This window comes from Heptranchias perlo, unplaced genomic scaffold, assembly GCF_035084215.1.
Source record: "Heptranchias perlo isolate sHepPer1 unplaced genomic scaffold, sHepPer1.hap1 HAP1_SCAFFOLD_54, whole genome shotgun sequence".
Taxonomy (NCBI): domain Eukaryota; kingdom Metazoa; phylum Chordata; class Chondrichthyes; order Hexanchiformes; family Hexanchidae; genus Heptranchias; species Heptranchias perlo.
The window spans coordinates 2440290-2512378 of record NW_027139559.1 but is presented as its reverse complement, the minus strand read 5'-3'; the positions used below and the strand labels follow the sequence as shown (position 1 = coordinate 2512378).

General features: G+C 42.6%; 1 long non-coding RNA gene and 1 pseudogene across 1 annotated transcript; one reads left to right on the top strand and one right to left on the bottom strand.

Moving 5' to 3' along the window:
* Nucleotides 1-14947: 14947 nt before the first annotated feature.
* On the top strand, nt 14948-17277 carry LOC137315223 (uncharacterized). The gene is made up of 3 exons (XR_010961365.1): nt 14948-15014; nt 15345-15475; nt 17114-17277. It is a non-coding gene; the product is annotated as an uncharacterized lncRNA (long non-coding RNA).
* A 2226-nt stretch (nt 17278-19503) lies between these two features.
* LOC137315179 (Ig heavy chain C region, membrane-bound form-like) lies at nt 19504-54229 on the bottom strand (annotated as a pseudogene).
* Between the last annotated feature and the right edge of the window lie 17860 nt (nt 54230-72089).

Sequence of the window (72089 nt, the reverse complement as noted above, 5' to 3'; positions counted from 1 at the left end):
TGTATTCCCTACAGTTTAGAAGGTTAAGGCGTGATCTGATCGACTTTTATTGGATGTTAAGGGGAACGGATATGGAGGATGTCGATAAACTATTTCCGCTGGTTGGGGATTCTCGGAGGAGGGCGGCACAGTCTAAAAATTAGAGCCAGACCTTTTCGGAGTGAGATTACAAAACATTTCTACAAACAAAGGGTGCTAGAACTTTGGAACTCTCTTCTGCAAAACGGCAATTGGTACCAACTCAATTGGTAAATTTAAAAGTGAGACAGATAGCTTTTTGGCAACCAACGGTATTAAGGGATATGGGCCAAAGGCAGGTATATGGAGCTCGATCACAGATCAGCCATGATCTTATCAAATGGCGGAGCAGGCACGTGGGGCTGAATGATCTACTTATGTTCCTGTGTTCCTATGTTCCTAAAAAATAGAGCCTGGATTTCAGGATTGAAGTTCGGAAACACTTCCTCACGTAAAGGGTGGTTAAATTTTGGAACTTTCACAAACGGGAGTTAATGCTTGTTCGATTGTTCATTTTAAATCTGAGAGTGAGAGATTTTTTTTTAACCAAAGGTTATAACGGATATGGGATTAAGGCGGGCATATCGAGATGGTTCACAGAACAGCCATGATCTCATTGAATGGCGGAACAGGCCCGAGTGGTTAAATGGCCGAATCCTATTCCTTTCTTCCTATGTTCCTGTGTTCATTTCTAAAAGGATAGAATTGTAAATCAAGGAAGTTGTTTTAAACTTGAATAAAACCTTTGTTAGACCACGCTTGTAGTACTGTGAACAGTTCTTGTCTGCATATTATAAAATGGATATCGAGGCAATGGTGAAGTTGCAAAAAATATTTACTTGGATGATACCGGAACTGAGAGTTTATACCTATTCAGAAAGACTGAACAGGCTGAGGCTCTCTTATCTTCAAAGGACAAGACTGAATGTGACCGAAAGTAGTCTTTATGATCATGAAAGTGCTTGGTAGGGTCGACGAACAGAAGATGTTTCCCCTTGCGGGGGAGACCTGAAATCGGGGCCATCAACATAAGATAGTCACCAATAAGCCCAGTAGGGAATTCCGGGGAAACATCTTTACCCTGGGAGTGGTTAGAATGTGGAACTCGCTTCCACAAGGAACAATTGAGTCGAGTAGCAAATACGTATTTAAGGCGAAGCTGGATAAACACACGATGGAGAAAGGAATATAAGGATATGTTGATGGGGTCAGATGAAGAAGGGTAGAGCTCGTGTGGATCATAAACACAGGTTTGGACATGTTGGGCCGAATGTTCTGTTTCTGCACTGTAAATCCTGTCTAATTCCATGTAATTCAGCGACTAGAGAGGCTTGTAACAAAAGCAGAGATGTTTTACTGGGAGACTTTCATTTTCTTTTAGATTGGGAAGAGCCGAGTAGATCAAGTCAGACAGGAAGTGAATTTCTTGAGTGCATTCAAGATAACTTTCTATAGCCAAATATTATCGCACCAACAATAGGCCAGGTCAGACTAGATTAATAATGAATAAAGCGCCAGACAGACTTGAAAATCCAACAGTAAGTGAACATTTTCTGTCAGTGGTCATAATATGATCGAATTCAATGTTAGGATTGAAACGGAGAAACGTAACAGTTACTAAGATTTTAAATTATGGTAAGGTAACTTTAATTAAATGAAGGAATCTTACAACACCAGGTTATAGTCCAACAAATTTATTTTAAAATCACAAGCTTTCGGAGATTATCCCCTTCGTCAGATGAAGGGGATAATCTCCGAAAGCTTGTGATTTTAAAATAAATTTGTTGGACTATAACCTGGTGTTGTAAGATTCCTTACATTTGTCCACCCCAGTCCATCACCGGCATCTCCACATCTTAATTAAATGAGACAGGGACTGACGACAGCAAACTGGTCAAAAGTGTTATCGGGTAGGTCCTATCTCTCTATTGAGATCCGATCTCTCTGTTGAGATCCTATCACTCTATGGAGATCCTATCTCTGTCGAGATCATAGCATTCTATTTAGATCCTAAAACTCTATTGAGATCCTATCTCTCTAACGAGATCCTATCTCTCTATTGAGATCGTATCACTCCGTTGAGATCCTATCACTCTATGGAGATCCTATCTCTCTGTCGAGATCGTATCATTCTATTTTGATCCTTTCAGTCTATTGAAACCCGATCACCCTATTGAGGTCCTACCGCTCCACTTGAGATTCTGTCACTCTATTGAGATCCTTTCGCTCTATTGTGATACTATCACTCTATTGAGATCCTATGAATCAACTGAGATCCTATCACTATTGAGATCCTATCAATCTTTTGAGATCCTATCACTTTATTGAGATCTTATTGCTCTATTGAGATCCTATCAATCCATTGAGAACCTATTGCTCTATTTAAAGGAGAGAAAGTGATTGAGCTCTGTGCCAGCTATCATTCTCCCTCGACTAACGCCACCGCGATCATATTAACAGACCATTCACTGATGGGTGTGATCAAACAGCATTCTGTATCTAAAGCAAAAAAAATACACATTAGTTATGAAGTGCGCAGAGGGCGTAGCAAATTGTTATTTAGACACAAACATCCTTCTTTCCTTTCATTAAAGTCGGGTTTCTGGGCCATAACAATCGCCTTTGAATTGTGCCCTAAATTTGTTAATATTGAATAAGCTGGAAATCATTGAATTATTTGTTTTATTAATCCTCCTTTTATAATCTACTGTCACTGAAGGCATCTGTTGAAACTCTCAGTTATGTTTGTGGACAGCCATCTTACATCAAAATGAAACAGGCTGTGGCTATTTTCTCTCGAAAAGAGAAGGGTGACCTGACAGAGGTCTTTAAAATTAGGGAGTGGTTCTCTCGGGCAGATGTAGAAAATAGGTTTCCACTTGTGGTGGAGTCCAAAACTGTTCAAATTATGGGCCATATAAAAAAGATAGTCACCAATAAATCCAACAGGGAATTCAGGAGAATCTACTTTAGCCAGATCATGATCAGAATATGGAACTCGCTACCACATGGAATGGTTGAGGCGAATAGTACAGATGCATTTAAGTGGAAGCTAGATAAGTACATGAGGGAGAAAGAAATAGAAGGATATGATGATAGGATGAGATGAAATAATTGGGAGGATGCCCGTGTGGAACGTAAACAACGACATAGGCCTATCGGGCCAAATGGCCGGTTTCTGTGCTGTAAATCCTATGTAATACTCTGTAATATCGCTTGCTCCTATCAAACGCCGCCTTCACTTTCATCCTCCTTCGGCTGAAGGTAACAGGCCTCGCTGGGTTCCGTTTCCTCAAACACTGACAGGTTCCAGGTCATCACGAAGTGCCTATTCTTCATGCCTGATTGGAGGGATAAGGGTGAATAACCTTTTCATCCGCCAGGGGCGCTTCAATCTTTTTATTAACTGGAGTCGCAGGGTCGCGGAGACAGCAGGAAGCAAAGAGCGGGTTGTGCTCCGCAGGCAAAAAGCTCAGAGGCCAATTGGAACGGTTCCACTGTCACTCCAACCAAGGCAGCACAGGCCGGGTAGCCGTGAATGATAAGTGAGTACAGTCCCGGAAAATATAGAACACGGTAAGAAACTTTCATACATGTTCGTGCGCTGAATAAGTGATCACAACGTTACCGCACGGAATTGTGAAATGTGATTCTGTAAAGTTTCAAATCTCATCACATCGCCCGTGGAGCGACGGTCACCGTTTGGCTGCAGGCTTTGCCGTCTTGTGGCCTGGTGTTGTGCAGCAATAATAGTAAACAAAGTAATTGTAATAACAGTAATAATAACATTAATATTAATTATAGTATTAACAGTAATAATAAAAATAATGATAATATTAGTAATAACAGTAATAGTAACAGCAATGATAATAATAGTAATAACAATAATGACAAATGTGTGGTCATCCACTCGCCACACTTGCCCGCTGTCTCCCCATAGTAAGGACAGTAATAATAACAATAACAGTAGTAATATTAATAACAATAATAAGAATTAATAATCAATATAATAGAAGTTTCATTGATCCGAATGGGAGGCAATTATCCAGATTGTTAAAACACAAACGATTAAATACACTTCCAGGTTCAGGCCGTGTTAAGATCTCCTGCCGTCTGGTTTACATTGAATATTATGTTTAAACTATAATTTTGGACAGTTCTGTCTTTGTGTATTCACTAATATATGGTACAGGGTGGTGAATGTGTTGAAAAACGTAGCAGTCCTTGTGACAATGGAGGACAGAACGAATGTGTTGGGCAATGCAGTGACCTGATGTGCGTTTGGTCTCCTCAGTGTGGAGCACACCGTGGGCTGAGTAAAAGCAGTGGCCTGATGTTCGTTTGGTCTCCCCAGTGTGGAGCACACCCCGGGCTGAGTAAAAGCAGTGACCTGATGTGCGTTTGGTCTCCCCAGTGTAGAGCACACCCCGGGCTGAGTAAAAGCAGTGAACTCGACAGGGGAGTAATGTTTCAAGAAAGGAAAATCCGGACAGTGCGGGTTGCAGCAATGGAATTTATTGGGGATAGCGGGATAGATATAGTACAAATCTTTTTTGTAAAAATATGTAGTTAAATTGACATCGTCCACAATTCTGAGAAGCGATTTGATGATTTTTTTCTGACCCACTGTTATCGTACACATTGTGGCAGTAAAATGTCAGCGATTTGATGAGAAAGATTAATCGCTCCCTTTTTTGTTACTGAGACTTCTTGATCAAGCAGCGGAAGCAGCTCAGGAAAACGAAATGCTGATGATAACGTTGGTGAACGATTTCCATGGCGACACAGAGTCCAACAAAACAGGAAACTTACTGAGAAACCATTAATTATTGTCGACGTGTACCGACACACGGCGCTGCCCAGAGATGTTATTTCTGTTATTCTCTACAGTGAAAAGCATTTATACATTCAATTTTTTAAAAAGCGACTTGCCTTTCAATTCTTTTTCACTTAATCGGTATCATTGACCGGTAACAGAAATTTTGCTTCGATTACCGACATACACAAAGAAACTGCGTCGGCCCCCTCTCTCCCCATATTCCTGCAACAATCTGAAACTAATCCCACTGGTCCACTGTCTCCCCATATTCCTGCATCAATCCCAAACTCGCCACACTTGCCCGCTGTCTCCCCATAGTCCTGCATCAATCCCAAAATAATCCCACGGGCCCACTGTCTCCCCATATTCCTGCATCAATCCCAAACTAACCCCACTGGCCCGCTGTCTCCCCGCAGTCCTGCATCAATCCCAAAGTAAACACACTTGCCCGCTGTCTCCCCCCAGTCCTGAATCAATCCCAAACTCATCCCATTCGCCCACTGTCACCCCATAGTCCTGCATCCATCCCAAACTAATCCCACTGCGTCGCCCTCTCCCCATAGTCCTGAATCAAACCCAAATTAATCCAACTGCCCCGCTCTCTCCTCATAGTCCTGCAACAAGTCCAAACTAATCCCAATGCCCCACTGTCTGCCCATAGTCCTGCAACAATCCCAGACTAATCCCACTGACCCACTCTCTCCTCATCGTCGTGAATCAATCACAGACTAATCCGAATGACGGCCACTCTCCTCATCGTCCTGAATCAATCCCAGACTAATCCCACTGCCCCCCTCTCTCCTCATAGTCGTGCATCAATCACAGACTGTCCCAGTGAGCCCCTCTCTCCTCATAGTCCTGCATCAATCACAGACTAATCCCACTGACACCCTCTCTCCCAAAAGTCCTGCATCAATCACAGACTGTCCCACTGAGCTCCTCTCTCCTCATAGTCCTGCATCAATCCCAGACTAATCCCACTGATACCCTCTCTCCGAAAAGTCCTGCATCAATCCCAGATTAATCCCACTGACCCCCTCTATCCTCATAGTCCTGAATCAATCCTAGACTAATCCCACGAACCACCTCTCTTCACATCGTCCTGAATCAATGCTAGATAACCACACTGACCCACTCTCTCCTCATAGTCCTGAATCAATCCCAGACTCATCTCACTGACCCCCCCTTTCCTCATACTTCTGAATCAATCCCAGACTAATTCCACTGACCCCGCTCTCCTCATAGTCCTGAATCAATCCTAGATTAATCCCACTGATCTCCTCTCTCCCCTAATCCTGAATGAAATCGAGACTAATCCAATTGACCCCCTATCTCTTCATAGTCCTGATTCAATCCGAGACTAAACCCACTGAAACTTTCTGTCCCCATGGCCCTGAATCAATCACAGACTGTCCCAGTGAGCCCCTCTCTCCTCATAGTCCTGCATCAATCCCAGACTAATCCCACTGACCACTTCTCTCCCCATAGTCCTCAATCAATCCGAAACCAGTCCCAATGACCACCTCTCACCTCGTAGTCCTGCTTCAAAAACAGAATAATCAAACTGACCACCTCTCTCCTCATAGTCCTGAATCAACCCCAGTCTAATCCCACTGATGCCCTCTCCCCTCATAGTCCTGAATCAATCCCAGACTAATCCCACTGATCCCCTCTCTCCTCATAGTCCTGAATCAATCCCAGACTAATCCCACTGACCACCTCTCTCCTCATAGACCTGAATCAATCCAAGACGAATCACACTGACCCGCTCTCTTCTAATATTCTTGAATCAAACCCAGACTAATCACACTGACCCCCTGTTTCCACATACTCCTCTTCAATCCCAGAATGATCCCACTGTCCCTTCTCTCCCCATATTCCTGAATCAATCCCAGATTAATCCAACTGACCCCCTCTCTCCTCATAGTCCTGAAACAATCAAAGATTTATCCCACTGACCCTCTCTCTCCTTATAGTCCTGAATCAAACACATACTATCCCAGTGAGCCCCTCTCTCCTCATAGTCCTGATTCAATCCTTGACTGATCTCACTGACCCGTTCTCTCCCCATATCCTAAATCAATCCCAGACTAATCCCACTGAACCCCCTCTCTCTTTATAGTCCTGATTCAATCCTAGACTAATCCCACTGACCCCCGCTCTCCTCATAGTTCTGAATCAATCCCAGATTAATTCCACTGACCCCCGCTCTCCTCATAGTCCTGAATCAATCCCAGACTAATCCCACTGATCTCCTCTCTCCCTCTAATCCTGAATGAATCCTAAACTAATCCCATTGACCCCCTATATCTTCATAGTCCTGAATCAATCCTAGAATAATCCCACTGACCCCCTCTCTCCGCATATTCCTGAATTAATCCCAGACTAATCCCACTGACCACTTATCTCCCCATGGTCCTGAATCAATCCGAAACTAATCGCAATGACCACCTCTCACCACTTGTCCTGCTGCAAACACAGTATAATCAAACTGACCCCCTCTCCCCTCATAGTCCTGAATCAATCCCAGACTAATCCCACTGATCCCCTCTCTCCTCATAGTCCTGAATCAATCACAGAATAATCGCGCTGATCACTTCTCTCCTCATAGTCCTGAATCAATCCCAGACTAATCCCACTGATCCCCTCTCGCCTCACAGTCCTGAATCAATCCCAGACTAATCCCACTGACCCGCTCTCTCCTCATCGACCTGAATCAATCCCAGAAGAATCACACTGACCCGCTCTCTTCTAATATTCTTGAATCAAACCCAGACTAATCACACTGACCCCCTATTTCCACATACTCCTCTTCAATCCCAGAATAAACCCAATGACCCCCTCTCGCCCCATTGTCCTTAATCAATCCGAGACTAATCCCACTGACCCCCTCTCTCCTCATATCCTAAATCAATCCCAGACAAATACAACTGACCCCCTCTCTCCTCATTGTCCTGAATCAATCCAAGATTTATCACACTGTCAGCCTCTCTCCTCATAGTCCTGATTCAATCCCGGACAAATCCCAGTGACCCCCTCTCTCCTCATAGTCCTGAATCGATCCCAGACTAATGCCACTGACCACCTCTCTCCTCATAGACCTGCACCAATCCCAGACTAATCCCACTGAGCCCCTCTGTCCTCTGGCCTCATTGTCCTGCAACAATTCCAGATTAATCCCACTGACCCCCTCTCTCCTCATAGGCCTGAATCAGTCCCAGACTAAACCCACTGAACCCCTCTCTCCTCATAGTCCTGAATCAATCCTTGACTGATCTCACTGACCCGTTCTCTCCCCATATCCTAAATCAATCCCAGACTTATCCCACTGAACCCCCTCTCTTTTTATAGTCCTGATTCAATCCAAGACTAATTCCACTGACCCCCTCTCTCCTAATACTCCTGCATCAATCACAGAATAATCCAACTGACCCCCTCTCTCCTCACAGTCTTGAATCAATCCCAGACTAATCGCACTGATTCTCTCTCCTCATAGTCATGAGTCAATCCCAGACTAATCCCAGTGAGCCCCTCTCTCCCCATAGTCCCGCATCAATCCCAGACTAATCCCACTAACCCCCTCTCTTCGCATAGTCTTGAATCAATCCCAGACTAATCCCACTGACCACCTCTTTCCACATAGTCCTGCTTCAATCCTAGACTAATCCTGGTGTCCACCTCTCGCCCCTTGGTCCTGAATCAATCCGAGGCTGAACGCACTGAACCGCTCTCTCCCCATATCCTGATTACATCCCAGACTAATCCCACTGACCCCCTCTCTCCTTATCGTCCTGAAACAATCCTCGACTATTCCCATTCAACTACTCTCTCCCCATAGTCCTGAATCAATCCCAGACTAATCCCACTGACCCTCTCTCTCCACATGGGCCTGAGTCATTCCCAAACTAATCCAACTGACCCCCTCTCTCCTCATAGTCCTGAATCAATCCTAGACAAATCACAATGACCCCCGCTCTCCTCATAGTCCTGAATCAATCCTGGACGAATCCCACTTACCCCCTCTCTCATCATTGTCGTGAATCAATCCCAGACTAATCCCACTGACCCCCTCTCTCCTTATAGTCTTGAATCAATCCGAGACTAATCCCAATGACCCCCTCTCTCATTGTCCTGAATCAATCCCAGATTAATCACAATGACCCCCCTTTCTCCTGATAGTCCTGAATCAATCCTAGACTAATCCCACTGACGCCCTCTCTCCTCACAGTCATGAATCAATCCTAGACTAATCCCACTGACCCCCTCTCTCCTCATAGTCCTGCTGTAATCTCAGACTAATCTCACTGAACCCCTCTCTCCTCATAGTCCTGCTTCAATCCCAGACTAATCACACTCTCCGCTTTCTCCCCATTGTCCTTTATCAATTCCAATCTAATCCCAATGCCCTATTCTTTGATATGGCCCCGTATCAAACTCAAATAATCCCACTGCCCTTCTCTTTGAGGGTAAATGTGTATCAATCCAAGACTAATCCAACTGTCCCACTTTCAAGCCATGGCCCTGTATCAAACTGAAACTTACCACACTCTTCCCATAACCCTGTATCAATCACAGGACCATAGAAGCAAAAAATGACGGAGCACAGTATGAGGCCATTCGACCGATCGTGCTTGTGCTGCTTCCTTTGAAAGAGCTATCCAATTAAGCCACATTATCTTCCCATAACTCTATTTCAAGCCTATACTACCCGCACTGACACCCTCTCTCCCCGTAGCACGGTACCAATCCAAGATTAATCCCACTGCCCTGCTCTCACTCCATTGCCCTGTATTAATCCCAAACTAATCCCACTATCTCGCTATCTGCCCAAAGCCCTGTATCAATCGAAAACTAATCTCAATGCCCCTCTCTTTCCACATAGCCCTGTATCAATCCCAAACGAATCCCACTTTCGCTCTCTCTTTTTGTAGCCCTGTTATTTTCTCTCCTTCTTATAATTATTTAGTTTCCCCCTAACACTCTCCTGTTCTTTGCCACAACCATTGACCGTGTTGCGTCTCAAACAACCCTACAATTATAACGATTTCTCAAAGCCGGTCTCCTGACTCTCTTAATTACAATTTTAAATTGATCACTCTTCATCATTGACTCCCCAATCAAAGGAAATAGATTTCCCTATCCATCCAATTAAAATCCTCCATAATTCTGAAAAGCTCAATGAATCTCTTCTTCGGCTTTTCTGATCAACTCGAAAAATCCCATCAATTTTAATGATCTAACTTCCATTCCTGGCATCCCCTCGTGAATCTACTTGGAACGCGGTCTGTGACATTTATATTCTTTCTTTAATGGAGCGCCTAAAACTGCACATGGCAGTTAAACCGTTGAGTAGCCATTGCCTTCGTGAAATTCATCATTACTTCTTAGACCGTGGTATATATGACAGTAAAGAATGTGATTTCTATTTCATATTGGGCTAACAGAGCAAAGGACACAAGTGTACAATGAAGAAACTGAAAATGGCAACTTTTGGTCAAAGACTCGGGAGTGAGGATAGAAACGTCACCATTCATTTTGAGAATGTGTGAGGAAAGATTTAAAAAACAAATACGTTGTTCAGACACATCGCAAGACCAGAGGATGTGAACAAAGGTTTTGTTGATTTCATCGCAAGAGCAGTGGATGAATACAAAGTGTGTCTTAGAACACATGGCAAGAGCAGTGGATGTATACAGAAGATATGTTAGGACACATGGCAAGAGCAGTGGATGTATATAGAGGATATGTAAGGACACATGGCAAGAGCAGTGGATGTGTACAGAGTGTGTGTTAGGACACATGGTGAGAGCAGTGGATGAATACAGAGGGTGTGTTAGCACACGTGGTAAGAGCAGTGGATGTATACAGAGGGTGTGTTAGGACACGTGTCATAGAGTCATAGAGTTATACAGCACGGATAGAGGCCCTTCGGCCCATCGTGTCCGCGCCGGCCATCAGCCCTGTCTACTCTAATCCCATATTCCAGCATTTGGTCCGTAGCCTTGTATGCTGTGGCATTTCAAGTGCTCATCCAAATGCTTCTTGAATGTTGTGAGGGTTCCTGCCTCCACAACACTTTCAGGCAGTGAGTTCCAGACTCCAACCACCCTCTGGGTGAAAAAGTTTTTTCTCAAATCCCCTCTAAACCTCCCGCCTTTTACCTTGAATCTATGTCCCCTTGTTATACAACCCTCAACGAAGGGATAAAGCTCCTTAGTATCCATCCTATCTGTGCCCCTCATAATTTTGTACACCTCAATCATGTCCCCCCTCAGCCTCCTCTGCTCCAAGGAAAACAAACCCAATCTTCCCAGTCTCTCTTCATAGCTGAAGCGCTCCAGCCCTGTTAACATCCTGGTGAATCTCCTCTGCACCCTCTCCAAAGCGATCACATCCTTCCTGTAGTGTGGCGACCAGAACTGCACACAGTACTCCAGCTGTGGCCTAAGCAGTGTTTTATACAGCTCCATCATAACCTCCTTGCTCTTATATTCTATGCCTCGGCTAATAAAGGCAAGTATCCCATATGCCTTCTTTACCACCTTATCGACCTGTCGCGCCGCCTTCAGGGATCTGTGAACTTGCACACCAAGATCCCTCTGACCCTCTGTCTTGCCTAGGGTCCTCCCATTCATTGTGTATTCCCTTGCCTTGTTAGTCCCTCCAAAGTGCATCACCTCGCACTTTTCCGGGTTAAATTCCATTTGCCACTGTTCCGCCCATCTGACCAACCCATCTATATCGTCCTGCAGACTGAGGCTATCCTCCTCGCTATTTACCACCCTACCAATTTTTGTATCATCAGCGAACTTCCTGATCATACCTTTTACATTCATATCCAAGTCATTAATGTAGACCACAAACAGCAAGGGACCCAGCACCGATCCCTGTGGTACCCCACTGGCCACAGGCTTCCAGTCACAAAAACAACCTTCATGGGATGTGCAATAAATGCTGGCCTTGCCAGCGACGCCCACATCCCATGAACGAATAAAAAAACACATTGCAAGAGCAGCTGATATATACATCGGGTATGTTGGGACACATCGCAAGAGCAGTAGATGTATACAGAGGATTGGCTTCGGCTTCGAATGAGTTTCTCAGAACAATATAGTTTTGCACATATTTTTGGTGACTACGTTTCACAAAAGATTTACTTTCATGGACGTATTGATGCCCCTCAAGCTCAGAAACTCTGAGCTCGAGCTCGAACAGTTGGCAGCACTTCCTGCACATGTGGTTTTCCGGGACACACGAAGTCTTCTGGAGTTCCCACATGGAACAGGATGTACATGTTACGGGCCCCAGATGTCCTGCCAAGTTAGCTAACAGTAGCTTAAACTGTTTGTTTCGATTTAAGGCACTTTACTGTTTATCTGTCACTAAAACACTAACCACTAAAAAACACAAACCAATGAATTCAATACTTACAGACTTACCCTCTGCTCTCCTGCTTGGCTTGTTTTGATTCCTTGTGTGTCTCCCTTTTATGCTTCGGTCAGTTTTAGTCAATAGTGTTTTGGTTAAAATAACTTCGCACCTTCTTCCCCCTCTGCACCTAATTCCCACCCTCACCAAATTCCCAGTTGAAAGTCCTCACTCTGTTTGCGCTTCACTCCGTCAGACGTTCACTCCCTGTCTTTCCCAACCTCCGTTCTCAAGCTCTCATCAAATGACTTCATGGTAACTAAAGATCTACATTAAAGATCATAAATATATTTCGTGTAAAGTAAATCTAAAACATGCAATCGGGTCTTAAAATGACGGTGTGGAACAATTGCGTATCGATGTTTAGCAAAATTCGTCTGAAATCGCTGCCTCCAATATTGCCTCAGAGGAATTAATCGATTACTGATCACAATCATGGTGGACGAAGGCTGATCACACTTGAATGATGTCCCTCTCTCCAATATTTCAAAGAAGGGAAAAATCAATAATTTCAGTAATTTGAAAATTATGTCCTCTGCGTTAGCAGGCGGAGGAATTTCACGGGGGCACTTTAAGCCTTGATCTGCAATTATCCCACGTTATAATTGCAAGGCCTATCAAAATACCTTGGGGTATATGTTATTCTGTACTGCGGAGGCGGCAGTTTGCACAGGAGGAAAATCAGGCGGGAGCAAAACCGGCATGATTTTCCTTCCATTAATTCAAATGAAAGGTAAATCGGACGGGATCCGTCATGGATGTTCGATCTTCCAAGCCTAATTTTCCATTCGGCGCAATGTCCAGGGGATGATTTGTGCCCAGGAGGTACAGACGGAAATCTACTCATTGATTCAAATGTTTAATAATCTGTCTGCAAGGTAGTAGAGTGAAAGACACTGAAGACATTTAAAGTGTCGCCAAAGGCTATGCTGGATGACATGAATAAAGGAACCTAGGAACATAGGGACAGGAATAGGCCATTTCGCCCCCCCGGGCCTGTTCTGTCATTCAATGAGATCATGGTTGACCTGTGACCAAACTCCATATGCCAGCCTTAGCCTCATATCCTTTAATAGCTTTGGTTAACAAAAATCTATCAATCTCAGATTTAATATTAACGATTGTGCTCGCATCCTCTGACAATTGCAGACGAGAGTTCAAAACTTTTAGCACCCTTTGCGTGTAGAAGTGTTTCCTAACTTCATTCCTGAAAGTCCTGGCTCTAATTTTTAGGCTAAGTCCGCCAAGTGCTAGACTCTCCAACCAGCAGAAACAGTTTCCCTCTATCAGTTCCCCTTAATATCGTGAACACTTCGATCAAATCACCCCTTAGTCTTCTAAATTCCAGGGAATACAACCCTAGTTTGTGTAATCACTCCTCGTAATTTAACCCTTGGAGTACGGTATCATCACACGTTGCACTTCATCCAGGGCCAATATATCCGCCCTAAGGTGTGGTGCCCAGAACTGAACACAGTACTCCAGGTTTGATCTAACCAGTGATTTGTAGAGCTGTAGCATAACTTCCACCCCCATGTATTCTAGTCCTCCAGATATAAAGGCCAACGTTCCATTAGCGTTTTTGATCATTTTCTGCACCTGTCCGTGACATTTTAATGATCTATGTACATGGACACTTAAGTTTCTTTGTACCTCCACTGTTTCTAACGTTTCACCATTTAGAAAGTATTCTGATCGATCATTTTTAGTTCCAAAGTTGATGACCTCACACTTACCTGCATCGAAATTCATTTGCCACAGCTTTGCCCATTCCCTTAATTTATTAATATCGCTCTGGAATGTAATGCTTCTATACTGATTACAATACTGCGTATCTTCGTATCTCCGGAAAACTTGGATATGTGGCTCCCTATTCCATCACCTAAGATGTTAATAAATACAGTGAATGGTTCACGCCCCAACACAGGTCCTTGTACGACGCCGCTCGTTCCATCCTGCCAAATTGAGTTTCTGTCCAATATCCCTACACTTCCCCCATGTCCCTCAGCCAATTTCCTAACCAGGTCAATTATATCCCCTAAATTCCATGAGCTTCAACTTGAGCTAACAGTCTCTTATGAGTGACTTTATCGAATGCCTTCTGGAAGTCGATAGAAATAACAGCCGTAGACATTCCCTGTTCCACTACTTTAGTCAACTCCTCAAAAAATTCAATCTGGTTGGTAAGGCATGTCCTTCCCTTTACTAATCCTTGCTGCCTCTCTCTGATCAGCTGAAAATTTTCAAGGTGTTCAATACTCTATCCTGAATTATACGGTCTAGCAATTTCCCGAAAACAGATGTTTGGCTAACTGGTCTATAATCCCCTGGTTTCCTCTCTCACCTTTCTTAAACAGCGGAGTGACATGTGCAATTTCCAATCTAAAGGGACGGTTTCAGAATCGAGTGAACTTTGGAAGATTATAGTTAGGGCTTCTGCAATGTTCTCAGTTACATCCTTTAAAACCTTGTGATGGGGATTTGTCACTCTTTAGTGCCATATATTCAACAGCCAGGAGCTGTGAAGGGCCGAATGACCTTTGGTTGCTCTTGACGTCCTTGTTCTTGCATAAAGCAAAAGGGGTAGCGCGGGAAAGAGCCGCGTCTGCAGAAATAGCTCCGTGGTGACCTGCCTCTTTAAACAAGAGAAGCAATCAGGAAACGGATACAAACGTAAGCTCGTACACAGTACATGCACGCCCCTACATTCGCATACCGAGTGTGCTGAGGAAGCTAGCTCTACGAGCTGGTGAGTAAGATTTCTTAGATTAAATATAAGGTAGGAAGCTCGAAGCTGGAGAATCCTGTCATTTATTGCACTATTGTTTTGCTTGGCAGTGCAGCAATGTCACTTTATATCAGTCCTTAAAGCTGCCTTCACAGAGAAGTCCATGGGCTATTCTGTGGAGTATGTAAAGTATCCAATGCCATGTTCTGTTACCAGGTTCAGTCATTTATGTTTACGGGAAGTTGGGCCATAGTCGGGGGAGCAGGGATCAAGAATATGTGATATAATGTTGGGAATTTTATGGGCATATATTGAACATACTGACCAATCATTTTCGAAATCCCAATGAAGGTGAAGAAGGACGAAAAAGGAAAACTGCAATCAAAGTGAAAGAGAGAACGATAGAGCGCGGGAGAGACAGAGACAGGACTTTTAAGAAGACCCGGAAACACCCAAATATAGAAAAACATGGAAAGACCAAGGTAAGAACTATTTTTATTGTTGAAAGAGGAAGGAATACACGCGGCAGGGGTAAGCGCTGGCGCGCCATCGCGTGGCCAGGCCTGGGATAACAATATATGTTGCGGCTTCATTATTTTATTAACTAATTCATGCCCTAGTTAGGAGGCACAGTAAGTATTGTAGATGGCAGCAGGAACTTACAAAGGGACAAAAACAGATTAAGTGAGTGGGGAAAAATACTATGGCACATGTAGTGCAATGTGAGCAAGCGTGAGGTCATCAATTGTGGATTGGAGAAAGGCAAATCCGTTAACTTTCCTAAAACCGAGTGTCTTGGAACTGTAGAACATCAAAAAGATGTAGGTGTCCATGTAGACAAATCAATAATAGCTATAGGACAGGTAAAAACAAGTAATATAAAAGGCTATATGAATGATGCCCTTTATCCAAATGAGGCTGAAATAGAAAGGGGAGGAAGAAATGCTTCCGTTATACAGAGCTCTGGTCAGACCCCATCTGGAGTACTGCACTCAGTTTTGGGCACCGCACCTCAGGAAGGATATATACCGTGCAGATTTACCACAATTATACCAGAGCTTAAATGGCTAAATTACAAGGACGGTTTGCAAAGGCATGGATTGTATTCCCATGAGTTTAGACACTTGAGGTGTGATCTGATCGAGGTGGTTAAAATGATGAAGGGATTCGATAGGGTAGATACAGAGAAATTGTTTGCTCTGGTGGATTCCAGAACAAGACGGTCCAATCATAAAATTAGAATTAGGTCATTAAGGGGTGAAATCAGGAAGCTCTTTCCCACACGAAGGGTAGTGGAAATCTGAAACTCTCCCCCCCCAAAAAAAAAGTCTGTGGATGCTGGGGTTCAATTGAAATTTTCAAGACTGTGATTGATGGATCTTTGTTAGGTAAGAGTGTCAGGATATGTGAAGCTAAAGCGGGTAAATGGAGTTGCGGTACAGATCAACCATATACTGATTGAATATCGAAACAGGCTCTTGGGGCTGAATGGCCCACTCCTCTTATGTTCAGATAAAGCTTTAATAGCAGAAATTAGTCACTAGGTGGTGTGTAATTCCATCACACATAATGAAGTTTCTTGACACGAACACATCAATAACCAAGAATGCACAAATTGAGTTCAGGTGACAGAACAACACCTCCATTTCCACTGGGCATTCAGTTCGTTTGCTTTAAGTTCGTAACTTTTTTAAAAATGCTTGTGTTAAAATTGTGTTGTCGGTTAACAGCTTAAGACGTTCGCCTGAATTCCCTTTCCGCATTAATTTATCGTTGTGTTAATCCTTTCATTCGATACAGGTACTTTAAACCCATTCAAAATGGCGCAATGTGAATTGCCAGTGCGTTATTTCAGATTAGCGAAGGCCCAGGATGGTGAAACCGGGCACAGGTCAATGTGTTCCGATGATAATATCAATCGGCAGCATGTTTCAGTGGATTCTATTTTCCTGTTCCTTGAATTGAACGACATTCCCTTCACGCTATCAGACTTAATTTTACACGTTTGTTTAGTTTCCTGTGCCTTGATTTATTCTGCAGGACAATAACTTCCCGGCGATTTCTCAGTGCGCTTGAAATTCCAATTTTAGGTAACGCGTTAACCTATTTATTTTTAACAGGGCAGTGCCTCCGTCAACAGAGCGCCCACGCATATCTCATCCAAAATGGTGAAGACACTGCGCAGGAAATTTCCGAGGTTCCGCCAAAGTTACGCTGGTGAAGCGGGAGAAACTCTGAGGAAATTCCAATTTCGGTGAGGTAATGAATGAAATTTTAGCCACAATCTACTGTACAGTATATCCTAAAAATGGATAATATGTTTAAATAAATCTACTGTACAGTGTATCCTAAAAATGCATAATATTTGTAAACAAATCTATGGTACAGTATATCCTAAAAATGCATTATATATTTAATTAAATCTACTGTACAGAATATCATAAAAATGCATAACGTTTTCAAATAAATATACTGTACAGAATAGCCTAAAAATGATTAATATATTCAAATGAATCTACTCTACAGTATATCTAAAATGCATAATATATTTAAATGAATCTACTGTACAGTATATCCGAAAAAAGGAACATTTTGTTTCAATAAATGTGTTCACGCCTGCCTTCAAAGAGGGGAAAAGGAGCATAATGGGAAGGTAAGAAGCATCAGTCCATGAATACCGAGTAATGTTTTAGATGTTCAGTCTTTCTTGTCATTTTAACGAAGTGTAAGTGGAAATAGCCGATTGTGATATTCGTGCAGTTTTACTTTGGTGAGACATCCTTTGAATATTGTTTCAATGGAGGTATAACCGGTGTAAATTACACAGCTTAGAGTTTCAATTAATAAAAGAAGAGAGCAACAGAAAGGCGGAATCTGGCTCGTGGCATATCGCTAACAGCAATTTCCAGCCTTCAGTTCCCCACAGTTTGCCACAGAACAGATTCGGTCAATTTAGCTGCATGAATTGAAAGCGTCACTTCAGTTAATTCATTGTTGGATTTCTGTGCTATGAAAGAATGAATCAATTTATAAACATAATTACTAGAACTTGGTGCTGAGACTGAACACTCTTTCCTTAGAATATATGAATCTTATTGTAACAATTATTATACCGCTTAATAATTGGATTGGACTGACTGTCCGGGTTATTTCCCATGTTTCAGTAACACACCCTCCAGTTGCTTCGATCCATTAAATATCTGTCGTAAATTAATGGAATCGGAAACACCCGTCGCTCGAATTAATTTAATCCCGAGATTATTTCAGTTGTTCAAGATATCGCTTTTATGATGCTTATGGATGAATTTTACTAACTCACTCATTGGAACAAACTGAAAGGTGAATAAAAATGTGTATAAATGTATACAAGAAATAAGTGTTAGATTTAAACCCACAACTTTCAGTAAAAAAAATACCTTCAATAACAGCATGGAGCAGATGGTATTTATTTTATTCCAAACCTTTGTTTTGACAGAATCTGAAAGTAACATCCTGAAAGTAATTAAACAGCAATCACATTTCAAACAAAGCTGAGCATAAAATCTGTTGATGAGAACATTTCATTTCCAGACGATTAGGAGTTGGACCGAATTCCCTGTTTTTTTCTGAGACTTTATTTAGGCAAATCACTGCAAACACAGTCATGTCAGGTAAAGGGTATTAGGGATATGGAGCAAAGAGGGGAATATGGAGTTGAGGTACAGGTCAACCATGATTTTCGGAGCAGGCGCGAGGGGCTGCATGGCCTATTCCTGATCATAATATCCATTTATCATATTTAAAACAAAATCGATCCTCATATCACAGTGTCACTCATTTTAGAATTTAATTGATGATAACGTCAATATCCACGGTTTGTTGCTGCAATTCTATACAAGGGGGAATCCATCGTCCAGCTACAGGAAGTGACGCTGTACAGGCTCTGATGTAAGTTATTTCTCCTCAGTATTTCTTGGCAAATGGTTAACGGGCCCTTTGAAAATATGTTCACGAATTTGCCAGAAATAGGGCCTCAGAGAAATTGATTTGAAGCCACCCATGATCTCACTGCAACGAATTTTTAGGGGAATTCTTACCCGTGGGTTGAGACAAGGCGTCTGATTTCCAACAGTTTTCTGGATATAAGTGTCGATAATCAGCAATCATTAATTTCCAGTGGATTTCTTCAAGGTGTGAAGCCCTCAGATTGGGTCATATATCAATTCGTGCCTTAACCGCAGTATATTGGTAAAGAAAGGAGCACCTATGTCTGAAGGTCACCTGGTTCTGTGCTATTCAAAATTAGGCGAGGGCGCCACTCATTAATGTCATAAAAATTGAGCCTTTATTCAAGGTGCAGCATTTGAATGCAATATTACATTGATTCATGCAATATTCATTCAGTTGCAGTAAATTCCAACCTGTCCCTCCTGGATATTCAATTATTTCTCCTCAGCTTATTGTAATTGATTCTGCGCAATTTTCCCAGTTCACTGGCTAACTACAGTTATGCGGAATTCTATTGAACGCTGGCACTTTAATAAAAGAGAAATAAAAAATGAGCTTACGAAAGAAATTGAGGCAAATAGTTATTATGGTTTGGGTGAGTCTATCTCTGAATACGAGATCAAGTGGTGCAGTGCACCAGTCGATAACTGTGAGGGAGTGAGGCAATCCAGTCCCGTCTGTGGTCAGCAACCGATGGACGTTCCCACACAAGCCTGGAATATAAACCGGAAGTACCTTCTGGCCAACTGGCCGTTAGTTCACCTGCAGTGAAAAGAAATAGTATGAAACCCAGTGAATAACAGAGTGAGGAAGTGACGTGTGACCACACTGAATAGTCAAAAGCGTCGGACAAAAAGCAGAATTATTGACTAATTGTCATGGAATGCGAGGGGGTTTCTGGGATTCGAGTGTTATTGTCCACAAATGAATGTCCATAACCCTAACTCTCGGCAACACCCCGAGTCGCGTGTCTCCGTGAGTCGATCAATGATAAGAGAATCATTTGTTATCCAATGTTATTTATACGGCAATAATTATATCATTTCTGGAAAAATGTGACGATCCATGTGAATTGTCGCTCGGCTCCAGCAAACCGAGTATAGCCTCCTGAAAATTTCTAAAGAACTGAACATGATATTCCAAATGATTGACGGTTTCTTTAGCTCGCTGTTATATTCTCGACTGCTTGAGCTGAAACCCAGCATCCCATTAGTACTTTTGTACGCCCGCTAGATTTCAGTGACATACGGATATGAACAACGGCATTTCGTGTTCGTGTACATCTCCTCAGAACTTCGCCATTTCCATATTATTCCCATCTACCATTCTTATACGTGAAATGGACAACGTCATTTGTTGTTTCAGTGAACTGGACCTGTCAACCATCTGCCCACACGCTTAATGCAGCTATCTTCTTTTGTAATTTTCTGGTCCGTTCACAGTTCATTGTACTTCGTTGATTAGTATTAGCAGTAATCTTGTATATACTCCGCTCTGCTCCTGAGCCATTGGTGAAGTGTTTGAGGTATAAATCTGACATGGTTAGGAACTGTATTCATTCCCCATTTTAATGTAATGCAACGTGTCCCAGGTTCCAGATAATACGCTGATTTTACGTTGTTTCTCTTAAAGCTAAATAGCAAAATTTACATCACTGTCAGAAGCAGAAAAGTGCAGTAGGTTGGAGTATAGAACTTTCGCTGTAATTCAATCAGAAGAGATGGGATACGCGAGATAGCACTTCAGCGCTATTACTGGTTGGGATGTGTAATTGAAGTGTGATAAGTGTCGGTTGACAAATACTTGCAAATGTGGTGATCGGAATTTATAATGTAATTAGAAAAATAAGGTAGGATGTATGACTTTGGAATGTGAAGTGAATTAAACCTGCACACCTGTTCAATTATCCTCAGCTCTCTATCACTGAGGCAGAACTTGCTCTCGACCGTCCCACTGCAATGCCAAGGGAATTCCATGTGTGTGCATGAGAGCAATAGACTTAGATAGATAGCGAGATGGATAGATTTCTTGATAGGCCGACAGACAGACAGAAAGACAGACAGACAGGAATGGAGAGCGAGAGAAACTGCAAGGTTTCAATCACTTTCAAGGCGTAATTGTTTACAATTTGATGGCTAGCAGCTTTTTAATTTCAGACACATTCGATGCCTCTATCTCTCGGTATACAGTAATCGCTCTGCGATGACATTGCATAAAGGAAGCTAAAACCAAATGTAATCTACGGGTTAAGCCTTTATTCATGAGGACGGGGATAATGGGGAAAAGCGCACAAATATATATTTTTTTCCATTTTAAAGTCATGTAGTCGGCCCTTGTATTTATATAATACTTTGATTTTATGTTACTGTTAATAGTTCAATCGAAAATAAAATAAACAATTTAGGAAGCAGAGACCTAGCGTTGGTTGGAGTTTATCTGCAGTACAGGCTGAGTATCCGGGAGAGGCAATGCTGAGCTGCTTTCGATCCAACGATAACTGGAGGATGTCATTATAGCGTATCAAGTTTACATATGCTGTTGCAATTATTCATGTGGGCATAGATATTTATATTTTTAAAATAGTTCACACAGGAACTGCTTACAATCAAAAGGTTTCAATATATTAAATATAAACAGTAAAAACCGTCTGCCCACACTGGAGTGCTGGTGGTCGGATTGCAGCAGATTCCCCGGAGATGGCACTCGTCACATTCCACCAATCTGGAAATTGGTTTGATTTGTGGGAATAAGAAATGTCCTTATTTATCACAGATTACGAACTCCAACAAATAAAACCATTTTCCTATCCATCACATGAGGTTCTTTTCGGTTTCACTTGCCTTAACCTTTTCAGTAATCTCTGTATGAAATATAAATTATTTTCCAGTGAAAATCCATATTTAGGACATTTACCAAGCTGACTCTATCGGCTACAGGAGTGGCTACAAAATCAAACTCTGTAAGGTTGGTTATATCAAACATTAGTGATTCCTTAATCAGTTTATTCTTTCCAAGTGTTCAAATCCCTTAATAAAAAAAAATCAAAGGTAAGAGGGATAATCCCGGCAACTGTCGGCCAGTCAGCCTAACGTCGGTGATGGGGAAACTTTTAGAGGCAATAATCCGGGATAAAATTAAGTTGGACTTGGAAAAATAAAGGCTAATAAATGAAAGTCAACTCTGATCTGTTAAAGGAAAATCGTGTTTGACTAACTTGACTGAGTTAATTGATGAAGAAACGTGAAATGTTGATGAGGGAAGTGCGTTTGACGTTGTCTTTGTGGACTTTCAAAGGGCATTTGATAAAGTACCATATAATAGACGTGTGATTAAAATTCAAGCCCATGTGATTAAAGGGACAGTGGTAGTGTGGATATGATATTTGCAAAGTAACAAATGGTAGAGAGTAGCGGTGAACGGTTGTTTTTCAGACAGGAGGGAAGTATACACTTGTGTTCCCCAGGGGTCAGTATTAGAGCCACGGCTTTTTTTGATATATATATTAATGACCTGGACTTGAGTATAGAGGGTATAATTACTAAATTTGCAGCAGAAACGAAACTGAAAAAAATGTAGTAAACAATGTGGAGGATAGTAACAGACTTCAGAAGGATATGGACAGACTGGTGAAATGGGGAGACACAAAACAGATGGAATTTAACGGAGAAAAGTGTGAATGGATACATTTTGGTAGGAAAAACGAGGAGAGGCAAAATAAACTAAATGTGCACAGACACAAATCTTTGAAGGTGGCAGTACAAGTTGAGAAGGCTATTAAAAAATCATGTGGGATCCTTGGCTTTCTTAATCGAGGCAGAGAGTACAAAAACAAGGAAGTTATACTAAACCTTTATAAAACACTGGTTGGGCCTCAGCTGGATGGTGTGTTCAATTCTGGGCGCCACACTTTAGGAAGGATGTCAAGGCCTTAGAGAGGGTGCAGGAGAGATTTACGAGAATGGTTCCAGGGATGAGGGACTTCAGTTATGTGGGGAAATTGGAGGAACCGCGGTATTTCTCGTTAGAACAGAGACAGTTAAGTGGAGATTTGATGGAGCTGTTCAAAATCATGAACGGTTTTGATAGAGTAAATAAGGAGAAACTGTTTCCAGTGGGAGGAGGGTCGGCAACCAGAGGACACAGATTTAAGGTGATTGGCAAAAATGCCAGAGGCAAAATTAGGGAACATTTTTTTTACTCAGCAAGTTGATATGATCTGAAATGCACTGCCTGAAAGGGTGATGGAAGCAGATTCAATGGTAACTTTATGAAGGGAATTAGTTAAATACTTGAAGGGAAAAATGCAGGGCTATGGGGAAAGAACAGGCGAATGGGACTTATTGGATAGATCCTTTAGTCACGATGGGCCAAATGGCCTGCTGCTATGCTGTACCTATTATAATACTATGATATGAAATTTTGCACTGCTGCAGTTAAGCTAACAGGCCCTTCGTTACGTTCCATTACCCCTTTTACTCATTGTGTAAAGTTTACTGTCTCTCTCTTCCATGTCATGACATCTGAATCCAGCGAGCCTTTGCAGGTTGTAATGAATGTATAGCTGGTTGACTTATCTATTTTATAAATCCTTTCAGATGAAATCCGACTTGTCTGGAAATTTTGAATAGTTTCAATTCCAGTAGTTTGTCCTTTGTTATGTTTTTTTGACATTGAAAACCAATTTCTTTGAATACCATCCTTTCCAACCTATAGTGTTCTAGGTAGCTTTAGATATCGTTTGGTCCATTTAAATTGCGAAGATTGCTTCAAAATATTAATTTATTTGTTGTTTTTTCGTTTTCCTTATCCTCCACTGTTATCACCCCTCAATCTCTTTTGAAAGGAAATGAGAGCTCGTGGAATTGGAGAGAACCTATTGACACGGATAAGGAACTGGTTAGGAGGCAGGAGACACATCACAGGATATGACTCGTCGAGTCCCCCGGAGATGTGTTCCAGGTTCTCAGCTTTTCACTACTTTTATAAATGACTTAGATGAAGGAATAAAGAGGCGCATGTCCAAGTTTGTTGACGACCCCGTTAAGTGACAGAGTAAATAATGAATTAAGGAGCAGAACGTTGCAAAGTGACCTTCATGTGCTAAACTGTGGCCGATGGAGTTCAACATGGGGAAGTGAGAGGTTATCCACTTTGGACCAAAGGAAGATAGATCAGAATAATTTCTAAATGGTAAGAAGCTAGGAGCCGAGGAGGAGCAGGGAGATTGAGAGATCCAAGTACAGAAATCACTACAAGCTGGTGGATTGGTACACAGTATAATTAAAAAGGCTTTTGGAATGTTAACTTTTATCTCAAAGGAGCTGGAATACAATGGGATGTAAGTTATGCTACAGTAATATAAAGCTCTGGTTAGACCGCACTTGGAGTATTGCGTTCAGTTCAAGGCACCGCAATTCAGGATGGATATATTGGCCTTGGAGGTGGTGCAGCGCAGATTCACCAGAATGAATCCGGGGCTAAAATGGACAATTCATGATGGCAGGGTGCATGGACAAAGCTCGTACAGAAGATTCAAGGGACATTTAATTCATGGTATGATAGCATCGTAGTATAGTACAGCACGGAAGTAGGGCATTAGGCCCATCGTGACTATGCCGGCTCTTTTAAAGACCGATCCAATAGGTCCCATTTCCCTGCTCTTTCCTCATAGTCCTGTATAATTTTTCCATTCAAGTATTTATCCAATGGAGTTGAGATACACATCGTCCATGATCTAATTCAATGGCATTCAGTTCTGGGCACCGCATCTCAGGAAGGCTATTTTGGCCCTGGAAACGGTGCAGCGCAGATTCACCAAAATTATATCGGGGGCAAAAGGGGGCAATTCATTAGGACAGCTTACATTTACTAGACTTGTATAGAAGATTAAGGGGGCATCGAATTCATGGTATCGAAGTATCATATCACAGTACAGCAGGGGAGGAGGCCTTTCGGCCCGTCGTTCCTCAGGCGCTATACAAATAGACCCACCTACCTGCTCTTTGCCCATAGCCCGGTACATTTTTTTTCCTTCAAGTATTTATCCAATTCCCTTTGAAAGTTACCACTGAATCTGTTTCCACCACCCTTCCATCAGTGCATTCCAGATCATTAAAACTCGCTGCATCAAAAAGTGTTTCTTCATGTCACGTGTGGCTCCTTTGCTGATCATCGTAAATCTGTGTCCTCTGGTTCCCAACAATTCTGGTAAAAGTTACCTTTATTTACCCTACCAAAACCGATCATGATTTTGAACACCTCTATCAAATCTCCCCTAAACCTTCTTTGTTCTAAAGGGAACAAACCCATCTTTTCCATTTGCTCCAAATAACTGAAGTCCATCATCCCTGGTACCATTCTAGTAAATCTCTTCTGCACCGCCTCTAAAGCCTCGACGTGATCCTAAGGTGTGATGTCCAGAATTCCACACAATACTCCAGCTGAAGCCTAACATGCGTTTTATGAACGTTTAGCATAATGTCTTTACTTTAGCACTACATTTCCGAGTTTCGTGTCATCTGCAATCTTTGAAATTGTACCCTGTATACCCAGTTCCAGGTCATTAATATATATCGAAAAGAGCAGTGGTCCTAATACTGACCCCTGGGGAACACCACTCTGTCTGAAAAACGACCATTTACCACTACTCTCTGTTTTCTGTCCTTGAGCCAATTTTTACGTCCACGCTGCCACTGCCCCTTCAAACCCACGGGATTTAATTTTGCCAACACGTCCTATTGTGCGGTACTTTATCAAATGGCATTTGAAAGTCCATATACACAACGTCAACCTCACGAACCTCATCAACCCTCTCCGCTACTTCAGGAAAGAACTCAATCAAATTAGTCAAACACGATTTGCCTTTAATAAACGCCTGCTGACTTTCATTTATTAGCCCAAACTTTTCCAAATGCCATGGTTATTGTCTCTGAAATTATCCGCACGACCGACGTTTGTCTGACCAGCGTGTAATCGCCGGGTTTTTCTTTTTCCATTTTTTTGTACAGGGGTTAACATTTGTAATCCTTGAGCCCTCTGGCACCGTCTCCATATCTTGGGAGGATTGGAAGATTGTGGTCAGAACCTCCGCAATTTCCACTCTTACTTCCCTCACTAATCTTGGATGGATCCCATCTTGTTCGGGTGACTGTTCTACTTTGAGGACTGCCAATCTTTTAAGTACCTCCTCTTTATCTATTTTTATCCTATCCAATATCGCTACTACCTCCTCCTTTAACGCTGCAATGGCAGCATCCTCTTCTCTAATGAAGACGGATGCGAAGTATTCCTTTCGTACCTCTAGCGTTTTAGTGTTTAAGATGATTAAAGGATTGGAAAGCGTAGATAGAGAGAAACTACTTCCTCTGATGGGGGAGTCCAGAACAAGGGGGCATGGTCTTCAAATTTGAGCTAATCCGTATATAGGTGATGTCAGGAAGCACTTCTTCACACAAAGGGCAGTGGAAATCTGGAACACTCTCCCCCAAAAAGGTACTGAGGCTAACAAAATTGAAAATATCAAAACTGAGATTGATAGATTGTTGTTAGGTAAGGGTATTAAGGGATATGGAACCAAGGCGGGTAAATTGAGTTGAGATACAGTTCGTCCATGATCTCAGTGAATGGTGGAACTGGCTGGAGGGGCTGAATTGCCGACTCCTGTTCCTCTGTTCCTATGTAAGAACCCCATCTGCACTTCTATCATTCTATTTCTTTTGATGCAACGATAAAAATATTTGATATTCTCCTTAATATCCCTTGGAATTGTTGTCTATCTGATGGTGCATTTCATAATTTCATGATATCCTTTTATTTTTGATAATAGTTCTGGCTGTCAAACTTTCCATTGTCTTCGCCTTGACATAACCTTTCCCCTTTTGTTTAATTCTGGCTCTAACTATTTAATTTCACCATAATTACATCCTCCATTTACAATTTCCATTTCTGGGATTGTATTTTCTTTTGCTCGCTGATCACCTTCTTGAATCAATTGCACTAATTGTCCATCGATTTACCGACTGAAATTTATCCCATCCTTCCGCCGTCAATACTTTCCTTATATCTTCATAGTGAGGCAGGTTTAAGTGCTAAATCACTGTTTGCTGATCTCCTTTCTCCCTCGCAAATTTGATGGTGACTTCAAGCACGTAACGCTAAGTCGTCCCAGGATGCTTCCTTATCAAGATATTGCTAACTATTTTTGGATTATCACTCAGAAACATTCGATAAATCTCTTTCCTTTTTAGTGTGCTTCTAACCTTCCCCAATCTAGATATAAAGTAATACTTCCCATTATTGGTATTTTCTTCTGCTGAAATGTCTCAATAATTGTCGTACACTTGCGTTCCTCTGTTGTTATCATATTCAGGAGGATTTATAAATGTGCTAGTTAATCACTTGGGAACGAGTAATGAAGTCCAATCTAATACTGTTATGTTCATTGTGCTTGTATTAGAATATTTTGTTCATCATTTGTACCCAGGTTATGTCTAAGGTATGAACTCAGCTTTCTACTGAATTTACACAATGTCACTGTGCTATTGAAAGTTGATATTACCTTAAGTACGGTTACAAATGTACTGTACAGCATACTGAGAATAAACAGAATCACGAAAGCGATCACTGTTGATGCCGTGCTGCCATCCTCATATAAGTTTTCTAATCCTTCTTCCTCTACCTCGGGGTCTTCTGGATCGTCCTTTAATTGAGGGGTTTCTAGAACCAATAGATTGATATTGTTAGAAAGGTGGTCATGTTGAGAACAGAATAGATACAAAGGCGCTGCAATAGAATGAAACCGGCAATCGTGAGGGAAACGGCGTATTCGAATTTGAACTAACGGGACATAAAAATATAGTTAACACATTAACCAGCCCGATATCGATTACGGTGATTTTCAGAATATTGGGGGTTCGCTTATAGTGATAGTAGAGTTCAGATATTGTATATAAACGGAGGATTGATTTTACACGGCAAATATATCCGTCCATTTTACGTTTCAGCGAATAAAAAGCTTTACGATGCTGATAAGTGCTTTCCATTAAAATTAATTTCGCATTTGAAAGCTGATAACAACAAAATGAACGAAATTATATCTAAAAGAATGAAACTCGATGCCATTCTGAACAGAAGGTGATCTGATTATCGGACCAAATCTCTTGCGGCTCACATAGAATGACATAAGAGATCGGCAGTAAAGCGGGGGCAGGGAAACACTGCGGGCTAAAGATTCAACTTTGACTGATCAGCGCACTTTATGTTCGACTGTCGAAACCTTTTGACATTTGATATCAAATGTTCCTTGCAGATACAGACACATTCTGAAATAGGACTATATATAAACTATTTTACATTGTCATCTATACAGTGGCGTTAGACCTGCATCATTGTCATTAGATTTAGTTGTGATTTACGGTGATGACGCTGACATACTGTTCGGTTTCGTATTCCTGACGTGATATATTTCTTCAGTAATTTTTTGTTTTTTCTATTATTATGATCTCGTGGAATCTATAACACACCGCAGCGTATATTCCTGGATGGTGCCACTAATATTCCGTGATATAAACACGATATGTACGTTTACCCCGTACGTTTTGGCCATGAGAATCAGAATTGAAAATGAAGTTAATAATTCATTTAAACTTCGGAATGTGTCACCACTGACAAATCTCGGATCATGTAGACTCTCAGGTTATGATAATCCTGGCCGATATTTCGGGAGGTGGGGTGAGGGTAGGGCTTTGTATTTGCATTGAGTGTGGGCGATTGGATTCTGAAACTCAAAGCATCATAATCGCAGTAGTGACTGACCTGGCGCAGAGTAAACGTTTTCATATTGTTACAAATACGTATGGTCATTTACAAATCATAAGCTTCACTCTACGAGTGTTATTCTACATTGAACTGACATGCTGCGTGATCTAAATAGCACCAAGCTGGGCCGCAAAACCGACCCCAAAGCAAGTCCTGTCTAATTAAAACTACGGTGAGCTATCCGAGTTCGAATGCACTTCTTTAGCATTATCTGATTACATATTGTGGGATTCACAGATTGGCACCGTGAGAAGGACAGCACATAAATTTTCTCACAAACTCGGTGCAGCTGGGCATACTTCGAGCCACGAACTGAAGGATGTGTTATTTGCAGTGTGAGATAAGCAGCACAGCGAGATATCCTCCAGCATGGAGAGATACCATAGCCCATCGAACAGCGGCTCCATCCACTCGCAGAGATATCCTCCAGCATGGAGAGATATCCTCCAGCATGGAGGCATACCACACCCCATATAACTGCGGCTCCACCAACTCACTGAGATATCCACCGGAATGGATACTTACCTTATCCAATAGAAATGAGGCTCCACTAGTTCATCGAGATATCCACCGGAATGGATCAATAACTTACCCCTTCGAATGGCAGCTCCACCCAGTCACCGAGATATCCTCCAGCATGGACAGATACCATATGTGATGGAACGGCAGCTCCTCCAGATGGAGGTACCAAGATTCAGCAACATCTGCTTGGCTCTCCGCCAGCCAGTCATGATAGTTGCCCAAAGTTGGATACGTGAGCGTATTTTCCCATACCTGACCACCAGGTGCAGCCTTCCCTGATCTGGCAGATCACAAAACAATTGTTTGGTCTCCTGCCTTGTGACTCACACAGGATACCAATTGTAACAGAAACTTAACAGAATGAACTGCGTTTAATGTGATTGGTGTAATGGCTTCGTGCTGTTCTGTTTTTTGCAAGACTAGTTTTTTCCCGCCTTTCAGAAGGTGGTGAGTCTTTATGGATGGGCCTGGATGTCGCCCTGCCCACCAGTTCTCCAACCTGGACAATTTGTTCAGGCGGAGCGTCTGCGCTTATCAAGTTTGAACGGGACACTCGAAATAACGTCCTGTTTTTCTCTTGGGAAGAAAATGCAGCGCCACCGTTGGCGGCAAGGACTCGCTGTCGGCTGGGATTCTCAAAGAATATTCTTCATCTCTGTCGCTCAGCTTTCCATTGGCCGAATCTATGCTTCTCCCTGACCTGTGTTTTAACTGAAGTGATATCAGCCAGAATGACGACGATGATAAGAAACAATGGTTCCACTTCATAGATCGCCTTTCACCCCCACAGGAGGTCCCAAAAGATTCACAACCAAATAATTACTTTTTAAAGTGTAATCGCTGTTACTTTTATGAACAACGCTGCAGCCAATAAGCCCATAACAAAGGACTAAGAGCATCACTGTCGTTAATGGGACGCTTAGTCTGTTTTTTTATATAGTGTAGGTTCAGGACGGAATATAGGTCCCAGATTCCGGGAGAGTTCGCTGCTCCTTTAATCTCCCATGGGATCTTTAACACCCAGGTGAAAAGTCCGACGGGGCCCAGGAGAAGCGTCTCATCTGAAACGCCACACCTTCGACAAAGCAGCACCCCCATGATTATTGTGCTGGAGTGTTAGCCTAGATTATGGGCCGAAGTCCTGGAGAGGAGCTTGAACCCAGAATCTTCGAATTCAGAACCGAGAGAGCTGTCAATGAGCCAAGATGACACGAAACTGATAAGAGGATAGTTCCAAACTCAATGAAACCTTTTACAATGGCATGGATTGATAGCTCAACATAAGAACAATAATACTTTCATTTACACAGCGCCTTTAACGTAGTAAAACGTCCCAAGGCGCTTCACAGACAATATTTGATACCGAGCCACATAAGGAGATATTAGGACAGATGACCAAATGCTTTGGTAAAGAGGTTGGAGAGTAGCATGATGTTGATGGAGAGAATTTCAGAGGTTAGAGCCAAGGCAGTTGAAGGCACGGCCGCCAGAAGTGGAGAGATGAAAACCAGGGATGGACAAGAGGCCAGAACTGGAGGAACGCAGAGATCTCGGAGCGTTGTAGGGCTGGAGGAGGTTACAGAGATAGAGAGGGGACGAGGGCTATGGAGGGATTTGGACAAGAGGATGAGAATTTTAAAAATGAGGAATTGCCAGACCGGGAGCCAATTTAGCTCACCGAACACAGGGGTGATGGATGAACTGAAATTGTTGTGAGTTAGAATACGGACAGCAGAGTCAAGTTTACGGAGGATAGAAGCTGGGAGGCTGGCCAGGATACCATTGGAATAGTCAAGTCTGGAGGTAACAAATGCATGGATGAGAGTTTCAGCAGCAGATGGGTTGAGGCAGCCGCAGAGACGGGCGACGTTCTGGAGGTGGAAGTAGACGGTCATGGTGATGGAGAGTATCTGGGGTCAGAAACTCAGCTCAGGGTCAATAAGGAACTCGAGGCTGCGAACAGTGGGATTCAGCCTCAGACAGTGGGCAGGTGGAGAGATGGAGTCGGTGACGAGGGAACAGAGTTGGTGGTGGGGACCAAAGATAATGGCTTTGGTCTTCGCAATATTTAATTTGAGGAAATGTCTGCTCATCTAATACTGGATGTCGGATAAGCAGTGTGACAAATCAGAGAGAGTGGAGGGATCGAGAGTGGTGCTAGTGGGTTACAATTGGGTGTCGGCAGCATACATGCAGAATCTGACATTTTGTTTTCAGATGACGTAGCCAACGGGCAGCACGAAGATGAGAAATAGGAGGATCCAAATATAGATCGGTGGGGGGACTCCAGAGGTAACGGTGTGGGAGCGGGAAAAGAAGTCATTGCGGGAGATGCCCAAGCAACGACTGGATGGATAAGAATCGAACCAGGCAATCAACAGCCTTGGTCAATAATTGTCATTCGAAAGGGTGACCGGATGTTAGTCGACCATTATTAATTCCGTTCACAGGTCGATAACTTATGGGTCAATTTAAACCAGAGAATGAATGTAACCAGATTAAAAGCATCACGAGTGTTTGTAAAAAATTGGGGAATTGAAACGTGTTGCACAGGTGGAATATCAGACAATGGACACCATAGATTTCTGGATCAAGGTTTAAACCATCATCACCAAGATAAAACGCACACAAACAACGAATCGGGAAGTCAGGAGGTTTTCATTCTGCATTTATTGCGATTTGCGGAGCCACATACAGTCTAAAGCATCATTTCCTGTTTATCCAATAACGTCACTGAACCCTTCAAAGAATCTTCAAAAATATTGCAACTTGTATCAAGCGGTATTAAGGTTATTCACCATTATCGGATTATAACCGTAATTATCCTTCATTCACTGATATAGTCTCATAGATTTGCGAAATATCTAAACAATCGTTAGCTGATCTGGAGGCTGACTCAGATGCCCGAACATAACAGGTCTAACACTTCTATAGAAAACAGCTATTGAACCACGGGGGGTTATGTACACGATTGAAAACTGTCGGTTAGAACTAGTGAAACATTAACTAAAGTAGGTTTACCGTAAGATTTATTTATACTTCTGTGTAAATTCATTGTGAGAGACGGGTGTCCCACTAAACAGGAGTAAGTGGTCCCGCCGTTCCACTCCGCTGCGGTGACTCTCAGTCTGCTGACAATGGAGCTGGAACCACTTTTCTTCTCCGTGTCCGGTTGGGTGGTGTAACCTGAATCCAAAAGGGTGTCATTGGCCATCCACGCGACGTAAATCTCGGCAGGGTAAAAGCCGGTTGCTAAACACAGCAGGGTTGCCGTCTTCTCAGTGTCAATCTCGACCGCTGATGGAGGCAGGACGTAGACTTTCGGAGGATACATTCCGTCAACTGGAAAGAGAACAATATTTGTTAAACTGAGTCTGTCTCTTGTCCGTCCTTCACTTCCCATTCCCGTCTGCTGGTAATTTGCGTCTTTGGACAATTGGAATTGTTATCTGAGAGAGTTTACACATTTCTCTGCGGGGCCATGGATTTCTTTAATGTTCTTTCTTTTGGGAGTTTTCATTGTGGCCTGATGTTATTTTGCTAAGAGTTGGGGTCAATCCCATATTTGGATAACGATGATACTGTTGTGACGCAACAGTTTCAAACCGCTTACATTTTTCTCGCTATTCTTTACCCGTGGGGTGAATGGCAGGATCCCGGACTATGTTTCACTGATTATAAGAGCATTTCATGATATCATAGAATTGTTACGGCCCGTCGAGTACGTGCCGTTTCTCTGCAAGAGCAATCCAGCTCGCCCCACTCCCCTGCCCGATTCCCGTATCCCTGCAAAATTATGCCCTCTGTTTCTTAACCCTTCATCCAATGGGAGCAGTCTCTCTCTGTCTACACAGTTTCGACCCTTCATGATTTTGAATACCTCGATCAAATGTTCTTGTAAACTTCTCTGTTCTAAGGAAAACAGCCCCATCTTCTCCAGTCTAACCACGTACCGAAGTCCTTCATCCCTGGAACCATTCCATTAAAACTCTTCTGCACTCTCCCCAAGGCATTCACATCCTCCCAACAGCGCGGTGCCCAGAACTGGTCACAATACTCCAGTTGCAATCGAACCACTGTTTTATAAAGATTCATCATAACCACCTTGCTTTTGCACTCTCTGCCTCTATTTATAAAGCCCAGGTTCCCCTAAGCTTTCTTAATCGCTTTCTCAACCTGCCCTGCCACCTTCAACGGTTTAGGCACATATACCCCCAGGTCTTTCTGTTCCTGCTCCCCTTTCAGAAATGTACCCTTTAGTTTATATTGCCTCTTCTCGTTCTTCCTTCCTAAAGGTATCAATTCACACTTTTCTGCGTTGAATTTCATCTGCGATGTGTCCGTCCATTCCACCAGCCTGTCGATATCATCTTGAAGTCTATCACTATCCTTAATGTAGAAAATGAATGATCTTTGACGACCATTGATGGAGTAGGGTCAGTCTCAGAACGAATATTATCTGTGCTTACCCTTTACTTTTCTGGTGGAGATTTTCACTGGTGTTGGCAATTCAATGTCTTCCACGAAGCACAAATATTCAACCCCACTGCCCCATTCAGTCGTGTTGACTTTCAGTTTACTAACGATTGTGGATTTACTTCCATTCCACTCAGGAGCCTGAGTCTCCACTCCTTCCGTTCTCCGACTCCCATCCACTTGCCAGGACACGCTGACGTTTTCTAAATCGCTATAAACGACTTCACAAACAATGGTCGCTGTTCGTTTGGTCCAAATCTCTTCAAAAGAAGGGTTCAGTATGGTGACAGAAATATCTGTCTCATGACATACACCTGGAAAGTAGAGGGAATGGTCATTTCAAAGTGTCATGTTGAAACCACGGGTAATAACTACTGCAATAGACTCAAAAAAACAAATCATACTTACTGTCGGCTGTTATGAGTTTTCTCAGCTTATTTCTGCTGAGCTAATAGGACAGAGCCCATCTGGGCTCGTTGCTTTCTTCCCTCTGGCTTCTTTGGATGATGTGCTCCACAATATATCCGACCATTCCACTATTCGAGAACTGGCTGGTTTTAAATGTGGACCTCATGTTGCCCGCTCTGGTGATACAAACCTTCACCAATCAGACTGACTGATGCTGGAGGTCAAACGCTGCCCTGTGGCCTGTATGTGGTGAGTTCCAATAAACCTCATATAAAAGTCCTCTCTTTTCCAGCTCTAAAGCTTGGGTCTGAAATGAGATTGCCTCGGTCCGACCAATCAAATCGACGGCGAAAGCAAACGTGCCCTCAGCACCAATCTGCAGATGTTCTGCACCATTTGGCACCGATTTTGCTCTTTCACTTCGAGAAGGTAGACAGTGTCGAGAAATACAAACTGCCACTCAGGCCGAGGAAAGAGCGCTTTTGGAAGGTTGAGCATTAAGACGCATTGTTTGAAGAGTGTAAAGTGAGGAAGTCCATGACCTATCGATGATATACCTTGTCCACACTTGCTCGATATCTACACCTTGAGAGCAGGAACGGAAATACTGCCAGAAAGTGGGAAAACATGCCCCCAGTTTTAAAGTGAAAGAGTCACTCTGACCGTCGAGATCGTTACTTCATGCATGAGATACAATCTCAAAGAATCCTCCCACCGCGTTCCCGCTTAAAGCTTAATGTATTACTCTGAAAATTATAAACGCCGCCTTCATTATATTCAACTGGGATGTCAACTCTGAACTTTCCAACACCCCCACAGTGGACCAAAGTGACGGGCCCATTGGCAATGGGCACGTCACTTTGGTCCACTGTGCGGGTGTCCAATATTATAACTTTGTTTTTTAACCTTACACTAAAATTGCTCCGTTTCTCTCAATGATGCCAATGCTCCAGAGGGGAGTGTTATAAAACCTGTTACCGGACTGATTGTAATCACTTCCATTCTCTCTCCTTCCAGCTTCTCAGATATGACCATATACTTGTCTACAGTGATCTCTGATTTAAACACATTAGATTATCATCCTTCCATAAAATGAGTGGGGTTTATTTCACAGTGTGTGTTACAAGGTCACTCTTATCTGAAGGGGTTTGTGCAATATCCTCATTTCCAAAAATGACCATCCTTTAGCAATAAAACGAAATGATAGGAGGGAAAGAAGAAAACAGATGATTGGTTGGAACAAGGGGAATCATCTCCATAAGTTCTAGCAGTAAACTGAGTTACAACACAAAGGTATTTGGAAGGAACAAGCAGCAGAAATTTCACCTGAAGGAAATGCTGTGATTGCAGCAATGAGATCTTCATAGAATCATAGAATCATAGAATCATAGAAGTTACAACTTGGAAACAGGCCCTTCGGCCCAACATGTCCATGTCGCCCAGTTTATACCACTAAGCTCGTCCCAATTGCCTCCACTTGGCCCATATCTCTCTGTACCCATCTTACCCATGTAACTGTCCAAATGCTTTTTAAAAGACAAAATTGTACCCGCCTCTACTACTGCCTCTGGCAGCTCGTTCCAGACACTCACCACCCTTTGAGTGAAAAAATTGGCCCTCTGGACCCTTTTGTATCTCTCCCCTCTCACCTTATATCTATGCCCCCTCGTGAAAGACTCCCCTACCTTTGGGAAAAGATTTTGACTATCGACCTTATCTATGCCCCTCATTATTTTATAGACTTCTATAAGATCACCCCTTAACCTCCTACTCTCCAGGGAAAAAAGTCCCAGTCTGTCTAACCTCTCCCTGTAAGTCAAACCATCAAGTCCCGGTAGCATCCTAGTAAATCTTTTCTGCACTCTTTCTAGTTTAATAATATCCTTTCTATAATAGGGTGACCAGAACTGTACACAGTACTCCAAGTGTGGCCTCACCAATGCCCTGTACAACTTCAACAAGACATCCCAACTCCTGCATTCAATGTTCTGACCAATGAAACCAAGCATGCCGAATGCCTTCTTCACCACCCTATCCACCTGTGACTCCACTTTCAAGGAGCTATGAATCTGTACTCCTAGATCTCTTTGTTCTATAACTCTCCCCAACGCCCTACCATTAACGGAGTAGGTCCTGGCCCGATTCGATCTAACAAAATGCATCACCTCACATTTATCTAAATTAAACTCCATCTACCATTCATCGGCCCACTGGCCCAATTTATCAAGATCCCGTTGCAATCTTAGATAACCTTCTTCACTGTCCACAATGCCACCAATCTTGGTGTCATCTGCAAACTTACTAACCATGCCTCCTAAATTCTCATCCAAATCATTAATATAAATAACAAATAACAGCGGACCCAGCACCGATCCCCGAGGCACACCACTGGACACAGGCATCCAGTTTGAAAAACAACCCTCTACAACCACCCTCTGTCTTCTGTCGTCAAGCCAATCTTCTAAAATGAAGACAATTGTCGACTTTAGTTTCGGGGAAGAGTGACCTGGGATCTGTAATATACTAAGGGGAGAAAAAAGTGTGTGCTACAAAGGAAGTCAAAGCCTTTGATTCACATTGGATGAGCAGACCAGACGCGATAATATCGTTAATAACAACAGAAAATGCTGCAAATACTCAGTAGCTCTGAGGCATCTCTACACAGAAAGGATAGCGTGGGGATTAGGAGGTCAGACAGTTCCAGAGAGTTGGTTTGAGTTCTCAGTCAGGATCTTACAACACCATCGATCTTTACAGATTCTGACGGGCCTGCTCTGTTTTTCTCGCACTTTCTATTCTAATTTCCGATTTACAACATGCTCGGTTTAGTTTTAATTTTTTATGTACTAATTGGGATATTTTCCTGGATTCCCAACGAACGTAGTAAGGAAGCATCCCAGTCTCCTCCTGGTAGTTTAAAAGTCTGCTAATGCATAGCTTGCACCTGAGGGCAGTACGATGCCACATTGGAAAATTGGAAACAAACCCGAACAGTGAGAATCATGTAACAGATTATGGAGCAGCAGAACTGGAGGAAAAGTCTGAGGTACGTTTTACAGGATATTATTAATGATCGTCTCACAATCACCGTGACAGTGGAGTGAAATTGGTACAAACTATTGTTCTGGGAAGTACGCGTTAGGTTTTATGCCGCCACTGGGCTATTTGAGAAGACACCTAAATGCACTTCGATTTTCAGAAGAGACATCATTAAATTATCAACTTTCTGGGTCTGTGCAGAGCACGAATTATCAAAGACCTAATAATAAATTGGGCAACCGCTGGAAAATGGCCTTCGCACCATAGGTTAATGGTGCCGGCTTTCCAGGAGGATAATTATTTGTACTTCTCCACAACATTGTAGCGTCGATCCGCTGCTGCTTCATGTTAAAAATCACGGAAAAGTCAACTGACATTTTCACATTTGTCAAAGACTGCTTTTGGAGTGGTCAGAATTGAGCGTCAACCAAAAGGCATAATTCAGGGACTTAACCTTGATATCTGAGGGAGCCAAAGATTGAGTGAAAACGTTCAGAAGTTCTTATAGCAGCAACAAGTGCGTCGATTTTCGTTGTAACGATGTTCTTTTACTCTGACTCACATTCATCTGATTTGCTGAAATAAACCGTGTAGGTGTTGGGTGAACTTCAGGCCGCTGAACATTCTGTGGAAATCTAATGATACGGGAATAGGACTAGAAATAACAAAACGGACAAGACTATTCTCATACATACGGAAGGTGGTGAAACCTTGATTAGGTCCCAGGTCCCGCGCTGAACTTTCCTCCCTAATCCTCTCCGCCTCTCCCCCTCCTGCTCCCACTTTCAGACCCTCCTCCAAACCCAACAAGATTTTGGTCACACCTCATAATCTCCCCTTATTTAACTTGGTTATGTTTTCCTTAAAACTCTGTGAAACGGTATGAGGCGCTTAAAGGTGGGAAATAAATGACTGTGTTTTATTGCTAATCCGGTACAGGCTTCACTGAGGAAGGTCACCTTGGGTATCTCTCAAGTGGCCATTCTTCGTGAATCAGCAGAAAGACTGCATATCAACAGCCTACTCTACGGTGAAAGCAGCAGAGCCCCGTCCAATCCTGCCGTCAGCAGAGGTGCAAACACCCCGACTTCAACGAGGTCTCCCCCAATTGGAGGAAGAAACAAGAACGGGTGTCTGCACAGTTACCACGATGTGCGTAGTCCACCGGAACTTCCAAAAATCTACCAGTTGAGATCAGTTAACTCAGTGAAGATCGGGAGGTGAAACACAGGACTTTCTTAGTGTACAGGGCCATTATAGTGTACAGCTGCTTACCAATCGGAGGAGCCTGAGTTTGAGTCTAATAACAGTGTTTGGTATTATATCCCCTCTTTTCCTCACTGGTGTATGAGAACTATAGGTTGCCCTCCGATACCTCATCCAATGGTCTATACTTCCTGAGTCCTCCTATGCAGTATCAGTAGGCCATTGTACAGTGAGGGCATCGCAGGCAACACCTATCTTGTTGTTCCCAGAGTGACCATACACGCACTTACCATAGACCAGGAGCAGAACAATGCGCTATTGCCACTTCACAAATCTAGGGACACTAAGTCTGATTATAAGGTCCCGAACGCCACCAGGTGAGATCAACGAACTCAGCAGTAATCGGGGATCCAACCAAAGATCTAGAGAAGTTTAAAAGTTTCCCCACCCAGAGCACGGTGGTGCTGGGCCAGTTATTGAGCAAATGCGTCAATTTGATTGAACAAAAACAATTCGAATTGAAACAAACTAATCACACGAGCGGAGTTTACACTCATCAAAACAAAAGGTCACATCATTGGGTTCAGTCAATTAACACGTTATTTGTCTCCTCCTCTAACGTATAGCGCTGGCGGTTCAGAAGATTTGAACACTTGAAATGTACAATGTTCCTCACATCAATTGGTTGGGTGCCCTGTGAAATGGCTGTTTTTTTTGTCTTGAATTTCGCTGCTGGCAACCACTCAGTGTCCAGCTAAACCGAAACAAGGCAGTGCAGAGTGAAGTAAACGCCACTCAAAGTCTTCTCCCCACATAGTATGGAACACTCTGCCCGGTGAAAAGTGGATTTAGTGTCTTCAGATACTGCATATTGTTGTTTAAAGAAAGCCCACAATCACCAGGGTACCGTGCAGTGAGGTTAAATAGATCCTTATCCTGCCCCTTCTTACTATTGGGTCCTCACATAGCTTGTGGCGGCGAACACATTCAGAGTGCTGATCATTTTATCGTCTAATTGCTGCCTGTGAATTAATGGCGCATTAATTGACAGCCATATATGTTGTTATATCTGTAACCTAGAGGGATCTGATCGCTAGTGCGTGTGTGGTTCGGGTTTGGCCTAAGATTTAAGTAAAAATCATTATTGTGTGAAAGTATTTTGAAAAACGGTCCGTACCTTCCATATTGCGGATGGTCGCCTTCACGTCGGATTGTGAAGCGGGATGTGAGGCGGTACAGGTGTATCTTGATCCTTTCTTCCATTCCTCTGAAGGCAAAATGAGGTTGCTCCTTGTGCTGAAGGTTAGGTCCTGTTCAAGAGCACTGGGGAAACTGGTAACGTTCGTGCTTAAAGCAGCTCCGTCCTTCTCCCAGGAAACGATTATGTTGTCAGGGTAGAATCCTGTTATCAGGCATGTGAGAGTCGGGGCGCTCCTACTTTGACTCTCCTCTGGTGATGGAGGAAGGAGGCGGAGCTTTGGCTTGACTGGCTCGACTGTAACGGAAGTTCAACAAGTGTTAGTCTTCCATCCATTGCCATTCGAAAACATGTCTATAGATATTTTACCCACCTCTTGTCTTTCCGGTTCGTTTTAATACCGGAGGAGATGATTGATTCTCTTGTGCAGAGCATGAGTATTCAACCCCGCTATCCCACTCTTCCACGCTGCTGGTCAAGTGGCTGATGGTCAGGTATTGGTTTCCATCCTTTTTAGCTGGTTCAGTTTGAACTCCTTCATTCTTTATCTTTCCACCCACTGTCCAAGAGATGGTAACCTCAGTGGGAACCGTAGAGACCACTTCACACACCAGGGTGGCAGTTTTATTGATCCAAACATCTACAACGGAAGGATCTCTGAGAAATACCGCGAGCTCTGTCAGTGAGAAACGAGAGATTCAGAATCGGGGCGATGATTTAGTGTTGATGATTTAGGAAATTTAACAAGGATTTTAATTTCATTGATAATCCGTTATACGCCAAGATGTGACCATGTCTCTTACTGATTATTATTGAATCTTAAAAAATAATTTGGTGTTTGCGCGTATGTTGAGTCGAATCAAAACTATATACAACTCAACGAAGCTAAGAGAGGGAGAGAGAAAAACAAGAGACAGAGAGAGAGGGACATAGAGAGGTAGAGTGTGACAGACAGATAGGGAGAGAGGCAGGGAAATGGACTGATAGAGAGAATAAGATAGAGAAGGCGAACAGTTGGAGAGAAACAGGGTGAGAGAGAAAGATATATATATATATATGTATATATAGAAAGAGGAATAGGGACAGAGAGAAAGACAGATAGAGACGGAGAAACGGGGACACAGAGAGAGAGAAAGGGACAGAGAGAGACAAATTGAGAGAGACAGATATAGAGAGAGAGCAGAGCGAGAGACAGATACAGACACAGAGAGAGAGGGACAGAGATAGAGAGGCAGAGAGAGAGACAGACAGAGAGAGATGTAAGGACTTGCACAACACCAGGTGAAAGTCCAACAGTTTTATTTTCGTCACCTGACGAAGGAGGTAAGGTCCGAAAGCTTGTGATTTAAAATAAAACTGGTGGACTATAACCTGGTGTTGTGCAAGTCCTTGCATTTGTCCAGCCGTGTCCATCACCGGCATCTCCACATCATGACAGAGAGAGAGAGAGAGAGAGGGAGGCAAAGAAAGAGAGAAAGATTGAATGAATTCCACAGCTCAGAGGGCCATTCGGTTCATCGTGTCTGCTGGCTCTCTGAATGTGCTATCCACTTAGTCGTATTCCCCGGCCCTTACCCGTGTCTTTTAAACATTTTTGTTTAAAAGGAAGAACAGCTTATTGTTGCGGGTTTTGTGACCGTATCTGTAGGTTCAATCTTTATACAGCACCACCTCTCTGTCTATCTCTCTCTTTCTGCCTTTCTCGTTTCTTTCTCCGTCCGTCTTTCACCCGTTTCATTTTTTTAAACACATTTTTGTACTGATATCCAGTATCACACACAATAAATTCTCACAAATGTAAAAAGTAACAGAACCGCATTGTTAAAGTTGGATCCCTTGTGTGTAAAACATACATTTCTGCTCTGTTTCCTTTCTGTTTCACCTGGATTGATCTGGTGAATTAATTAAATAGAATGTATCACAATTATTTGTAAATTTCTTGCAATATCATAAAAGAGTTTGATCAATGTGTTACGCTGACCATAGAATAATATTCACGTATTTGTCAAGATCTCATAGTCATGCCTTTTGCAACATCCGCCTGGCAGCGAGCACCTTCAGGAACCTCAGCCATTGCTGCTGAAACATCCCCAACTAACTTTACTGTCTCACTGCACCATAAACTGGCACAGATAAATTATCACAATAACATCCCAACTAATCCAATACTGAGAAAGAAAGTCAACATGTTTCAGCTGTGCAAGCTTGTGAATTGGTTACATTTTCTCACCTGATGTTTTTCTAGTGTCTTTCCGCTGGTTACTGTTGGTTGCAGAATGGGATACTTGGCAGCTGTAAAGAGACCCGCTGTTCCATTCCTGCAGGGTGACTTTAAGGAGACTCGTGGAGCTAAAATCACCATTCGAATTTTTAACTGGGGATGTTGTTGTAAAGCCCGATTGTACAGCGTTTCCGTTCTTCTGCCAACTCACTGCAATGCTTTCTGGCTGATATTCGCTGATGAGGCAAACCAGTTGCACAAAACCTTTTGCTGTCAGTTCGTCACTTGCAGAGTAGAGGAGACTGATGATCGGTGGAGTTAGTTGTACTGAGAAAATTACAACGAAAGACTTACTCCCTTCCATAATGACAATTAAACCGTTTATATAGAGTCCTGACCAATACTTATTCCTCAAACAACACCTAAAAACAGATTATCTAGTCAGTATCACGTTGCTCGCAGCCACGGACACCGCCAAATTAAAAACACATGGATGCACTGAAGCTGGATTTGAATGTGCTGATATTACAGTGAGCGTGTTGGGATAAATGAGTTCCGGTCATGAACGAGCATTCAAATAATGTTCTTATCACTTGTTCATTTCGGAGTGAATAATGATCAATGTATTTTACGAAAAATATCGATACTGTCCAGTGGTGTGTAGTGACAGTCAGATTTTAAATGTACATCGATTATTGTTACCAGTAACATGCTTTAATTTTCCTGGGGATGGAGCAGTTTCATGTCGTCACTTTACCGGGAAATATTTTGCAATAGGCGTTTCTTAAGGAAGGAATTGTTTGGATTTCTGGACGATTGCAGCAACGAGTTTGTAACATCAGAGGTCAGAGACAGCAATGGTTTTGGTAATGTTAGGTGAAGGAGCGATAGAATTAAAATATTTTGCAGCACAGAAGGATTCATTCGGCCCATCGCGCCACTACGGGCTCTGTGGAAGAGCTAACCGCTTCGCAGTGGAAATTCCGCTGGACCCGCCCATGGCTCACGGCGGGAGAGTACATGGGGAAATTGTAGATTCCCGGCCTGTGATTTGATATCTATTCACCTTAAGGGAGCGATAATCAGGGCTGGATGTGCGCAGTCCGATTCTCCTCTTCTTTCCCGGTACATTCTTTCTCAATATTTGCCTTCTTCCTTTTAACCTAATTTCCAGGGCGACGGGGAAGAGCAGAGGAATGGGACTAATTGGATAGCTCTTTCAAAGACCCAGCAGAGACACAGTGGGCAGAATGTCTTCCCCTGTGCTTAACCTACTATGATACCATGATTCTTCAAACAGCATTGTTTATGGTTGGAGGTTCCGTGTCCTGACAACCATCTCCATAATAAAAATAAATCTCCTAATATCTCCATTCATCATTGGCTGATGATCTGAAACTTATACCCACTAGTTATAGCCCACGGTAAATAGTTGCCCTCCATTTAAACTTATACCCACTAGTTTTCAACCACGGTAAATAGTTTTTCTCCCTTTAAACTTATACCCACTAGTTATAACGCACGGTAAATAGTTTCCCTCCATTTAAACATATATCCACTAGTTATCGACCACGGCAAATAGTTTCCCTCCATTTAAACTTATACCCATTAGTTATCGATCATGGTAAATAGTTTCCCTCCATTTAAACTTATACCCACGAGTTACCGCCCACGGCAAATAGTTTATTTCCATTTAAATTCATACCCGCTAGTTATCGACCACAGTAAATAGTTTCTCTCCATTTGGCTTATCAAAGACAGTTACAATTTTACTGCCTCTTCACTTTCTGGTTCTCAAGAAAATAGCCCACGTTTCTCTCCATTCCCTTCCCACCGACTCTATCACCCTCCCTGGCCACCGTCTGGGACTGAACCAGACCGCTCGAAACCTCCACGTCCCATTTCACACTGAGCTGAGCTTCCGACCCCGTATCCAATCCATCACCAGACTGCCCACTTCCACGTCCATCACGTCGCCAGTCTCCGCCCCTGCCTCGGCCCATCTGCTGCTGAAACCTTCATCCATGTTTTTGTTACCTCTGCATCGACAATTCCAATGCTCTCCTGGCCGGCCTCCCACCTTCCACTCTCCGTCAACATGAGCTCATACAGAACTCTGCTGATCGGATCCTAACTCGCCCCAACTCCCGTTCACCCGTCACCCTGTGCTCACTGACCTACATTGTCTCCCAGTCCAGCAACACCTCGAACTTAAAATGCTCATCCTTGTGGTCAAATCCTTACATAGCCTCGCCCCTCCCTATCTATTTAACCGTCTCCAGCCCGACAACCCTCCGAAATCTTTGCGATCCTTGAATTCTGGCCTCTTGCGCATCCCCGATTTCCATCGCCCCACAATTGGTGGCCGTGCATTCAGCAGCCCAGGCCTTAATTTCTGGAATTGTCTCGCTAAACCTCTCCGCCTCTCTACCTCTCTCATTTTTAAGACGCTCCTTAAAATCTTTCTCTTTGAGAAGGCTTTTGTTCATTTGTCCCAATATCCCTTATGCGACTCGATGACAAATTTTGTTTGTTAACGTCCCTGTGAAGCGCCTTGGGACGTTTTACTCCGTTAAAGACGCTATCTAAATACATGTTGTATTTGTTATTTTGTTCTCATAGCTGAAGCCTTTCATCCTTTGCATAATCTCGGTGATTCTCTTCTGCACCCTCTCCGTGGCCTTGATATCCTAGGTAAATTAAGGCACCGAAACTGTACACAATCTTCACCTTTGGCCAAAGCAATGATTTTTAAAATTTAGCGTTACCTCTTTTCTTTGTGTTCATGTGGCGTGTTACATGCCCAATCAACTAAACTGTCTGAGGTTGCTGAAATCATCGAGGAATATTGTGACTACAGCAGAGAAACAGGCCATTCAGCCCAACATGTCTATGTCTGAATTTATGCTTCACACGAGCCTCCCCCCTCCCTTCTTCATCTCACCCCATCAGCATATCCTTCTATTCCTTTCTCCCTCCTGTATTTATCTCGCTTCCATTCAAATGCATCTGTGCTATTTAGCTCAAATACTCCTTGTGGTAGCGCGTTCCACATTCTTATCACTCATTGGGGAATGAAGTTTCTCCTGAATTACCCATTGGATTTATTAGTGATAATCTTATATTTATGATGTCTGATTTTGGACTCCCCCACAAATGGAAACATTTTCTCTACGATTAATCTTTCAAATACTTTCATTACCTAAAAGATCTCAATCAGGTCACCCTGAACCTTTCAATTTCCAGAAAAAAACAGCCCCAGCCTGTTCAATCTTTCTTGACAGGTATGTTCTCTCAGTTCTGGAATCATCCTTCTGAATCTTTTGATACACCTTCTTCAATGCCTCTATATATTTTTATAATATGGAGACCATAACTGTCCACAGTACTCAAAGTGTGGTAAAAGCAAAGTTTAACTAAACGTCACTCCTTTTCAATTCTATTCCTCTAGAAATGAACCCAGTGCTTGGTTTGCCTTTTTTATGGGCTTATAAACATGCGTCGCCTCTTTTGCTGATTTGTATACCTGTACCCCGAGATCCCGTTGCTCGTCTACCCCATTTTAACTCTTTCTATCCAGGCAGTATATGTCCTGCTTATTCTCCCAAACAAAATGCACCACTTCACAATTAAATATATTGAAATTCATTTGCCAATTACACGCCCATTCTGCAAGTTTAGTAATGTCTTCTTGCAACCTGACGTATTCTTCCTTCGAATTAACTACACCCCCTGATTCCCGGTCCAAATTGTTAATAGAAATTGTCAGCAACTGTGGCCCGAGCACTGATCCATGTGAAAAGCCACTTCCCAACGTCTGCCATTCTGAGCAGCTACCCTTAAACCAATCTCTCTGTTTTCTAATTTGTAGCCAGCTTGCTATCCATTCTGCTACCTGTTCCCTGACTCCACATGTTATGACATCAGATGAATCTACAATGCACTACAGTATCGAATGCCTTTTGAAAATCCAAACATATTCCATCTACTAAATTACCCCTTGTCTAACCTTCCTGTTACTTCTTCAAACAATTCAGTAAGGTTGGTCAAGCATGTCTTTGCTTTCTGACTATTCTTCATTATATTTTCGTTTCCTAGATGTTTTTCTATTACATCTTTGAGCAAAGATTTCATTATCTTTCCTATCACCGACGTTATGCTAACTGGTCTATAATTCCCTGGACTTGTTCTAATCTCCTTTTTTTAAATATAGTTTTCACATTAGCCGTCCACCAGTCTTCTGGCACTATTCCCTTTTCTAATGAATTTTATGTACATGTAATAGTGCGTCTGCTACCTCTTCCCTAACTTATTTTATTATGAGCAGATGAAATCCATACGGACCGGGGGTTTGATCCTCTCTATGCTTGATTAGTTGATCAATTATCTCCCCCTTTCTATTTTAAATGTCTTATTTTGTTTTATCTTTTTATCTCCCTGGTAAATAATGAGGCAAAATAAATATTCAATATTTCTGCCATTTCGCTGCCCATTACCTATGAGTTTATCTTATGTTTCCCTTTGTGGCCCTAACCCTGTCCTTTCGTTATTAATCGTTCTGTAGAATACTCTACTGTTCCTTTTTTTTTATTCCTTGATAATTTAATGTTGTGGTTCCGCTGCAAAGTCCTTTGCGAATATTGAAAATGAACAACTTTATTTGATTAACAAACCCATTATGTGGTATCGTATCAACCTCCTGACACGGCCTAGCATTAATTTTAAGGTCATGCCTCTTGTTCTGCATTCCCCCAACAAAGACAATAGTTTCTCTCTATCTACCCTATTAAATCTATTAATCACATTCAACACATTAATTCGATCACCCATTAATCTTCTTTAATCAAGGGAATACAAGCCTAGTCCATGCAATATTGCCTCATATTTTAACCCTTTTAGCCCCGGTATTATTCTGGTGAATCTGCGCTGCACCCCCTCCAAGGCCAATCTATCCTTCCTTGGGTGCAGTGCCCAAAACTGAACCTGGAAATGTGTAGAGTTCTTCGAAGAACTGTCGAACTAAATTTGTCTGAGAGAACTTGCCGTTTACATATCCATGCTAGCTTTCTTTAATGAAACGATGTCTCTGCAAGTGAATGTTAATTTTCTCCAGTAATATGACTAAAGAAGATGGTCCACCACTGACAGTAAGCCGGCGGCCCCACGTTTACCCTGTGTAAACCTTTCTCTCTTCTTTGATAAAGATATTACCTCGGTCCTCTGAAACAAGTTCCACATCCTAGGATGTTTGATTGGTTGAGGGCCGAGCATCTGCTATTTGCTTTTTGTCTGTCCTCAACATTCTAGGATAGAATGAGTTCCGCCAATTTTCTCAGCACTCCTTACTTATCTCTAATTATTCAATCTAATTGCACCTCACCGTCACACTTTTCTGTAGAAGCCGAGACTAAATCCTTGTCTCATATCTCTGCGATTCTTTCATCTTGCTGGAGAAGATTTCCTTTCACATCTCGAACCTAATCCCATCTTTAGGTTAGTTGTTTCCACTTGTTAACTTTACTCTTAGTATTTATACTTATCCAAGGAACTTCCGAGAAATACTCTCCACACCTTCCTGAATAACATTTCCAAAATCCCTGAATCCAAATTTCAATGGACTGAAAACCAGCCGCTGGGAGAGCGCCGTTTCACGTTGGTTAGAAAGAAGCACAGTGAGATGCAGAGCACATTGTTTTCAGGGAAGATCAGAAGGCTGGGTCTAATCTATTAAAATCAGGCTCCAGCCTTTCGGGAATGTGCTCCTCAAAATTTGCCAATGGCTAAAATGAATAGATGATGAATCATTCTGAAGCATCTACCCAAATTCGCAATATGTGCTGTGGGCCAGAGAGGTTTCGCGCTCTGAATGTCTTATCGTGAGAAAGACAATCAAATAGATATACTTTAAGTATGAAAGGAACATAGCATAAGACAATTGAAGCCCATCGCATCAAAGGAATTGTAGCTGCCAAGATAGGAAATTGGCTAAGGGACAGATAGCAGAGAGCTACGTTAAACGGTTGATTTTCAGACTGGAGGGAAGTATACAGTGGTGTTCTCCAGGGGTCGGTATTAGGAGCACTGCTCTTTTTGATATATATTAATGACCTGGATGGGTAATCAATGTGGAGGATATTCACAGACTTTAGGAGGACATAGACAGACTGATGAAATGGGCAAACACGTGGCAAATTAAATTTCGCTCAGTGAGTTGGAAGTGATGCATTTTGATCGGAAGAATAAGGACAGACAACATATACAAACTGGTACAATGTTAACGGGGGTGCAGGACCAGAGAGACCTCGAGGTATATGTACACAAATCTTCGAAGGTAGCACGCCAAGTTAAGAAGGTTGTCAAACAAGCAGATGGGATCCCAGGCTTTTTTTAATAGAAGCACAGAGTACAAAAGCAAGGAAGTTATGCTAAACCTTCAGAAATCACTGGTTGGGCCACAGCTGGAGTATTGTGTCGATTTCTGGGAACCACACTTTAAGATGGATATCAAGGCCTTAGAGAGGGTGCAGAGGAGATTTACCAGGTACCAGGAATGCGGGATTTAAGTTACCTGGAGAAACGAGAGAAGCTCGGGTTGTTCTCCTTAATTGTAACCAATTTTACAACACCAAGTTATAGTCCAACAAATTTATTTTAAATTCCACAAGCTTTCGGAGGCTTCCTCCTTCATCAGGTGAATGGTGTGGACCATTGATAACTACATTTCCGAGCTTCGTGTCATCTGCAAATTTTGAAATTATGTCTGTTATACCCATCCAGGTCATTAATATATATCAAAAAGAGCAGTGCTCCTAATACCGACCCCTGGAGAACACCACTGTGAACATCCCTCCAGTCTGTAAATCAACCGTTTACCGTAGCTCTCAGCTTTCTGTCCCTTAGCCAATTTCCTATCTTGGCAGCCACAATTCACCATTCACCTGAGGAAGGAGGAAGCCTCCGAAAGCTTGTGGAATTTAAAATAAATTTGTTGGACTATAACTTGGTGTTGTAAAATTGTTTGCAATTGTCAACCCCAGTCCATCACCGGCATCTCCACACCATGTTCTCCTTAAAGCAGAAAAGGTTAAGGGGAGATTTAATCGAGGTGTTGAAAATCATGAAAGGTTTCGAAAGGGTAAATAAGGAAACACTGTTTCCAGTGGCAGGCGGATCGGTAACCAGAGGACACAGATTTAAGGTCATTGGCAAAACAACCGGAGGCGAGATGAGGAGATTTTTTTAAGCAGCTAATTGTAATGATCTGGAATTCACTGCTTGAACAGGTGGTTGAAGCAGATTCAACAATAACTTTCATAAGGGAATTTGATCATTAATTGCAGTGAAAGCATTTGCAGTGCTATGTGGAAAGAGTAGGGGAGTGGGACGAATTGGCTGGCTTTAAAGATCCGGCAGAGGCCCGATGGGCCGAATGGCCTCCTTTTGTGCTGTATCATTCTATGATTCTATGATAGGCAGGGTTGGGCTGGATTCCGATAAGAGCCTTGAAAATAATAGCTGCTGAAAAAGTGAATAAGTCAGAGAGAAAGAGAGAAATCTCAAAGGACAACTTCAGATGCTTTACAAAAGTGAAAAACAATGATACACATCTTTGAAACAATGAAACATGATTTAACGAGACTACGAGGTGGAAGTGAACAAGTTATTTATCGGGACAACGACGACAGAATGCAAGTACTAAATGCGCCATCCTTGTGTAAATTGGCAGATTATATATAAATATCTCCCGATGATAGTGGGAGAGTGAATACCACTGACAGAGATATTAATACCATTGCTTTATTCCTTTTTTTCACTCAGAGGAGGCAAGGAAGGATATTAACCTTAAACATCATTGTGGGCCGTCTCAGGGCACCACGATTAACGTTTGAGTTTCCTCAGTTCACTCTCCTACTACAGGGCCCGTTTTTAATAAACCAGTTAACATCTGGTTTAGTGCAACGGACAGATTAAGTGGATGGTCCTGCGATTTCGGTGGAGAAAGGTATAAGATTTAGGATTATTTAAACTGGGGAGTAGCAGTTGTTTTGGGAGGGAATTCATGGGAGAACAATTTGCATGGATCTGTGTAAAGGAACCAATCGGAGTTTCTGCCCGCGCACATTCTTCTTTTCTGAGAAGGTTTTTCCTTTCGATAAGTGCGGTGTTCTATGTCTGCGATGAAACCCTTCTATTCACCACTGTTTCTAGTACAATCTGCATCTCATTGCTCCCGTTCATAAACAGTATTCTCTAATGTTACTGGCTGCCACATTTTGGGAGCTTTATGCTGGATATTTTCTAAGGTTCCATGTCAGGGGTCATTCTGGTGAGCTGCTCTGGTATCCGGTAAGGTTGGAAATCTACCTTCTCCTGCGGATAGAGTGTAGAGCAGCTTTACCCTCTATCTAACCAGAGCTGTACCTGCCCTGGGAGTATTTAATGGGAGAGTGTAGAGGGAGCGCAACTCCGTATCTAACCCGTGCTGTAACTGCCATGGAAGTGTTTGATATGACAGTGTAGCGGGAGCCTTGCTCTGTATCTAACTCTGTACCAGCGGTGGGAGTGTTTTATGGGTCAATGGAGAGGGAGGTTTACTCTGTATCTAAACCTGTGCGGTACCTGCCCTCGGACCATTGGTTTTAACAGCGTAGAGGGAGCTTTACTGTTTATCTATCCTGTGCTGTACTTGCACTGGGAGTGTTTTGTGGGACAGTATGGAGGGAGCTGTACCCTCTATCTGACCCCCACTGCTCCTGAACTGGGAGTGTTACATGATACAGTGTCGAGGGGGGTTAACTCGATAAATTCATCGGCAATAAAGCGCTTTGCAATAAAGATGCGTTTATAAACGCAAGTTCATTCCTCTTTTCTACCTATATTCTACCTGACCAGGGAATATTTGGTGGGATTGTGTCGATCGAGTTTAACGTTTCAGGATCTTTAAGGTAAATATTTTCTCGGATTCAGTGTCGCTTGGTACTCATGTATGAGGACCCGCCCCTCCCATCATCTGCACCGAGGCTTAACCTGTACAATCTCCAGGCAAGCGATATCCAGACCATGGGATGGCAAAAACATCCCCCTTACTCTGCACATCAGCTCTGGGATTCTCCTCTCTTCGAAATGCTGACTGAATATCCAGTCTATCAGACCAACACTCAGGTTCCAAACAAACACATTGTTTCTTGAATTAAAATAAGTAAACTGACAGTAAAATGTATAAACAGTGAGTCAAAGACTTCACGATTCTCCCCGAGGCATAAAATAATGAAGTGACCGTTTACTTTATTTCTATACATGGATATTAAAAGAGAATTTCAATTATCACACTCAAACCTACCGCAGTTTCAATGTTCTCTGCTACTCGGCACAATCTTAAACACAGAGCGTTTCTGTTGTCTGAAATACGAGTGTCCAGGAGACTGGCTTCCATGGAAACAGGCCTCCCACAGACCTACAGTATAGGGGGTGAAATTGGTCTCCGCCAGAAACGCGACATGGGCTCCGAGCGAATCGCCGGCCTGTTTTACACCGCGCTCGACCTTCTTTCCACTCAATTTCACAGAACGATAGTTCGAGCTCTTTTTGGAGATTCGGGTAGTTTCACTGTCCGTTTTACTTGGTTTGATCTTCGGAATATTCGCAATATTCTCCAAGTCAATGTCAAGGTAAATCTGACGCAGTGTATACCGGCGGCCGATTTGCTATCGCCCGTTCCGCGCTGCTCGATCAGATCAATTTCACCCCCAATCATTTCCTTTTCTTTCCAGGTCACTGTGACACATGCGCATTAAACGAGAGTCACAGATGTCAAGATACGAATAGACAATATATTTAAAGGTTCGGTACCGGAATTAATTTATCAGTTTTTTTATTGAATAAGGGCTGATTTTAGAGGGGGAAAGGAATTCGTTCTCAGTATTTTATTAATCACACGTTGAATTAATTCCTTGTTTGCAGCAAACTGTCCTCGCCCCAGAATTGTATAAATTCTTTGAATGAGAAATACTGTATATCATGAATATGCTGGGCCGCCTCAGTAAGGAGAGTAACGGCACTAGGCTGGTTGCGTTTTAACTATTTAAACTATCACACCGGTGAGATTCATAACTATTCAAATCAGCATCTTAAATGATCCATAGTTGGTAAGTTATATATTTAAATACAGGCTTGTTTACAGGTTCGTTATATATTTAAACATAGGTTTATTATATATTTAAATATAGGTTTGTTATTTATTTAAATATATGTTCGTTTTGAGGTTCGTTATGTATTTAAACATAGGCTCGTTTCATTCTCGAGCAAAATCTCTTTTGAAAAATAATTTTAAGTTTAAACCAAATAAACTGACAGCGAACCTAAGCGAACCTCCAAAAACAGCTTCGGCTATTGCCCTGTGCGCTTAAGAGAAATTTAACGAGAATGCTAATTCTACATATCTTCTATGAAAAAATCTTAGTGATAAAGTAGCAAGAGATGTCACTTACCAGAGTTGATAGTCAGCACGGTGCCAGCTCCATCATAGTAATAGTAATAGCCACAGTCATTCAGCTCCCAGTCAGCCTCGTTCAAAAAGGGTCATTGAAACTTTGGTGCGGTAATAAATACACCAAAACAACACGGCTCCAAGGACCTTTCCCATCCACTGCAGCCATTAATCCATCTTCATTTTCCGTCAGTTTTTGTCCATCCAGATATTTACTATGTGCAATGCGAACTCCTGTAGCACTGAAAAAGACAAGACATTGATTTAATGTCATGGAATTCAGCTCGATTATAACCAAAGGTCGAATTGGAATTGATTTCAAACTCATAGCAGTAACAACCATAAGGTAGAAAGCACATTATGCAGCCACCTTCACGAGTTGTAAAACAAATAACTGTTGGAGAGGTTTGTGCCGTGGCCCGAGTCTCTGTGTCACTCCAGCAACACATCGTTTCAGATCAGCACAAGAAATCCATTGTTAAAAACATCACAGAAATCCCTTCAGATAGTCCAAGATATTGATTGAAAGTAATTCAAATCATTGCCTTTACATTGGGATCCCAGTAGACATATAGAATCCTCAGTCACTTAATACCAATCCTGGAAAAATATCAATGTTCCATTATGAGTATGATTAAAACATTTCTACAACAATTACCTAAATTAATGGACAGAAGGTTTTAATATATCGGCCAGTGTCTGACAGAGACAGTGAGTATTTGACCGTGAAGTTTTCAGCCATCTGGAGAATAACCTGTATTAATTTTGTATTAAGAGGTTTGGGTACAGTTTATGTGTGACGGGAATCCAAGATTCATTGCTGTGGTACACCAAGTCACACAGTCATAGAGACCAGTGCAAAAAAGGTGCCATGTGAATTAATGCAAGAGCCTCAGGTCAAGACCCATACTGCAAACCACATCCCTGCCACAATACTTCATGTCAGCGATTTTTATAACCAGGAGCGTTGTCCATCTAAAATATTGAGTATCTACGCTTCCTAATTAAGCAACAGATAAATAATGCTCTTGTTCCCGTAACAAAGTATGCTGATAGTTTGTGCATTACAGGAACCGTCTCCTCGATTGCTGTGGCTCCCATACTACACAGTGGTACAACCCAGTGCAAAAAAAGGTTCACCTGCGTAACTGTAAGGAGAACAGCCGCGCTGCATATCCAACTGTTCCGTGCCGGGTTCTCTGCTGCGGACATTGTCACCAGTTATTTACAAACCTCCCCCAGTCTCAGACAGGAATCAGCGGCTGCGCAGTGAAAGGTTCGGTGAAAAAAGCGGAACGATCCGTATTTTCTTCCACGGGAGGTTAGAAGGTGTTTTTGTATTGGTGAAAGCTCAGACTCATTGCTGTGGATCTCAGCTTTGCAGTAATAAGTGGCGCTGTCTTCAGCTGTCAGATCGTTGATTCGCAGAGAAAAAGACTTTGCTCCCTTGTTGACTGATTCGACAAATCGTCCGCCAATGGATATGCGAACCCAATCTTTTGTACCCGGATATTGCCGGAACCATCATGTGCTGTGCAACCCACAGTTAGTATCAGTTAAGACGCAGTTGATGTTCAGGGATTCGCCTGCCTCTTTTGTGGCAGTTCTTGGTGTTTGGTCCACTCTTATACCGAAGGCATCTGAATGAAGAAAAATATATTTAATACATCACGTCTCTGAAACAATACAAGAGTTAAAATCAAGGACATTTCCACAATTTAGACGCAGCCGCTCAGTTTTATCCAATGAACATTTAATCTCTTTAAAAATACTGCACTTACTCGGTAACCAGGCTAAAAGGACCGAAACCCAGAAAATATTCATTGTTTCTTCACCAGCAGTGAATACTTTAAACAGGGTCAACTACAGACCTCAACACCGACTGTGCTGTGTAACCGTGTGTATCTGAGCACCGTCCTTTTAAATCGCGAGAGCGTGAGCTTATTTGCATAGGGCAGAGTGAGAGACCATTCGCAGTGAGTATAGCTCGCGGTTTGTGATGTGTTGCATCGTGTCCCCTATATTCATAGTCACACTAGAGGAATCTTCATCCAATTAACATGAAGAGATCAGTAGAGTTATGGAGCACACGCTTCATGGGAACTTTGTTGGGATTTTCGCATCCATGTGAATTGTGCTTCCAGACTTCTCCCAGTGTAATAATTGGGTGACACTTTAATGCTGTATTAATAATAATATCCGCGCTGAAATGGCAGTTTAACACAGCGAAAGCAGAAAACAAGCGCACACTCAAATAATTATCACTATAATATTTTACGGTGACAAACTTCGCATCAGCCGCATTAATAGAACGAGACCTGCAGTTTGGTTTGCGATGTGGTCTCTTGACATTTAGTAATCCAGTTTGCAATGTACATGGGCTTTAAGGAAGCATTCAACAAGTTAATACATTGGAAATTATGTAAAGATAAGAAGTATAGATATAAGGAGAGGAGAGCAAACGGGAATAAAAACGATTAGAAGATAGGAATAAGGGAACTCACCATATTCAGAGGGGTTGGAAGTGGGTGGTGACATCCCACAGAATTCAGTTAAGAGAGCTCACTATATTCAGGGTGGTTGGAAGTGGGGAGCGATGTCCCACAGAGAGCTCACAATATTCAGAGGGGTTGGAAGTGGGTAGTGATATCCCAAAGGATTCGGTTCGGAGAGCTCACTATATTCAGAGGGGTTGGAAGTGGGTAGTGATATCCCACAGAGAGCTCAATATATGCAGAGTGGTAGGGAGTGGGTCGTGATATCTCACAGAATTCAGTTCACAGAGCTCAATATATTTAGAGTGGTTGGATGTGGGTAGCAATGTCCCACAGAGAGCTCACTATATTCAGAGGGGTTGGAAGTGGATGGTGATAACCCACAGGATTCGGTTCAGAGAGCGCACTATATTCAGATGGTTAGAGGTGGGTAGCAATGTCCCACAGAGAGCTCACTATATTCAGAGGGGTTGGAAGTGGATGGTGATAACCCACAGGATTCGGTTCAGAGAGCGCACTATATTCAGAGTGGTTAGAGGTGGGTAGCAATGTCCCACAGAGAGCTCACCATATTCAGAGGGGTTGGAAGTGTGTAGTGATATCCCAAAGGATTCGGTTCGGAGAGCTCACTATATTCAGAGTGGTTGGAAGTGGGTAGTGATGTCCCACAGAGAGCTCAATATATGCAGAAGTGGTAGGGAGTGGGTGGTGATATCCCACAGAATTCAGTTCAGAGAGCTCAGTATGTTCAGAGTGGTTGGATGTGGGTAGCGATGTCCCACAGAGAGCTCACTATATTCAGAGGGATTGGAAGTGGGTAGTGATATCCCACAGAGAGCTCACTATATTCAGAGTAGTAGGAAGTGGGTAGTGATATCCCACAGAGAGCTCAATATATGCAGAGTGGTAGGGAGTGGGTAGTGATATCTCACAGAATTCAGTTCACAGAGCTCAGTATATTTAGAGTGGTTGGATGTGGGTAGCGATGTCCCACAGAGAGCTCACTATATTCAGAGTAGTAGGAAGTGGGTAGTGATATCCCACAGAGAGCTCAATATATTCAGAGGGATTGGAAGTGGATGGTGATAACCCACAGGATTCGGTTCAGAGAGCGCACTATATTCAGAGTGGTTAGAAGTGGGTAGCAATGTCCCACAGAGAGCTCACCATATTCAGAGGGTTTGGAAGTGGGTTGTGATACCCCAAAGGATTCGGTTCGGAGAGCTCACTATATTCGGAGGGTTTGGAAGTGGGTCGTGATATCCCACAGAATTCGGTTCACAGAGCTAACTATATTCAGCGTGGTTGGAAGTTGGTAGTGATATCCCACACAGACCTCACTATATTCAGAGTAGTTGGAAGTGAGTAGTGATATCCCACAGAGAGCTGAATGTATGCAGAGTGGTAGGGAGTGTGTAGTGATATCCCACAGAATTCAGTTCAGAGAGCTCACTATAGTTAAAGTGGTTGGAAGTGGGTGGTGATATCCCACAGAATTCGTTTCAGAGAGCTCACTATAGTTAGAGTGATTGGATGTGGGTAGCGATGTCCCACAGAGAGCTCACTATATTCAGAAGGGTTGGAAGTTGGTAGTGATATCCCACAGGATTCGGTTCTGGGGACACTTCCATTCACCACGTATACCAATGATCGGGATCTAGGCCTGGAGAAAGTGGTGTCGAAATTGGAGCATGAGACCAAAATAGGAGTACAGATAATTATTTCGGAGACCAAAAGAAGCTTCAAAGGGATATTAATAAAATGGGAGAATGGGCCGAATGGTGGCAGATGGAATTCATTATCAGCAAGTGTGAGTTGATAATTTTTTGTAAAGAAAAACAGTCGCAATTATACTCTGAATGGAAGCAGGCTCAGTGCTGTGGAAGAAGAGGGATTTGGGGACACGGGTTCACAGGACATTAATGGCAGCACCTCATGTTGATCAGGCTAGAGAAAAGCTAATGGAATTCTAGGTTTATTATAAGATGTAGATAATATGAAAGCCAATAGGTGATGATGAGCCTATAAAATCTAAATAAGACCTCAGTTAGGATACTGTGTGCAGTATTGGGCTCCACACTATAGGAAGAATATTACAACACAGACTGACTGGGATGCTGCTTTGTATGAGGAAATATAAATTTTAACAAAGTTTGAAATTTTTTTTTTTTTCGTTCGAACATCTTCGATTATGGGGCGATATAATAGAAGTGTTTACATTGATGGAATAATGGGACAGGGTAGACAGAAACAGATTGTTTACATGGTTGAGCAATCAAGACGAGTACCCACAGATAAAGGATTAAAAGTAAGAGATTTGGAACAGAGGGCAGGAGAAACTCCATCACACAGCAGGCTGTGGAATTCACTTCCAGGGTTCGTGGTTGAGCCAGGATCTTCTATGTCAACATTCACGATTAGATTGGACAGGTGGAGGCAGGAATGCGGTTTTAGCGAGGTGGAAACCGGGTGGGTAAATGTGATAAGAACTAATTGTTTGCTTGGAGGGCAATCGGCGACACAGTCTGGCTGGGTCTAACGGTCTGTTTCCATGTTGCAACTTTTATATATTTCTATATATTATGTGCAGACCGCGGAGCGCATTCAATGTAATATTTTGGCTGCATAAGCTAATTCCATAACTCTCCGAGCTTGCTGTCATCTATGAATTTAATTACTTCACTGACTGGAAATGTTTCGATACGTGCTCCCGGAGCGGGAAAATTCCCCGATGATCTCCCCAGACTTCACCATCCAAATTGTTTGTGATCGATAATCGCTGGAACGAGGGTCCAGTTATTCGATTCACTCCACAGTCATGAACCATATCATCAAAATATGGGTCATCGACTGGAGATTATCACTCATAACCTTTGTCATCAAAATATGGGTCATCGACTAGAGCTTATTGGCCTGGCAACATGAAAGTATTACTGGACCAAAGCAGTATTCACAGCATGACAATTATTTAGGATCTAATTAGGAAAATAGGAACCGAGGAACAGGAGTAGGCCATTTCGGCCGTCCAGCCTGTTCAGCCATTCAAAGAAATCATGGCTGATCTGTGACGTAACCCCATAGAGCTGCCTTAGTCCCAAATCACTGAATCACTTTGGTTAACAAAAATCTGTCAATCTCAGATTCAAAATTCACAATTGAGCAATCATCAACTGCCGTTTGCGGCAGAGAGTTCCAAACTTAAACCACCCTTTGCGTGTAGAAGCGTTTCCTATCTTCATTCCTGAAAGTCCAGTTTTTATGTTATGCCCCTAATCCTAAGCTCGCCAACCAGCGGACATAATTCCTCTTTATCTATCCTATCAAATCCCCAAAATATCTTGAAATCTTCGATCAAATCACCCCTTAGCATTCTAAATTTCAGGTAATACAACCCTAGTTTGTGTAACCTCTCATCGAAATTTAACCCTTGGAGTCCAGGTATCGTTCTAGTCAATCTACGCTGCACTCCCACCTTGGCCAATATATCCTGCCGAAGGTGCGCTGACCAGAACCGAACACAATAGTTCAGGCGTGGTCTCACCCAGAACTAAGTACAACTGCATCATAACTTCTACCGGCCTGGTATTCAATCGTCAAGATATAAGGGCCAGAACTCCATTAAACTTTTTGATTATTTCCTGTATTTTAATGATTTCTGCATATGTATCCGTAAGTCTCTTTGGAGCTCCACTATTTCGAGCTTTTAACTATTTAGAAAGTACTCTGATCCATTCTTTTTGGGTCCAAAGTGGATGACCTCACAATTGCTTATAACGAAATCCATGTGCCACAGTTTTGCCCATTCACTTAATACATCAATAACTCTCTGTAATTTTATGCTTCCATCGATACTGCTATCTTGCCTATCTTTTTTTCCGTCGACAAATTTGGATATGTGGCTCTCTATCCCGTCATCTGAGCCGTTAATAATTACAGTGAATAGCTGAGGCCCCAACACAAATCCCTGTGGGAGGCCACGAGTCACATCCTGCCAATTTGAGTACCTGCCCATTATACCAACTGTCTGTCTCCTGCCCCTCAGAAAAATTCCTAACCAGGTCAATAATTTTCCCTCAATTCCCTGAGCTTCAACTTCAGCTAACAGTCTCTTATGAGGGATTTTGTCGAATGTCTTCTGGAAGTCGATATCAACAACCGTCATAGAGATATTCCGCTGTCCACTATTTTAGACACTTCTTCAACAAATTCAATCAGATTCCTCATGCGTGAACTACACTTTACAACTGCATGCTGGCTCTCTTTGATTATTACTAAGATCAACTCAGTCCGAGTTCTGATAGCTGATATCATGAGCATTAATTCCACCTGACATCACGGCCTTGATTTTGGTGTTGTTGTCTTTTGCGAATCAGCATTTTGAGCACTGGGAAGCGTTTCTTTTGTTCGCTATTTTAGCACAAATGTTGATTAGTTTATTTTAAACGTGTGTCTCCCCAGTTAAGTAGTGGAGCAATGTTACAGGGAGGCGTTTGCTCCGCTCATTTTCTTCAGTTCCAGTCTCAATTATTAAACACCTGTTGTGCTTGAGGGAGCCGCAACATCAAAGATCGGGTCTGCCCCGTGCTACATATAGACTGAGGTTTTCATATAACTTTTAGGAAGTAAAACTAGGAGGAGTCACTGAGTACAATGATACGACAGGCAGCAGTGTCAGATCACCATGTGTGGGGTGATTTACAGCTCGCTGAGTGAGAGACACAGCCGCTTGGATCTTGCTCAATAATCATGGACAAAAGGATACTGCGTGAGCTCCTGGCCTCTGGTAGATACTTTGTAATTTTAGAATAAAGCGGGCAGGAGTTCTACAATTGGGCATCTTTAAACCGTGCTCCTCATTGAGCTGTAGTTATACTGTGACTGGTGCTGCCATTTGGAGCTGGTTTAGCCACTGTAATTTAATGTATTGACAATCTCACCCGCTGCAAACATACTCCCTCCCGGAGGGCACTCTTCACATTAACCCCCAACATTGCACTGGCCCTTTCACAACTAATGCAAAGCCCGAAACACTTCACACCACTGCGCATCTGAATGTAATGAAGTAGTCTGTTCCCTGGTTGGTTCCATGATGTATTGTTCTAACAAACTGCCTCGAATACATTCCATGAACTCATCCTCCAGACTACCTTTGCCAATTTGATTTCTCCAGTCTATATGAAGATTAAAGTCCCCCACGATTATTGCATTCCCTTTGTTTCAAGTTCCTCTTATTTGTTGATTAATCCTCTGTCAAACGTATAGCTACTATTAGTGGGCCTATAAACTATACCCAACAATGTTTTCTGCCCCTTGTTATTTCATATTTCCACCCATACTGTTTCAAATTCCCGATCTCCTGAGCCAAGATCCTTTCTCACCACTCTCCTTATGTCATCCATTATTATCAGGGCTACACCCACCCCTCCGTTTCCATTCTGTCTGTCTTTTCGAAACGTCAAGTCCACTGGAAAATTTTGTTCCCAACCCTGGACACCTTGCAACCACGTCTCTGTAATAGCTATTAGATCAAATCCATTTATCCCTTTTTGCGGCACTAATTCATAGAGTCATAGAGTCATAGAGTTGTACAGCACGGATAGAGGCCCTTCGGCCCATCGTGTCCGCGCCGGCCATCAGCCCTGTCTACTCTAATCCCATATTCCAGCATTTGGTCCGTAGCCTTGTATGCTATGGCATTTCAAGTGCTCATCCAAATGCTTCTTGAATGTTGTGAGGGTTCCTGCCTCCACAACCCTTTCAGGCAGTGAGTTCCAGACTCCAACCACCCTCTGGGTGAAAAAGTTCTTTCTCAAATCCCCTCTAAACCTCCCGCCTTTTACCTTGAATCTATGTCCCCTTGTTATAGAACCCTCAACGAAGGGAAAAAGCTCCTTAGTATCCATCCTATCTGTGCCCCTCATAATTTTGTACAACTCAATCATGTCCCCCCTCAGCCTCTGTCTTGTTACGAATGTTTCATGTATTCTGATAAAGCGCCTTTAATTTTAAGATTTTACCATTTTCCCTGCTTTGACATTATTCGCTGTCGCGCTATTACCGTTAAACTCTCCATCCCTTCATGTCACACTCTGCTTATCTTTACCCAAATCACCCCACTGCTCCATTGCCTTGACTTATCTATTTAGATTTCTAAATTCCCTCTCACCTGACCCCTCCCCCCCTTTTCAACTCAATGTTTCCTTATTGCCTTGACTGAGCTGGTCTGTACAATTAATGAAGCACGTTTCACTGCTAACACGGTTGTAGGATATTAACCTTACATCAATGCCCAGAAAGGTTGTAATCCAGCAGACTGGGAGCAATACAGGAAAAAAAACAAAAGGACACAAAGAAAATATGAAGATCTGGTTAAAAGGTATATAGAAAAACTTGCAAGTAATATGAAGGCTAATAGTAAATGATTGTATGAACATATTCAGAGTAAAAATGTGACTAATGGAGATGTAAGCCATTAAAGACAGATGGAACTAATATTGTAATAGGTTACAAGTTAATGGCAGATTTATTAAACGAGCACTTTGTGTCCGTGTTCACAGTACAGGAAGAGAATAAAATATCAGTGATAGAAGGAAAACTAAAAAAAATTCAAGAGGTGCATCTTATTATATTCAATATTGGTAAAAAAAAAGGTATGCAGGAAATAATGGGATTTAGGACAGATAAATCACCTGGACCCGATAGTTTCCTGCCCAGGGAATTATAATAAGTAGGTGAGGAGAATGCAGAAGCGTTAGTCATAATCTTTCAAAGCTCTCTTGGTTCGGTAATTGTGCAGATAGATTGGAAATTGCTGATGTCAATTCATTATTTCAGAGGGCTGAGAGAGAGAAACCAGGAAACTGCAAAGCTTGCAGTTTAACATCAGTTGTGAAGAAGTTTTTTTTTATTCGTTCACGGGATGTGGGCGTCGCTGGCAAGGCCGGCATTTATTGCCCATCCCGAATTGCCCTTGAGAAGGTGGTGGTGAGCCGCCTTCTTGAACCGCTGCAGTCCGTGTGGTGACGGTTCTCCCACAGTGCTGTTAGGAAGGGAGTTCCAGGATTTTGACCCAGCGACAATGAAGGAACGGCGAAAGTTACCAGAGTCTCTCATTAGGGATAGAATGAATGAGCACGTGAACAAATATCAGACGTTCAGGGCGAACAAGCGTGGCTTTGTTAAGGGTAATCCCCATTTGGATAATCGACATAATTTTTTTCATGCGGTCGCTGATCAAGTACAGTTGAGTTAAATGGACATTACAGCAAAGAAACAGGCCATTCGGTCCAACTGGGCTGGTGCTTAGTCTCCACATGAGCTTCCTCCCTCCCGAATCCATCTAAGTTTTTCTGGATACCCTTCTATTCCATTACTGCTCATGTGCTTATCTAGCTTAACCTTAAATGCTTCGATGCCTCAACTCCTCCTTGTGGTAGCGCGTTCCACATTCTTACTACTCTTTAGGTAAATAAGTTTCTCCTGAATTCCCTATTGGATTTATTAATGACAATTTTACATTTATGTTTTCTAGTTTTGGACTCCCCGACAAGAGTAAACATTTTCTACTGTTCAATTCTTTCAAACCCCATCATTATCTTAAAGACTTGTATCAGTTCACCCCTCAGCCTTTTTTCTGTAGAGGGTCTGTTCAGCCTTTCCTGATAAGGATATCTGTTCAGTTCTTGTATAGTTCTTGTGAATCTTTTTTGCACCTTCTCCAATGCCTCTATATCCTTTTTATAATATGGAGACCAGAAATGTGCACAATGCTCCAAGTTCTAATCAAGGTTCGATACAAGTTTAACATAACGTCTCTGCTTTACAATTCTATCCCTCTCGAATAAACCCTCGTGCTTTATTTGCCTTTTTATGGCCTTGTCAAGTTGTGTCGCTACATTTAGTAATATGTGTATCTGTACCCCTACAACCCTTTGCTCCTCTACCCCATTTAAACCCTTACTGTCCAAGCAGTATGTGGCCTCCTTATTCTTCCTGCCAATATGCATCGCCTCACACTTATCAATATTGAAATTGATTTGCCAATTACACACCCTTTCGCGAGTTTATTAATGTCCTTTTGAATTTTGACGCATTCTTCATTTGTGTTATCCACAACCCCCCAATTTGATGTCGTCCGTAAATTTTGAAATTGTGCTCCCGATTCCTGGATTCGAAGCATTAATTCAAATTGTGAACAACAGTTGTCCCAGTACTGATACCTGTGGAACACCACTTCCCACCGTTTGCCAGCCTGAGGGGTAAACATTAAACCCCTATTCTATGTTTCCCGTTTTGTAGCCAACTTGCAATCCGTTCTGCTACCTGCCCCCTGACTCCACATGCTCTGACCTTAGCCATGAGTTTACAATGCGGTACCTCACCAAGGCATGTGATCAGATTGACAGGATCTGATAAGTGATGTGGCTCAGGGATCTTTTCTGGGGCCTCAACGTTTCACCACCTTTATTAATGACTTGGATGAAGGAATAGGAGTTGTATATCCAAATCTGCAGATGACATTAATGATGAGGGACAGGAAGTTGTGTGGGTGAGAACAGAAAGTTACATGGCGACGACGACAGATTAATAAGTGGGCAAAACTATGGCAGGTGGATTTCAATGTTGGCGAGTGGGAGTTTACCAAGAAAGATAAATCGGAACATTTTCTAAATATTGAGAGATTAGGAACTGTAGAGGATCAAAGAGATTTGGGAATCCAAGTATACCAATCATTTAAACCTAGTTAACGGGTACAAAAATCAACCAAAAGGCGAATGGAATATTGAACTTTATTACATAGAATTACATAGAATGTACAGTTCAGAAACAAGCCATTCGACCCAATTGGTCTCGGCCGGTATTTATGCTCCACAGGAGCATCCTTGCACCTCTCTTGATCTCACCCAATCAATATATTCCTGACTCCCTCATATCCTTATCTAGGTTCCCCTTAAATGCATCTATGCTGTTCACCTCAACCACTCCCGGTGGTAGCGAGTTCCACATTCTCACCACTGCTTGAGTAAGAACTTTCTCCCGAATTCCTTGTTGGATTTACTATTATATTTACGATTATATTTACGACCCCTAGTTTTAGACTCCCCCACAAGTCGAGATGTTTTAGAGGACTAAGAAACACGGAAACGTCTGGTTAATAACTGTTATTAAATCAACTCAATCAGATAATAAATCACTAGCCCTTAAACGCAGTGCATGTGAGATACCGGTGCCAATGCTCACAGACCAATGACTCCTTCAGGGTTGAAGGTCCCCGTGAGCTCCAGTGTATTTTATCTACTATATACTTTCTGCAGTATATTTCTTACCTTTTCTCATGGACGGTTCATGAGGTATTGTCTGGAATACTCCAGTCCTGACCTTATATAGCCATTGCAGAATGTGTACTAATATGTGGGCATATATTATAAAATCTTACTATGGTTATTCTGCCTGGTACACCGATACTGACATCACGGGTCTGTATAATTGAGGCGTAACTTGCTCCCCTCTGTATTCCAGCCTCCTTGAGAAATAGCCAAAACTCATAAACCGTTTCGATTATTTCTTGTAACTCTCCCCCAGCATTTAATGATTGGTGTACTTGAAATCTCAAATCTCTATGCGCTTCTACAGTTCCTAGTTTCCCACGATTTAGACAATTCTACGATTTATCTTTCTTGTGTCCACTTGCTCACATTGAACTCCATCTGTCACAGTTTTCCCACTCACTTATTCTGCCTATGTCGCTTTTCAACGCCCTGCTCCCATCTGCACTACTTACTGTTCCTCCTAATTAGTGTCATCTGCAAACATGGATTTACAACTTTCTATTCCGTCACCATTAATAACAATGGTGAAAAGTTGAAGCTAGAAACAGATAGATCATTGGAGAAGACCACATCTCAGACCCTGTCAATTCAAATACGTACCCTTTAGCCCCACTCTCTGTCTCCGATCTCCCATCCAATTTCCAACCTATGTCAAAGAGCTCCCTTCAATTCCGTCCGCCCCTATTTTTTCTCATAATCTCCTGTGTGGAACCTGATCGAACGCCTTCTGGAAGTCCAAACAGAAAATATCGATAGAAACTCCCACGTCTACCTTATTAGTGACCTCCTCACAAAATTCAACTTGATTAGGCCGACATGACTTACATTAACAAAGCCGTGCTGGCCCTCTCTGAACAGGTGATATTTGTTCACGTGCTCAGTCATCCTCTCCCTAATGACAATCTGTAGTAACTTCACTGGAGGCGAGCAATATTTACTCACTGCCGGGCGAAAGACGGGTTATAACAAATCGACAACCTGTTTTACACATGGCTCGGTTTTCTTCTCCATTTTTATCATCGATAAAACCTGGAGATGGGTAAGCCATTGTCTTGATGAGGGTAAGCAGCAGATAGTAGTTTGGGGACTGATTTAGGGGTTAGAAGATTAGCGCAGTGCCCCAGGGATGGTAGTCAAGATTTCTACATTTCCTGAGCTTTATAAGTGGCACCAATTCAAAAAGTAATGTATGTTGGTCCAAATCACAGAAAAAAGAAGGGGTGTAGAGACTAATAGAAAAATCCGGTGAGTTACAGGAAAACCTCAATAATATTTTAATGTGGGCGGGACTACGACAGATGAAATATAATTCAGCTAATTAACATTGGAAGGAAAATGCAGAACATGCTTACTTGATGGTGCACAACTCAGTGAGGGAGAAGCTGAGAGAGATGGGGGTGGTCGGCGGCAGGTTTGTGTCTTCAGGGTCTGGGCCTACGGTATCACTGTTGGAATGAGGAAAATCAGGCGGAAAGAATCGTCCCTTGGTAAAGGAACCCGTCCGACTTTCCTCCGACTAGAATAACAGTGTGTGATTATCCCTACCTGATTTTCCTTTCTGCTCTGTACCCAGCCGATTGTTTACAGCCATGTGCTAAAGCTGAACAATGGCCCATTGAAATATAGTAGAGAACAGAACCATATTTATGAAGGAAACCGAATGCTGGGCTACATTGCCATCTCAGCAAGGCACAGTTGAAAGACTGTCACGTTGACTCTATATAGTGAGCCGGTCAAGTCACGCCTTGGATACAGATTTCAGTTCGGGTTATTGGGGCGCAGCAGAATGGTCCAAGCCCTGTGAACCGTGCAAAGAAGGGCCACTGAGGTCATCTCTACTGTCAAGGACCGGGTTATGAGCAAAGACCCGTAAAGGGTGAATTATTTGGTCTATAAAGGAGGCGGGTGTATTAGTGGACTAAGAAAGGTTAAATCGGAGCTCGACTTCAAGTTAAACCACGACTGCAGGTCAATGAGAAACAGGTAGAAACGGGTAAAAGGCAAGTTCAGGACTGATGTACGAAAGCACTTCTATCCACAAAGAATGACCACTCACGGGAATGGTCTACCGGTGGGGCAGTGGAAGAAAGATCTTGAAATCATAGAAGAAGCAGTTGGGATTTCGAAGGAAGGGTGAGTTAGGAGATTCGAATTCCTGTCTCACTTATATCTGAACTCTCTCTCACTGACATCAGCCTTGTCATTACTAGACCCAGTGGCAGCAACACTGACACACTCCGCAGGTGCCTGCTCAGTATTCTGTTCATATTGGCACTAACGCTAAACTTACCTGTTTTAGCACCATAATTCGGGACATCCCCTGCAACGCTTACCCCTAACACCAATGTCAACAAACACATCAATCCAAAGGAATATTTATGCAGAATGTTGCATTAGGGTTAGGGTTAGGGTTAGGGTTAGGGTTAGGGTTAGGGTTAACCCTAACCCTAACCCTAACCCTAACCCTAACCCCTATTTTCGACTCTCCTCACTCACCCTTCCTTAGAAATCCCAACTGCTTCTTTTATGATTTAAAGAGTTTGCTAACTCTGGATGCCCGTTCCGTGGAATTCCTAGTTCGTGGATGCACAATCCAAATAATAATTTCTGCTGTGTGAAACAAGCAGGGAATCGAGTGCAATGGCATTCGGTCCCATGGCTAAAGTTAATTAGGAATAATGATTCACTGCCCAGTGGTACAATTCTAATGGTGGCGCAGGAACAGAAATGCCTGGAGTTATGAGTACTCAAATCTTTGAAGGTGGCAGGACAGGTTGAGAAAGCGGTTAAAAAGCATACGAATTCAGGGCTTTTTAAATACAGGCATAAAGTACAACATCAAACCGGTTATGATGAGCCTTTACCAAGTACTGGTTCGGTGACAACTGGAGTATTGTGCCCAATTCTGGGCATCGCACTTTAGGACGGATGTGACGGCCTCAGATAGGGTTCAGAAAAGATTTACTCTATTGTTCCCAGGGCGGAGGGACTACAGTTACGTGGATAGACTGGAGAAGCTGGGGTTGTTTTCATTAGACAAGAGAAGGTTGACACGAGATTTGATAGAAGTGTTTAAATTTAAGACCGGTTTAGATAAAGTAAATACAGAGAAACTGTTCCCATTGGCAGAAGGGTCGGGAAACAGAGGAAAGAGATTTAAGGTGATTGGCAAAAGAACCAAAGATGAAGTGAGGAAAAACTTCTTTACACAGCGAGTGGTTATGATAAGGAATGCACTGCCTGAAAGGATGGTGGAGACGGATTCAATCGCGACTTTCAAAAAGGAATTGGATAAATATTTGAAGAGAAAAAAATTGCAGGGCTACAGGAAAAGAGCTGGGGATACTAACTGGATTGCTCTTACAAGGAGCCAGCACAGGCTCGAAGGGCCGAATGGCCTCCTTCTGTGCTGTAACGATTCTATGATTTGGTTGTCTATGCAGTCTTCTACTTTCTTTACCCAACTGTAGACGTTAATATTTTGGTGAGATTTGCTGTATAATTTGGTTTACATAGACTGTATTTGCCTCTGCTAGTTTGCTTATTTTTTTCTGCCTCAGCAGCCAATTTGGCAACCTGCCAGCAGGTCAGTGTGGCCTGTCCATGAAAATCTACATACGTCATTATCAATGTTCCCGCTCATTTTCTGTTTCCTGGTCACATGGCTTCCTTGACTCTACAATATGCGTAATATTTTGGGTATCTAGCTCTGTCTCTGTTTACCCCGGTGTTATCCTATCCACAGCTACGGGAATCTCTAAACTTCATTGAAGTTATGATGAACCTTTACAAAACACTAGTTCGGCCACAACAGGAGTAGTGTGTCCAATTCTGGGGACCGCAATTTACGAAGGATGTCAATGCCTTGGAGGCGGTGCAGAAAAGAATTACAAGAATGGTTCCATGGATGATGGACTTCAGTTACTTGTATGCACTGGAGAAGCTGGGGTTGTTCACCTTAGAGCAGAGAAGGTTGATTGGATATTTCATTGCGGTGTTCAAAATCATGTGAGGTCTCGACGGAGTCGATAAAGAGAAACTGATCCCATTGGTGGAAGGTTTGAGAACCAGCGGACACAGATTTCAGATAATTGGCAAAAGAAACAAAGGCGACAGGAGGAATAACTTTTTTACACAGCGAGTGGTTGTGATGTGGAATGCACTGCCTGAGGGGGAGGTCGAGGCAGATTCAATCGTGGTTTTCAAAAGGGAATTTGATAAGTACTTGAAGGGAACACATTTTCAGGACTACGGGGAAATGGCGGGGGATTGGGACGAGCTGGATTGCTCTTGCAGAGAACAGGCACGGGCTCGACGAGCCGAATGGCCTCCTTCTGTGCTGTAAGCATTCTATGATTCTGTGAATCTAAGTTGCACTGAACACTTTTGATATCTGAATGTTCCTCCGTCAATGTAAATCAAGGAATGCCTGTCCAACTGAATCACCACGTAGTCTCTTAACCGGAATGTTGAGATTTGAGCAGTATAAACATCCACATGTTCCTTACACAACAATGACTACATTTCAGAAAGTACTTCATTGGCTGTGAATCACTTTGGGAAGACATGTGGCCGTGAAAGGCGCTATAGAAATGCATGTTCCTTCTTCTCCGGACAGTGAGGTTTATTTCTCCATTCACACATGTGCTAATGCATTTATATTTTTATAATATAACACAATAAAACAAATCAATCCATCAATAGTATCGATGTACGTTCAATCCTAATGGTTTTAATAAGTAAATACTGACTTCATTTCAGCCAATTAATTTTGACGGCTTTCACCGCAACACACAGGCGGGGTTCGCCCCGGTGCCACTTATAACCTGTATTTTTCGTATCGTAAGGGAACTAAAACAAGGAACTGACTCGTTCGTCGTGTGTTATCACCATTACGTCCCCACTTTCACATCATCAATTAATAATCTGTTCCTCGCATCAATCACCGTCCATTTCAAACTCCTCAACTTATTAAATTACAATCGGCTTGCGATACACACGGAATAAGATTATGTCATTTATCTAAAGCTATTCCATTCTCTCTCCTTATCACGAGGTTTAAAGTAAGTGGGCTTTAAGCTGTTTGGAAGATATACATTCCAAGTTATGGCTGAGACGGCGAGATCCGGGCCCAAATCCTGCTGTTTCAGTTCCTCTCAAAACTTTTCAACCAGGATTTGTTCTTAAAGCGAGTAGATGTTTAAGAGCAAATAATTTCAGCGATAAGTTCGTATAACCGTCTGTTAAACAGCTCGGGTCTGCAATTACTTCGTGGAGAATGATTGAGAAAAGTGCATCATATATTTCGGAGCTAAACCGATTCGATGTTATTCAGCAATTGTCTAAAAGTGGATCGATCAGTTTTATTGATGGGAAGCACAGACTGATGATTGATAAAATATTTGTCACCTTGGAAAATAGGTCAAAACATTGCCAACAAATCGCACAGCAGAGCCACGACCCAACATTTGAAATGCTTCTTGGCACCAGTTCTTGTTTTATTCGGTTGTAGATCACAAGCTACCGAGACGCTACAGATGAATAGTATGGGACCTGTGCTCAGTTATGGGCCAGTGACCTGCATTCTGCGAGCTGTGTGCTGTTGTGCACCAAAATTACAAGGTTTACAGCCTAAAGGTTCGATCCGAAATAAGGGTTTGTACTTAACGGCACACAGGTGAGGTCACATATTAACAACTCCTGCTGTCTGTCCATCGAGTGATCTCACTTCAGCTTAATCGATTAGTTTACAAATTGAATCAGTAAATGGCCTTTTTAGGTGAGGCAACACTTGTGACAGACTTCTTAGTTCTGATTTCCTACCGACATGAAAACATAAGTCATTATGTAAATTCGGGGCGAACCCGCCCGTGTTGAACAGCTGCAACCAACATTGACAGACCTGGTCGTATTTCTTCTGAACCATGTAAACTTGAAGGGGGTGGATTGAGATGATCAGGAAACAGCGAAAGGTGCAATATAATGATATCAAGTCTGAAATCTGCAGGAAGGTCCATATGGCTAATAATGGCAAAATCGATAAATGGAACAAACAATATTGTGAGAGACTGAGGAGATAGTTTAGAGAATGTTGGTATAAATATCGGCAATGTTAGGAGCAGGCATGAATGGAATGCGCCAGGAAAGTTATGAATGGGATTAATCCTGATTCATATGGATTACAGTCTTTGCTTTTATTGCATTGATCTCAGGGATAGATTAGTGCTCTCTAAAAGGGTTAAATTCTAAAGGGTATGAAAATGAATGCTTATTGGTGCGGTGATTGGTTTTGACAATAATGCAAATGCTATTGGTATGATATCAATGCTGTCAGGCATGTGCTAAAGATTATTGAAAAGCGTCTAAGGAAAGATTTGCATTTATATAGCGCTGTTCACGACCTCAGGGCGACCCAAAGCGTTTTACAGACAATGAAATACTTCTTTTCAAGTGTAGCCACTGTTGTAATGTCGGAAATGCGGCAGCTAACTTGCGCACAGCAAGATCCCACAAACAGCAATGTGATAATGACCAGGTCATCTGTGTTAGTGATGCTGGTTGAGGGAAAAATATTTGTCAGGACACGGCGGGGAGCTCCACTGCTCTTCTTCGAAATAATGCTTTGGGATCTTTGACGTCCACCTGAGAGGGCAGATGGGGCCTCGATTTAACGTCACATTTGAAAGGCGGCACGTCTGACGGTGCAGCGCTCCCTCAGTACTGCATGGTAGGGTGAGCCTGGGGATTTAGCTCAAGTCTCTGGAGTAGGGAGTAAACCCATGACCTTCTGCCCCAGGGGTGAGAGAGTCACGGCTGACACTTTGCTGCCAGTACTTGGTGTCGAGTGTTAACAGTCAGTAATATCCACCATGGAGTCGCTGTTTGAAGAAACTGGCTTGCTTCCTTTGTGTACCGAGCTGTTCTATGAAGGACTTTCACAAATGATCAATGCTTTAAAGCCTCAGTGTCCCTTTTCAAGTGTGGAAACATTACTGATTAACTGAAATATTTGTTTTCGACAATCAAATCATTGCTGGTGGCAGCGTATAGTGTTGTTTGAAAAGGACAAAATGTCCACTGGTACAGGGTTATGAGAACTGAAAAGGCTACCTGGTAATAAACAAATGAGAGCTACCGGGGAAGAGACACTTTATTCAATAAATGGGCTGTTTATATTTCACAGAATGTTGAGAATGAAGGAAATGGCATTCGGAGTGATGGTGGTGTTTTTGGCAGTAATATCGTTGTATTTGCTCGGCGCCCTGTAGGACATTGATCAGTTCCCGCTGCTGACCCAATCTGATCCAGCCCCTCACATCCAACCTCCATCCAACCCTTAACTTATCGGTACACTCCCAGCCCATCACCGAGCGCCCTGTAGGACATTGCTTAGGTCCTGCCGCTCACCCAATATGTTCCAGCTCCTCACATCCCACCTCCAAACAACCCTTAACATATCGGTACACTCCCAGCCCATCACCGAGCGCCCTGTAGGACATTGCTTAGGTCCTGCCGCTCACCCAATATGTTCCAGCTCCTCACATCCCACCTCCAAACAACCCTTAACATATCAGTACACTCCCAGCCCATCACCGAGCGCCCCGCAGCACATTCATCAGGTCATGCTACTGAACAAATTTGTCCCAATCACTCACATCCCCCTTCCCAGAAACAATTAACTCTTCAGTACACTCCCAGCCCTTCACCGAGCGCCTCTCACTCTAATATTTCGAACTCTTTAACTATATATCAATCCAATCCCACTGCATCTACCTGCAAATATTATGGGCCATATAGGATTGCATATTTTCTGTATGAAACGATGTCCTTCAACTGAAAACTTTTGAATGATATAGTCTATGTAAATATATAGCTAACTGTAATCTCCAGGCTATAGATCAGCACGAAAAGTA